This window comes from Neomonachus schauinslandi, chromosome 5, assembly GCF_002201575.2.
Source record: "Neomonachus schauinslandi chromosome 5, ASM220157v2, whole genome shotgun sequence".
NCBI lineage: Eukaryota > Metazoa > Chordata > Mammalia > Carnivora > Phocidae > Neomonachus > Neomonachus schauinslandi.
The window spans coordinates 12,634,524-12,706,292 of NC_058407.1; the positions used below are offsets into that span (position 1 = coordinate 12,634,524).

Sequence of the window (71,769 nt, forward strand, 5' to 3'; positions counted from 1 at the left end):
GAAAATCCCAGGGGGAGTGAGGCAGCCGGAGGAGAAAGGTGAGGCTGCTGAGGTAGAGGGAAATATGCCAGCAGCCCAGGATGGCCCATCCTCAAAGCTGGCATGGACCCGTGCCAAGACCCACAGCGGCAGACACTGTGCAGTCTACCCAGCAGCCATCCTCCCTGCCCCGCCCAGAGCGCCAATACCGTTCCCCTTCGCAGCACCTGCTCCAGAAGTGGGCAAGAGACCCTGTTCTGGTTCCTGGGGGGAAGAGGGCTGTCTGCTGGGCAGTGGTGGGGAGAGGCATCCCTTCTGGAACACAGAGGCACTCAGGGAGGAGGAAGCCTTTTCTCCCCCTTCTCCTTTTTCCCCTCTCTTCTCGGAGGCCAGCCAGGGTGGTGCCTGCAGCTTGAGCCCAGGAGGTGACAAGCTCAGGACAAACACCTTGGTATTTGTTTATTTTTTTTAAAGATTTTATTTATTTATTTGACAGAGAGAAAGACAGCGAGAGAGGGAACACAAGCAGGGGGAGAGGGAGAAGGAGAAGCAGGCTTCCCGCTGAGCAGGGAGCCGGATGCGGGGCTCGATCCCAGGACCCTGGGATCATGACCTGAGCTGAAGGCAGATGCTTAACGACTGAGGCACCCAGGTGCCCCACCCTGGGTGTTTAAAGACACTATTGAACAAACCAACCCTGCAACTTCAGACCAGACTCAGCTGTGGGACCTGAGCTACGCTGGGCTGCACCGGGGCTTGGCAGGCAGGACTTGGGGTGGAGACCCAACTCAGGCCTTCTGTCCACACCCCGGGTCCTGCTCCTTCAGGGCTCTGTGCTGTGAGCTTGTCCCCCTTCCAGGAATGTGCTCCTGCCTGCCTCCCCACCTTAAATCATGCTCCTAAGCCCAGCTCAAGGTCAGGTCACCATGCGGAGCCTGCCCTGACCCCCTAGAGGGCCTGCTCCTTCCCTCCTGGGGCCAACAGCATTTTGCACAGGCCCCAACTGTTAAGTTCTGCTTGGCGGGGCTGTTAAAATAACTACAGAATTGATTTCTTTGTTTCTGTCTCTCCCATTAGGCTGTGAGCTCAAGGGTGGAGATTATTATGGCTCAGGAATTCGGTACATCAGACGGGACCTGGCCCCTGATAAACCTGTGGTACGTGTTTGCTGAATAACTGAATGAAGGATGAGGTCATACACACCAGGATAATAAACCTTTTTAACATTTTAATTTAAATGAAATACTCCTACCCTTCGGCCTCCATTGATCCCTTAGTAGATATTGTGTAGAATCTTTTTTTTTTTTTTAAAGATTTTATTTATTTATTTGAGACAGAGAGAATGAGAGACAGAGAGCATGAGAGGGAGGAGGGTCAGAGGGAGAAGCAGACTCCCCGCCGAGCAGGGAGCCCGATGTGGGACTCGATCCCGGGACTCCAGGATCATGACCTGAGCCGAAGGCAGTCGCTTAACCAACTGAGCCACCCAGGTGCCCCGATATTGTGTAGAATCTTAATCTTTCTCCCAACTGGCAGTCCTCTGAGTATTTTTTTTAAAGATTTACTTATTTGTTTTAGAGAGAGAGTGAGCGCGCATGTGCTTGAGCAGGGGCGGGGCAGAGGGAAGGAGAGGGAGAATCTCCAGCAAACTCTGCGAGGAGCCCAACATGGGGCTCGATCTCATGACCCCAAGATCATGACCTGAGCCAAAATCAAGAGCCAGTGGCTTAACTGACTGAGCCACCGAGGCGCCCCTCCTTTGAATATTTTTAAAAAGTGCCATGTCGGGCGCCTGGGTGGCTCAGTTGGTTAAGCGACTGCCTTCAGCTCAGGTCATGATCCTGGAGTCCCGGGATCGAGTCCCGCATCGGGTTCCCTGCTCGGCAGGGAGTCTGCTTCTCCCTCTGACCCTCCTCCCTCTCATGCTCTCTGTCTCTCATTCTCTCTCTCTCAAATAAATAAATAAATAAAATCTTAAAAAAAAAAAAAGTGCCATGTCCTCCCTTAATCTGTCCTCTACACTAATGTCCTCAGTCCCTGCAACCATGCCACCCTAGACGTGATCTCTAGAGCCTTGCCATTCTGACTGATCCACTGGGGTGCAGGCCAGCTCAGCAGTCCTTCTGGAAATGCAGCATGGGAACTCACCCACCTGCCCACACTGGATACTGTATTTGTATTAACGCACTCTGTGACTATGTGAGATATTTATTAATTCTACCTTGTGGAGCTGACTCCTACAGAATTTGTCCTTGTGAAAGGCACTCATTCTCCACTGGCCACAGCACTTAGCTTTTCTAGTCTCCCCTGCAGCTAGAAGTGGCCAGGTGACGCAGGTCTGGCCAGCTCCTGAGGAAGGTTCTGCTCCCCTGATAAGAGGGGCAGGGTAGCTGGCCCCTTCACCTGTGCCTCCTGCCACACAGGGACAAGTGACAAGCATGAGGATGAAAGCAATATGCTAATGATGGGGGTGGGGGGAGAACTACAGAAAGAGCCATTACAAACAAAATCATTCCAGATGGACGCAGACATTTTCACTCAAAAGGAAACCCAGCACCCTCCTTCCAATTCTAAGGGGAAGCAATGAGGCGAAAAAGTTAGAAGAGTGGGATTTGGACAAAGACAAATCCCACTTTAAGTCCCGATTCACTGGCGTGGGACCCTGAATGAATTCCCCTTTCTTAAAAAAAAAAAAAAAAAAAATATATATATATATATATATATTTATTCACTTATTTACTTATTTGAGTAAACTCTACACCTAACGTGGGGCTTGAACTCATGACCCCAAGATCAAGCATCGCGTGCACTACCGACTGAGCCAGCCAGGAGCCCCCATCCTGAATGAATTCCTTAAACTCTCTGTACCTCAGTTTGTCCCCTGCAGAATGGGGATAAAGAAAACATTCACCTTCCAGGATTGTGTGAGGAGGAAATGGGAGAATGCATTTCAAGTGCTTTGCATCCTAGCACACAGTGATCATGAAAACAAACGTTATCGACTACAAAAATGTCAATAAAAAAATGTTTGAAAATTTCAAGTGCTCCACAAAATGGATTTTTATTTTTATTTTTTTTAAGTAGGCTCCACATCCAGCATGGAGCCCATCATGGGGCTTGAACTCATGACCCTGAGAGCAAGACTGGAGTGGAGATCAAGAGGATGCTTATCCAACTGAGCCACCCAGGCGCCCCATACAAATTAGATTTTTAAATTACATACATGCAGAAGGCATTTTTTCTCGGCCAGCAAACTGTCTTGAGGCCTACACTCCAAATGAACAAGTCTCTCCAGACCCAGCATGGAAAGTTCTACCAGTTTCCTAAGTTGCTGAGCCGTCCTTCCTCAAAACCCTGGCTCCCTCTCTCCTGCCACCTAACCACAGGCCACAAGAGGAACTCTAAAATACCTTGAGAGGGCATTACTTCTGCAACCCACACTTTTAAAGTTGATGTAGCTAACTACAGTAGCTAACTGAAGAACAGTTTCGGTTACGAGGAGGAGGGTTTGGTAAAACTGTCCAGGTAAGAGGAGCCAAGGCCGTGAAAGCAGAGGCTTGACGTGGCTGGCCAAAGTGCCTGTGACATTGTTTTTCCCTCCTCCAACTTGTGAGTGTAAAAGACGTTACTGACGACACCCTCTCCCCTCCCTCAGTCCTTCTTTCTCTCATCTCTCTTTACCTACTGAGACAAATTAATTTTATTGGGTTGGCTCCTGTGAGTGCGGAGGCTTGGTACGTTCAAAGTCTGCAGGGCAGGCCAGCAGGCTGGACACCCAGGGAATAGAGGCAGCTCGAGTCCAAAGGCTGTCTGCTGGTGGAATTCCCTCACCTGGGGAAGGCGCCTTTCTTCTATCAAAACCGTCACTTAATTAGACAAAGCGCACCCACACTATGGAGAATCATCTGCTTTACTCAAAGTCTACTATCTCATTTGAAAAATACCTTCACAGAAACATCTAGAATAATGTTTGACCAAATAGCTGTGGATATCATGGCCCGGCCAAGTTGACACATAAAGTTAACCACCCCAGGTTTATACTGCCTCAATGCCAACAAGTTCCCACTGAACAGGGGACACCTCTGTTTGTTCTGAGATTCTGCACGTCTCAGCCTCACGCAGTCTGGAGGGCTCTGTTCTCTTCTCCTCTCGCCCTTGTCCCTGGCTCTTCCCTTCCCTCCTCCACCTTCCCCGTTTGCGGAGGCAGGGGTCTCTCTGGTGCTGACACCAGATCTTCTGATGCAGGATCCAAGCTCTGACCCTATTCACACTGCTGTCATCGGAGTGACCAGAAGGTGCTACGCAGGATCACATCAGGTGGGCTCACGGGCCAACTTGGACATTGTTAGAGTTGTGCATTTACTTGAACGTGGAAGAGAAAAACACAAATTCCTTCATGATTTCATGGATATAATTACACAGGATGAGGTCATATTAACAATGGTGAGCCAATAAAAGGAAAACCCTATGAAAATAAAATGAAAGGTGGCACAGGGCAGATATAAACCACAAAGGTGGTGCATGAGGGACAAAAGTCTGCAGAGTGCTAGCCTAGAGAGAGACCTCCTTGGTAAGAAGGTAAAGAGTTAACTTGTCCTGAATCCCTGTTTCTCACGGGGGCGGGGGGGGGGGGAATGGTCCCAAGCTAATTAGAAGACACTGAAGGTTTTGTTTTTCGTTTTTTTCTAAAACCAGAAGAGCGGAAATCCGGCACTTTATTCTTATTTCTTTGAGCTCAGCGAGGGAACAAAACCTATTCACCAGTTCTATCCGCAGGGTCAGGCAAAGTCTTTAATTCCCAAGGAAGAATGGGATCCACCCCACAGCCTGAAACCTGACCTGTCTATGAATGTGGCTGCCACCAGCCAGTGACTGCTCATCACCCAGGGAGAGCAAGACCAACACCAGAGCCACAGTCCTGGGTTGATACCTTGGCTCTGTCATAATTTAGACTATGCCCCAGCAACGAGGATAACACCAGTAAAGAAATCGCAGCGGCTGACAGCTACGGACACTTACTGCCTGGCAGGCCCTGGGCTGCATGCTGCCCAACACAGGAAAATGGCAACCCCAAGTGATAACGTGTAAAAAATTCTTATTTTACAGATGTGAAACTGAAGAACAGGGAGGTTATGTAACTCGCCCCAGGTAACAAAGCCGGTGGAGGCTGAACCAGGACTCAGACCATCTGGTGTGGCTCAAGAGCTCATCCTGGATGCCTTACTATGTAGCCCCAGTTGACCCAAAGCCCTTTCTAGACATCATTCCCTGTTGTCCTCAAAACAGAGACTTGGGCTCTCAGCTGGTTCTAGCACTTAGAGAGCAGGGACCCAGAGCTTTAAGACATGAGCCCTCTACCCCCCACGCCCCGAAGGGCACACTCTGGGAAGTAGGAGGGATTTAGACTTGGGAGGCCCAGTGCTGGAGCATCCTCAGGCATCTGTGACGTGGGGTTCTCTGGGATCCCACTCTGAGGATCACTGCCTTCCATCATTCTGCATCTGGCCAGCTGGTCTGATCCAGGGCGGCGAACTATGAACGCACGTGCCAGTTAAGTCTGCTTTTGTATGGCCCAAAGGCTAAGAATGGTTTTCACATTTTTAAATGGCTGAAAACAAATCCAAATAATATTATTTCATGACATATGAAAATGATATGAAATTCACATTTTAGTGCCCACAAACAGTCGGACTGGAACACAGTCTTGCCCATTCACCTACACACGGTCTATGCTGCTTTTCCGGTAGAGCGGCAGAGCTGAGCAATCACAACAGACTCCACAGGCCCACAGAGCCGTAAACATTTACTTTCTGGCCCCTTCCAGAAAGTTTGCAAATCCTGGTCTAGTCCTTCTTGGCAGCCACTGTGGGAATCCTCCTTACAGCCTCCCTCCCTCCAGCCTCTACCTTCGTCCCTCCAGCGGTGGAGAGCAAGCAACCCTGATGCAAAGGGCTGGGGCTGTGTGTGCTGACCCTGAGCTCCCCTCTGGTGACGTCGCTCTCTGCCCTCCAAGTCCGTGGAGTCGCTCTACCACTCCTCTTGAGGCCATTAGTTCCTTTCTTCTCTCTAGGGCCCACCCTTCCCCGTCCTCCTCCGTCCCCTCGGCTGTTCCTCCTCAGTGCTCTGGAAGGAAAGGGAGAACGGCAGCACATTGCAGGCAGGCTACGGGCAACGGCGAGGGGGATGTGCCATAGGTAGGAGCAGAACTGGAGCTGGGCCCAGGTCTCCTGCCCCCCAGCTTGCCGTTCCCTCGACAACATCGCTTGGGCGGCCAGTTTCCAGTTCATCACTCCCAAAATGGCCCTCCAGAAGGCCCGCGGTGTTCCCTCTACTAATACCTGGGGTCTCCCCTCTACAATTCCTTCCTGTGGCTCCCCTGGCTTGGCCTTTGTGGATCCCCAAAGGCAGCTCTGCCTGACTTCTTCCCCTCTCCCGTCCATCCCAGGGCTCGGCCTTAGGTGCAGAGCTCTCCCGTCATCCAGCATCCAGCAGCCACCACCTCCAGCCCAAGCCCCGGGAGCTGGTCCTCGGGGACTGCCCATGTTGACAGCATCTGTCGCGTGCGGTGTGCTTTCTGAGTCAGTCGGGTCTCTGACTCAAAGCGCCAGGGCTGAGCTGGCAGTCAGAAACGGGCCATGTGCTTCTTGGGTTGCCTTCTGATGTCTGTCTATAAAACAACCCTTAGGATCTGTCCTCAGAGGATACTGGAAAGGGTTTTGAAATCCTTGCAAGGAGAGAGCTGTGTCAATACCACCTCGTACTAATGATCTGGCATCCTTTCAGCCACAGGCTGCTGCACTTGGGAAGCTCTCCTACTGAATGATAAGGCTGAGTGACCTGGCAGTGGCATGGACTCACGTGCACGTGATCATCAGCAAAGCTAATCTGTGGGTAGAGCAGAGACTGTGGAACTTGGAGGGCTGGACTAATGTGAATTCCAAATAGGCACCGATCAGCCAGATACAGTGTGGTGAGGGGTAGGAGAGGACAGGGGCTCTGAGCCAGAGAAACCTGGGTCTGGATCCCGACCCCAAGTAACTGTGAAATGATATGTTCCCTCACACTTACTTTTGGTGAAATGGAAAAAACAGCAAAACCTTGCAGCGTCACCGTGAATATTAATAACCACACATGGTCCGTGGCCCATGGTATTTGCTCCCAGGATGTTACCTTCTTTTTCTCCTTTCTTCCCTCCTATTATGGGCCCGGGACCATGCCAGGTGCCGAGGGTCCTGACCAGTGGGGGCCAGTCCCTGTTCTCAGGAAGTCTAGTCTAGCTGGGGAGACACACATGCACAAGTACTAACAGAACGGGACAGTGCTCTGTTAGCGTGCGATGGTGGAAATAATAAAAACAATGGTGAGGACAGCAAGAGCTAATGTTTCCTGCACACTCACAATGTGCCAGGCACTCCCGGGGAGGGTGGGGGGCGGCTTGCTTCATTCTCACCACCACCCGGAGAGGTGGTGGATGCTCTTGTAGCCACCGTTCCAGCCAGGAGGAAGTGGAGGCTCAGGGCCCAAAGGCAGAGAGTGAAGAAGCCTGAGGAGCGGGGGAGATGCAAGGGCACGAAAGCAATGGCTGGATCTGAAGGGGTCAGGAAAGGGGTCAGGGAAGGCCTCAGGGAGGAGGTGACAGTGCCTGAGCTTTGAAGGATGCACACTGGAGCAGGCACGCCGGGGAGAGGGAGCAGCAAACAGAAAGGTGCTTGGGTGTGTGGGAAGATGTGGGCTTTGTGAGTTGAGTGACACTCACCCCTGATGAACATCAATGGAACTCTCTGTGCTCAGGGAGACCAACTCTACAGGGCCCTACTTGCAACAAAGGGGATGGAGTCGGCAGCCTGGAGATTCTTTTACTCCTACAGCTTATAGAAATACTAGGTCATCAATAATCACAGCCAATCAGCAGTCCTTCCATCTCTTTGTCTAAAACATATGGACTACTGAAGGCAAGGCGCCTGGGTGGCTCAGTCAGTTAAGCGTCTGCCCTTTGGCTCAGGTCATGATCCCAGGGTCCTGGGATCGAGTCCTACGTCGGGCTGCCTGCTCAGCAGGAAGTCTGCTTCTCCCTCTGACCCTACCCCCTCTTGTGCTCTATCTCTCTCACTCTCTGAAACAAAATCTTAAAAAAAAGAGACTCACCTCCTTTAAAAAAAAAAAAAGAATACTGACGGCATTTACTCAAATGGCAGCTATTCTTCATTTAATTCTACTTTTAGAGCCCCTTCAGCTTTGGTTCAAATTTCATAATTTCATGGGTTCTGGGGAGTTCATCACAGCTTCACTACCAATTCACTGGGGGCTTGGGTGAGTCAGAGTCTTCTCCTGCGTAAAATGAAGGGGATGGGCTAGAATGGAGCTTTTCAACATGTGGTTTCCAATTCAGTGGCATTAGTCTCTCCTGGGAATTTGTTAGTAATGCATAGTCTAGGGCTCACTCCAGAACCTAGAGTCAGAAATTCTGGGGGTGGGGCCCAGCCATCTGTCTTTAACAAGTCTTCCAGGGAATTCTGAGGAGAACCCTGAGTTAGAAGACCCCTTCAGTAGTAAAACTTAGTTTGGGATCTAAGCTATTATAACTTAGTAGCATTTTCTCTGGGCAGAGTACTTCTTGTGACAGACAGGCAACCCTCAGGATAAGAAGAGAAGCTGTTTTCTTTGACAAACTAAGGCCCAGAGCTCAGGTGAGTTTTTCTAGAAAGGTTCAGAAAATGTGGCTGACTTTGAAGGTAAGAAATAAGAAGTCTCCAACTTGGCATGTGATGAAAGAGCAGTATCTGTTGTTGGAGAAATAAAGATGAGGGAAGAGCCGCTTTCTCTTTTCAGCTCCAATACAATGACTCATTGCGGGGTGTGGGTGGCCAGGAGCCGGGAGGGTGTTCCTCAGAGAGCAGCCTTCCCTCTCTGGTCCAGGAGCTTTCTGGCTGTAAATAAATCCTGGACTTCCCCCCCCACCCCCCTTTGGACAAATCTGATTACAAAACCTCAGAAGAGCCACAGACAGCCATGGTGCTGATTACATTGCAGAGCTGGGTTCACAGTTAAGTGAGGTTTGGCTTCCAAGACAGTAAGAAAGGAAAGAATGTCTAAAAGTTCCAATTTTTCCAGTCTGGACTGAATGCTAAAGGCCATCAAGAGGATGAAGGAAGAATTTCACAGTAATGGCCACAGTCTCCTAACTGGAGGAGGCACATCCAGACTGCCCCTAGGGAAGTGTTAGCTGTTTGGGCCAGGGCCTGTGGTTCTTCCCTCTGTTGGTGCACAACAAGGAGTACCTATGAAACCCTCCGCCCAGCTATTTCCAGGGATTCCCGACCCTCACTTGGTGGTATCTCAGTAACAGTGCGGATAAATATTACCACTTTCTTTTATATAGCAGGGCCATGTGCCAGGCACGGTTCTGAGTACTTTACAATTATTAGCGAGCTGAACCTTCACAACCACCCCACGGAAGCAGGGACCATTAATATACCCCTAATTACAGTGAGGAAACAGGGAGGAGGCAACGTCACAGAGCTAGTAAGTCTCCCATCAACAGGGGGCAGGAGAGCCAGGAGACCCGGGCTCTCAGTGAGTCTGTGCCTCCCGCCAGGGTGCTTGGCCCACCCGTCTACTGAGAAACGAGGGAGGCGGGATCAGGTGGTTCCTGAGATCACTTCCAGCTCGAGGAGTCTGCGACCGTGCGGTCGACCTGCTGCTGGTCTGGCAGGTTCGCCAGCGTCCGGCCGGGCCCCGGGAGTAGCAGGGTTGCCTGTCCCCGTCCCCACAAGTCGCCGGCCCAGACGCCAAGCCCCGGTCTCCTGGTCCTGAGAGAAGGGACTTATAGCCCTTCTCCGGTATCCGTGTCCCGAGAGCGCGGCGAGCCAGGAGGGAGTAGGCAAGAGCCCAGGCGCCAAGCCCCGGGCTGGGGAGGCGACGAAGGCGACAGGCCAGGGGCCCCAAAACGGTAAAACCACGCAGCCCCTTCCACCCCCAAAACTTTCTCCCTGGATTCACCGACCCCAGCAGCCACACATTGGCTGAGCCGCAACAGCCCGGACCCGCCCTCTCTCTTTAGCTATTGGCTGGCGTAGGCATCCATCACAAGTCGAGGCTTCCTAATGGACCATAGCTTTTGTCCATCAAGGTAGGCGGGAGGCTGGGCGGGGCCAGGTCGGGGAGAGACACGCCAGCCTCGTTCCCCTCCCAGCCTGCCTCCAGAGGGTGGCTTGGGATCATGGAGGGGCCCCGGGAGACTGAGGCCGGGTGCAGGGCCCTGCAGCGGGGCTAGGTGGGGCTCCGGGGACTCACCGATGCGCTGTCCCACCGGAGAGCTGAACGGATTTCCCAGGAGAAAGTCCATCGCCGCGGCTGCCCCAGCCACCAACCCCGGGAATCAGCTGACAGCAACCGCCAGCAACGCCGACCTGTCACGTGACGTGCCGGAAGGTCCGCGAGGAGGTGTCCGTGGAGGCGGGGCGTAGGGAGTCGAGCGCGGCCACAGGCCCCACCCCTGACGTGGAGGGTCGGGTGCCCGGAGTCGGAGGGCGATGACCTCACTGCCACTCACTCGGCGTCTGCGGACATCGCGCACAACGTAGGGCTGGGCGGATCTGGGGGCGTGGCCTCTCCAAGCCACGCCCCAGTGTTTTTTTTAAGGGCGCTGCTGTCAAACAAAGTCGTAGAGCGGGGAAATGACTTGGGTAAGGTTACACAGCAAGCTCAGATCAGTTCTCACTCTAGTGACCTCACTAGACTACGCCCCCATCGCTGGGGTTGACAGCATCTCTGGCCTGTTGTCTCCCTGCCCTGGTAGAGCTCTTCCTCTCTGATGTCCAGGCCTCCCGGTGGCAAGATGCACGCTGCTTGCAGCCGCAATTCGCTTATCTCAAATCGGAAGCCAGCACCAGGGGATTGCCATCCCTTGACAGAACCAACTCAGTGACCTGCAGCGAGGAATGGGCTAGAGCCCGGAGTGGCAGAAAGCACCCAGATGTAGTCGTAAGTGGGGCCTGGGACTCATCTCTACCATTTACTGTGTGATTCAGACAGCGAGCTTCCATTTTTTCCGGATGCTGGAATTCGATCAAGGACTGTACACCTTTCTTTTTTTTTTTTTAGGTCACAGGCTCCTTTGAGAACTTGAAGAAAACCACCAACCTTTCTGAAGAAAAAAGGGCAGAGATACAATTTAACTTCAGGGACTTTCTGGGGTCCCCGAAGTACAGCAGTAGACCCCAAGTTAAAAATTTTAAGACTCTCAAAGGCCTTTCCTAGTTCTAGGATTCTAATATCTTCTTCAACCTTCCTATGTACAGGTTTTAGATATTTCACCCACACATTAGATCAGATCTGACCTATTATGTTTTTTTTTTTTTGATCATATGTAGTCCAAAAGATACAATAACCACTGCTTTGGTAGTCTGGGCTACTGCAGGGTGCTTTCATATTTAATTGATCACAGTTAATTGTGATTTTAATTAGAAAGGCTAGTAAATTGTACAAAGTTAGGATGAAGGAGAACCTAAATTAAAAATCACTTCCTTATGTTACCTTGTTTGAGCAGCCACAGGGACTGATAACTTTACTGTACAGTATAAGAACTTTATGGAAGTCTTGTACTCCTGTGCTTTGAGGTATTTTAATAATGCTCATGAGACCTATTCATAAATACCCTTCTCCCCACTAGTCTAGCTACTCTGGGAGGGCTGGGATACTGTCTACTTTGCTCACCACTGTTATCTAGCATGGTGACTAATATATGAAAATTTATTTATTTTCAAAGATTTTATTTGAGAGACAGAACACGAGTGGGGGGGGGAGGGGTAGAGGGAGAGGGACAAGCAGATCCCCCGCTGAGCAGGGCTAGATCCTGGATCCTAGGACCCTGAGATCATGACCTGAGCCGAAGTCAGATGCTTAACTGACTGAGCCACCCAGGTGCCCCTGAAATTTAAATCAATCTACCAAATAATGGTATTTGGACTATAAAGGGGGGGATGTACATTTAAGATGACTTCCATGTCAGGTACCCACCATGCTTTTCTTCATTAAGCATATTGCTAGGTTGTATGGAGGATATTTTAGCATAAACTTCTTTTGGATTCTTCCATTAGCAACCTTTAACATGCTCATGTTGGTGGTGATTTACCTGAATGAGGTTCTTGCCTCCTTGCACCACTCTGGTTTAAAGTAATTATGGGCAGATCTTGGCTTTATTGACAAGAATAAAACAGCCACAAGTTATATCCTTCATGGTGAAAAAGCAGGAACAATCCACATACTCCCAAACAGGGAGTGGAATCATATCAACTCCATGCATGCAAACAGAATACAATATAGCTCTTAAATTAGAAGTGGAAGTATGTGGATTTGTCAACACAACAGATAGGAATGTAAATGGAAAACATTAAGTGTAGATAAAACTGATTAAAACTAGTGATTGCTGGGGCACCTGGGTGGCTCCGATGGTTAATCATCTGCCTTCGGCTCAGGTCATGATCCCAGGATCCTGGGATCGAGTCCCGCATTGGGTTCCCTGCTATCCGGGGAGCCTGCTTCTCCCTCTGCTTTGGCCTCTCTCTCTCTCTGGCTTTCATGAATAAATAAATAAAACATTTAAAAAAACACAAAAAACTAGTGATTGCTAAGGGGCACCTGGCTGGCTCAGTTGGTAGAGCATGTGACTCTTGTTCTCAGGGTCCTGAGAACCTATTTTTTTTTTAAAGATTTTATTTATTTATTTGACATAGAGCACAAGCAGAGGGGAAGGGCAGAGGGAGAGGGAGAAGCAGACTCCCCGCTGAGCGGGGAGCCCGATGTGGGACTTGATCCCAGGACCCTGGGATCATGACCTGAGCCGAAGGCAGACGCTTAACTGACTGATCCACCCAGCTGTCCCCAGCCTATTTTTTTTAAGGGTTTGCTAACAAGGAATAAACTCATTTAGTAAACAGTGTTTTAATTTTTTAAGTATTTTAGTAATATTGATATAAAATGCCTTCTTGAGGGCAAATATGTCCCTAAGACTGACATATTGCATAAATGGGATGTAATCGGTTATATCCTTCAAGTCCTTTTAGACAAAAATCAAGATCCTCTACCTCCAAAGTTGAAAGACAATAGTATGACAAGAAAAGTGAGGCCTGTCTAGCAAAAGCCAGCCAGGACAAGCAGACATTTGAACAATGGAAAAGTCTTGGGTAGTCTTCCTATGATCTCATTTGCTCAGGACTGTCGATAACAGAGAAGGATTCTGATGGATTCCATACATGATCCCACTGTGAATGTGGTTTGGGGCAGAAGAGAGCCGAGGCCCTGGGTCCGCTGTGCCAGTGTGCTGCTTCCGGCTTTGCCATTTACTAGCTGTGTGACCCAAGGAAGAGCACTTTTCTGCATCTGTCTCATTTGTAAAGGGGGTAACACTCATAAGGCTCGTGGGAGGATTAAGAGAGAGAAAACATGCAAATCACTCTTTCCTAGTCACTCAGCAGTCTTGGTCTCTTTCTTGTAGCCTCTCCGTAAGAGGTCAGCCTTCCTATCGATCAAATATTCCACTATTTCTGGGTTTGCATTGAAATTTTTACCTTGAGAGGTCAGGTCTCCATATATTAAATGTTCACAGTGTTACTAGACACTCATGTCAGGCTGGCTGGCCGCAGGCTTGGGGGTGGGAGTGACCTTAACACTATTTTACTGGTGGGACTTCAGATGCCCATAAGGACTAAGTGACCTATCCAACATCACTCATTTAGTCAGGAGAGGACTGAAACGGCATGAAATATATCATGTCTAAGCACATGGTTCAGATGTGACCCTTAATACACGACTGCTATTTTCTTGTGTTAGGCCAACACTGTGGTGTACATACAATTTCATTTATCAGTGAATAGAGCTTCTCTTATCAGAGTCACTGGTTTTTAGTTTGCAAGAGAGAGAACACGAGACTCTACAATGTAAAAGTGAACAGAGACAGAGCAAGATGTATGTTAGGAAAATGGCTAAGATCAGAAACTTGGCCTCTAGTCCGGACAGATTTTTCTTTTTAAGAAAATCATGGTGGGATATAGGTGGAAAATGACAGGTTTTAGAATTTCATAGCAACTTGGTCAGGAACAGGGAAAAGATACCAGAGACTGGACTACAAATATTAAAAATGTGATTTTTAATAATATAAGTACAAAATTTTATTTCTTTATACAACTGTAATGGGATTTGGATCAAACCGCTAGAATTTATTTAAAAAACAAAATAAAACAATGATATAAAAACTGCAAGAAGGTCTGAATCCAAAGTTTTTCCTCTAGTAGTACCAAATACCACAAGGTACAGATTATTATACAAATGTGTACAAATTTAAATACAAATACAATAGGGTCGGGTTTTAAAGGAAAACAAACAAACAAAAAGCAGGTCCTCATCAGGATTTCATTAATGTGCACAAATGACAAGCGTGGGATTGACTTCTTCCATACTAATCTGTGTCTTCAAGGCCCCTTGTTGATAGACCCTGTGTCAAACAGGAAACTTCCATGGGTACGGATGAGGCGTGGCACAGGGTCTAACACACGAAATCAAACCCAGATTTCGGCTCTTCTTGATTTTGGTTCCCAAACATACCCGTTTCCTTCTGTTTCCCCAATTAAACTTCACAACTGCTCTGAGCTGAGGGCTGATCAGCAGCCAGAGTACCATCAGGAAACAAAGCCCTGTGACCACACTGGTGGGGAGAAGGGAAGGGATTAAGTCAGATGCAGGCTGGCTGCACGGTCCTCAAAGATCTACTCTGATGCTGTAGTGCTCCGTCTAGGCCGGGGGAAGAAAGCACAGTTACCCCGGAGCTTGGTTTTGGCAGGGAATCTCACACCAGATTGAACAACCCTGAAGTGCTCAACTGTCTTCTTTGGAACTGGGAAGCAAAAGTCTGGTTCTTTGGAAAAGTGGGCAGCTAGGAATGGTAACATTCCTTTTAATTTTGCTTTCTTGACATTATTGAATTATGAAGAATTAGAATCCTGACATAATGATTCCTTTTTGAGGCACGATACCTTAAAATGTAGATGATTTGAAGTTCTCAGAGGAGACCAGAGGAAAAGAAGGAGGGAAGAAATGACAAATCTGTATCTTCCACATGCTGTTGCTGGTGGAGGCTTTTGTTATTAAATTATATATACAGAAATTTACAGGATAAATTAAAATCTAAGAGATTTTGAAGAGTTAAATACACATAATTAAAACACATTCACACGCGCACATAAATAAACCTACATGAGAATCGAGTACTTTCTTTTGCAATTCACTTATGTGTGGAATGCAGAACACCGGGTATCTATCTGCCCACCAGTGGAGCCAACAGGATGAACCCAAGAATCATGCTGGGCAAAGTTCATCTTCCCCAACCATCAAGCAACTAAGCAGCAAAACCTTTGAGGACTCAGTGACTGAGCTAATGCTGCCGATGGAAGATATCAGCAGTTAGTTCTGTAGATGGAATATTCTGGGTCAGCTCACAATATATGCAATTCAACTTGTGCAATAATAGCTTTACCCTCTCCAAGGTGTTTTATGCTGCTGGGGCTCATGTAACTCCTTGGCCCCTACTGAGGCTGCTAATGGTACCAATGATTACAAGAAATTTTGAGACACGGACACCTGTATAGCAGGAATGGGAATGAACCCCCTACGAAGTTCACCTAAGCCACTGTAGTAACTGTAAGATGGGAACGATTTCATCACTTCCTATCTAGGTCACTTAAGTTGAAAGGCTTTGTACGTTCAGTCAACTGGCATCTTCCCATAATCTTTCCTATTACATTTCCGACTGTAAGACAGGTAAGGCAAATGGTCAGTGATGGGTCTGGAGGTACAACTGAGTTTGGAAAAAATCACATTTTAGCTGTCCATAAAGAGATGCCCTTGGCACCCAGAACAAGCCCCCAGCCCCCAAGTTACACTGATTTTTAAGGCAGATTTATCCACCACAGGAGAAAAAAGAATCCCAAGCCCATATTCATGCCAAGGTTTCTTCTTGGCTAAACCTTTGCCATTTCATAAAATTATTAAAAGCAAAGTAGTTGCAGTCCTATGTATATATTGTACATTATATATATATATATATATATATGTATATATATAAAAATTTAAAACCTACACCTGGAGGCCAGTGAAGGGATCTGGAATAGTCATATATACACAAACCAGCAATGGGGGGAGGATAAGGTCTCTGTCCCGGGACTCGTTGCTGTCACAGTCCAGGCATGATGTAAGCAATGTTGTCTAGTGTGTTTGACTGCAAAACAAGGGAAAAGGTTCAGCTGAAGAGTACTTTACCCTAGTTCCCCGAGACCTATTTCTTTGTTCAGAGGCAAGAGATGAGAAAGGAAACCGAGTGTTCGAGAAAGCAGCGGGAGCTGCACCCTGCTGTCTGCTCTGCTAGGAGCCTCTTCCCATTGATCCTTGGAGAAAAGGCAGAAGACTCCTGGTACTTTCTTTGTGTGTAGAAGAGCAACTAGGCCACAGAGGCGTTGCAGCCCCTCGAGGGCGAGAAGGCTTCCCTCCAAAGGACTGTTTAGGGAAATGGCAGGATTTCTAGCTGCCCTGAAGGCATGGTCTGCGCTCAGCAATACCGTACGTGTTTGTGGGCCAAGAGACAGAGGGAGCACCATCTGCCAGGAAGCCTATGAGCCTGTGCCCGACAGAGCTCATTAAGGCAGGACCTCTGTGGCTCCTGAGGGGTCTGGTTGAAAAAATCCAAGGAAAACTCACCAAGACCTGCTTGGGACAGCCGTTCAGTTCAGGTAGTTGTGTGGTCAGACAGGCCAAGGGGCCAAGCGCACAGATAATGGAATCCAGAAGCACTGACAAGCTGCCGGACACAGCCACCATACCCTGAAAGGAGAGCAGTAAGGGAGAGCGGGTTGTAACTCGAGTCCCACTCCTGACACGCCCTCCATGTTCTGGCTGCTTTCCTCACATTGTTCTTGAAGTCTTGCCACTTCTCTGCAACTTGCAGCAGAAATGGGAAGGTATCTGCTTTGAAAACTTTGTAAGTTGTTTAAAAAGAAAACTTTTACAGTACGTTCCCAGGTTCCTTTTCTATATTCCCAACCCCCTTACCCTCTGTGCGACCTAAGGTCAGTCACTTAGACTAACCTACTCCGGAGAGCTCCTGGGAAGATTTGTGGAGGTCATGTGTGCAAAAGTACTTTTCTTATGAACTCCACGAGCATAGCTCAAATGTGATAACTATGAGAGTTCTACAGCCCTACCCAACTAACATGTGACACACACATACATGTACTTCTCCACCTACGTGGCTTTTTAATAGCTGACGATACCACTTTTCTGGGTTGAGCTGTTAACTCTCAGAAAGAAGTGAATTGAGTTCATGTCAAATTTTAACATCTTGCACAATTCATAATGTCTCTCTCTGTGATTCAAATAGATAAGAAATAAGACTGCTTGCTGCCAGTGCGCCTGCCCAGCTCTGGTATCATCTGCTTTATCTAGAAGCACTGGGGTACTATGCCATCTAGGGAGGCAGCACAGCACAGTCCTTCAGAGAATGAGCTCTGGGCTCAGGACTGCTGGGTCCCCAACTCACTGCTTCTGTCCTGGGGCAAGATGCTTCCTATGCTGTCAACGAGCCTATGCAGAGGGGATTAAGGGAAATAAAAGGTATGAGGTATTTGGGATGGTCCCAGTTACATGGTAAGTGCTCAAAAAGTATCAGCAGTTCTTATTATTACCAAAATCTTCGTCTCCCAAACTGCATTTCTGTCTGCCTGCTAGGTCTCTCACTGTGTTTCCAGATCTCAACATGCTGTAAAGAGAAATCACCTCCTCTCCTCCTAGAATCCCTTCTCTGCTGAAGTCACCACCACTCACAAGACTATCCAGTCTCAAGGCCTTGCCATTACTGACTCTTTTTTCCCCCTGTCCTAAGGAGGCTTCCCTCTCCTCCTCCCAAGGGAGGGTGTGCAGCAAGGGGTTAAGATTAGCCTGGACCTCAAGGTCGTGCCACCAAATTCAAGCCTCTGTTTTAGCACTTGGGGCTGAACTCCAGAGCAAGTGACTTAGTCTCTCTAAGTCTGTTTTTTTCTTCTGTAGAAGAGGGGGAACACAAATTCTGCCCCACGAAGCTGCGGTATGAATTACATGAAAGAATCCACATGAGGCACCTGAACCAAAGCTGGCTGAGGAAGCAGTCAACCAGTTAGCAATTAATAGTATTATTCCATTACTTTTGCCCTATAGTTAATTATAGCTAATATTTTATATCTGACTCTCCTAATGAATTATAAACAACTTGAGGGCAGGAATCATGTCCTATTCCTTTTTATATCCTCTCAAGAACTACTAGTGTTCTGCACACAGTAAGCCCTCAATAAATATTTGTTGAATTAATTCAAATTTTTGTCATTTCTGGACTGCATTACTGTTACATAACGTCTCCCCAGTTCTGGTCTCTTTTCATTCCCAAACTGAAATAGAAGATATTTCCAGAGAAAACCAAATGCAAGCTCCCCAGTTCTGGTCTCTTTTCATTCCCAATCTGAAATAGAAGATATTTCCAGAGAAAATCAAAAAAAAAAAAAAAAAAAAATCCCTGTAGTTCCTCCAAAGCAGAGTATAAACATTTGAGAGCATCCAAGGCCTTCTGTAATTTGGGCTACGGCCTTAATTTTCAGCCTTCCTCCACCTTACACGTTTGATGTTCTAGATTTTCATCATTTTAGTGGTAAAACCCTTTTTTCAAATAAAGCCTGATGTTGAAGAAACAAAACAAACGAGCAATGGGAAAACAAAAAGAGAGAGATGGGGCGCCTGGGTGGCTCAGTTGGTTGAATGTCCAACTCTTGGTTTTGGCTCAGGTTGAGATCTCAGGGTCCTGAGGTCGAGCCCCATGTCGGGGCACCACACTCAGTGTGGAGTCTGCTTGAGATTCTCTCTCCCTCTCCCTCTGCCCCTCTCGCTCGTGCTCTCTCAAATAAATGAAATCCTTAAAAAAAAAAGAGAGAGAGAGAGAGACGCAAACCAAGAAACAGACTCTTAACTATAGAGAACTGATGGTCACCAAAAGGGAGGTGGGCAGGGGGATGGGTGAAATAGGTGATGGGGATTCAGGAGTGCATTTGTTGTGATGAGCACCAAGTGATGTATGAAGTGTTGAATCACTATGTGGTACACCTGAAACTTCTATTACACTGTATGGTAACTAACTGGAATTTATTTTTTAAAAATTTTAATTGTTTTAAAAGGTTTTGTCAGAGAGAGAGAGAGAGAGCGAGCATAAGCAGGGGGAGCGACAGGCACAGGGAGAAGCAGGCTCCCTGCTGAGCAAGGAGCCCGATGCAGGGCTTGATCCCAGGACCCCGGGTCATGACCTGAGCCGAAGGAAGACGCTTAACCAACTGAGCCACCCAGGCGTCCCAACTAACTGGAATTAAAAAAAAAAAAACACTTAAAAGAAACCCTGATATGGAATCCCAATATATAAAACAGCTGGAAGATCTGGTTAAAGTGGGAGTGGGGTCTACGGCCCCAGTGGGGCTCCTTTCATCCATCTCTGCAGAAGACCGCAAGGTCGAGAAACAGAGATGTGCACCATTTTCTGGTTTTGGAAGGTCTCTCTCCAAAGTCTCCATGAGACAAAACCCTCCAGATCCTTTCAGGCCCTGTTAGAAGAGTACCTCCCTTTGACAAAACCTCTCCTGACTCCCCCTAACTCTCTTTGTTCTCTAGCTACTCTCACTGCATCAGTGAGCATAGAGCAAAGAGGGAGACAGGGTTAGGAGCAATGCATGCTGGGCTCTGCCACAGTGTGTCAACTTGTAATAGTCACTTAATTTTAGTAGGCTCCCGGTATCCAATCTATAAATGAGTGACTTGTAGAAATCAATGTTCCTTAAAGCATAGTATGCAATTTCAGGTGGCATATAGGTGTACATTAATTATTCTGACATACCGATTGTGATGTACTAATTTAGAAAAATATTAGAATCTCAGACTTGTGACATCAAGGATATCATTGTGAAAGCATGGATAGATTTATTCAAATAAAAATATAAGGTAAATAACAGTGTGAGTGGTGCAAGGAAATTGCAAAATTGTGAGGATATACACAAGTGACTGAAGTCTGGGAAAAAGTGGCCTGGAGGGGGATGGGGAATTATGCTAATGGGTACAGAGTTTCTTTTGGGAGTAATGAAAATGTTCTGGAATTAGGTAGTGATGGGGCCATGATTCTGTGAATATACTGAAAACCACTAAATCCTAGAGTTTGAAAAGGTGAACTTTACGGTGTGTGAATTAGATCTCGGTAAGACCATTTGTTACATAAAATAAAGTGGCTGGAAAACCTGTGCAAGTCTTTCCCTCTTCTGGTCACATGTATGTGTAACTCTCTCCAAGCAGCTGCTCATAGAGGCTGGCTTGTTTTTTTGTTTTTTTTTTTAAAGATTTTATTTATTTATTTGACAGAGAAAGACAGCGAGAGAGGGAACACAAGCAGGAGGAGTGGGAGAGGGAGAAGCAGGCTTCCCGCCAAGCAGGGAGCCGGATGTGGGGCTCGATCCCAGAACCCTGGGATCATGACCCGAGCCAAAGGCAGACGCTTAACGACTGAGCCACCCAGGCGCCCCGAGGCTGGCTTGTTTTAATTGCAGATTATGTATATGCTCTACCTTTCCAATGAGACTCTAAGTTTCCTAATGGTATCATCAGGAAACCATCAGGAAGAGCATCAGATTTTCTACTCCCCTAAGTTTTGGAATAATATCTAGGTACTCAACAAATATTTGCTAAACTAAATGGAAATATCAGGGGAAGTGTGGAATATGGAAGGGGCATAAAACAAATCATTTTAACTTCTAACTTTTTAGGAAACTAAGAATCACTAAATATGAAAAATAAATAAGGATCCCAGAATATTTTACTCTGGAAATATCTGTATCTATTTAAATATCTGAGTCTATATGAAAATACCCTAGTTGTTCTGAAATCTGCTAAGTTATTGAAATTAGTCAAAAACCTGGATAACCTTCATCTTTTGTGGCTTTTGCCATTTTATTTGTTGAACAATAATTTGACTTCCACAGAGAAGCAAGTGAATAGTTTTATATTCCTACACTGATTTCTCAGCTTAGAAATGGCTTTAGCAGCTGAGACCGATTTCCTTGCTGGAATGTCCTATTAGGACCCAGTGGAAAACTGAAATACTACACTATTGTGTTAGCCAGGGGGGCAATATGATTAGAAACTGAATATGGTAATAGAAATGGAACATGACAGCTTTGCAGGTTAAGTGATTTTGAAACTGAAGCTTAAAAGGACAAAGATCTCCCTAGGGCACACAGTGCTGTATAATTCAATGTGGAGTAATGAAGAGCTTGAGAACCTCAATTTCCCTATTTGCTACCTATTTTCTTTTCTTTTCTTCTTCTTTTTTTTTTTTTTTAAAGTTTTATTTTTTTATTTTAGAGAGCAGGAGAGAGGGCATGGGGGCGGGGGGGGGGGCGGGGGGCGGGGCAAAGGGAGAAGGAGAGAAAGTTTTAAGCAGAATCTGCATTCAGCGCGGAGTCCGATGTGGGGCTCGATTTCAGACCCTGAGATCACAACCTGAGCCGAAACCAAGAGTCAGACGCTTAACCAACTGTGCTACTCAGGTGCCCCTTGCTACCTATTTTCAAAGAAGCAGAGGCACCCTTAATCCCCTATACAGTTTACTCCGTCTCTCCGAGACCTTACTGGAAATGTGCAGAAAAATTCAAGCCATCTTAGAAGTACAAGTGATTAAAACTTCCATGGGATTTGTATTCATTTTTCCCATGTCATTTAAAAAAAAAATCAAAATGAGTTACAGGATCATATGTCGATTGTATCTCAATAAAAACCGGGAAAAAAAGTTATAGGAGATTCTAACTCCTTTTTGTGCCATTGTTCAATAGGATGGTGTAAGCGTAAACTTTGAGAGCCAGTAGGAAGATTCCAAATCTCTAGACGTTTTTACTAGCATATATCTTCTTTGTGACTGTCTCCTGAGCACCTGGCATATTCTAGCACACAGCAGTAGTTGCTCAATGGATGCACGTGGAGGGAGTACACGGACTCACATCCTATCAGAAACAAGCTACACTGACAGTCATACTCACCTCAGTTTCCTGCAGGCGGTGTCCGATGAGGCTTAGGGACTCTCCCAGCAGCTGTAAATGAGCAGCGACATCAATGGGCTCTGTCTCAGGGGCTTTGGCTGGAGAGGACGGCAACAGCACGGTAGTGGGCGGGGATTTTTTTTGGGGTGACAGTACTCCTGCAGAGGAAGCTGAGAACAGATGAAATAGAGAGATAAAGCTTGCCTATGGCCTGGAACACCACAAAAATGTTCTTCCCGCTTTTCCCCCTTTTATGAGCTATACCAGGCATTAGCAAAACTATGGACTGTGGGCCATATCTGGCCCATGACTTGTTTTTGTATAGCCCGTGAGCTAAGAATGGTTTTACATTTTTATTTTTTATTTTTCTTTTTTAAAGATTTCATTCATTTATTTGACAGAGAGAGAGAGAGCACAAGCAGGCAGAGAGGCAGGCAGAGAGAGAGAGGGAGAAGCAGGCTCTCCGCTGAGCAGGGAGCCCGATGCGGGACTCAACCCCAGGACCCTGGGATCATGACCTGAGCCGAAGGCAGATGCTTTAACCAACTGAGCCACCCAGGCACCCCTGGCTTTATATTTTTAAATGGTTGTAAAAAAAAAAAAAATAAAGAATATGTGACACAGAGTGCAGTATGGACCACAAGACCTAAAGTATTTACTCTGGCCCTTTACAGAAAGTTTGCTGACTTCTGATTTACATTTTCTAAATTTTTTTTTGCAACCTCTAATATTCAGTAATAACATCTGGGTATCAAGATCCGCTTCTGAACAGACTGTTCTCCCGATTCCTAGTAAGGAACAAGATTCACAACGCTCTAGGGAAGAGAGGGTCGCAGTCACTACCTTTCACTTTCACGGGAACTTCTGAGCAGGATGCTTTTCTTTTCACAGTTGTAGCTTCTGCTTTGTTCTGTTTGTGTTGCAGATACTGAGCTTTTTGCTTCCAAATCTGCAGTCAGATCAGGACCAAACAAATTATGATAAATGAAACGACAAGACATAAAAGGGAAAGCAGTTATGGGAGAGGAGAGTGAAGGAAAAAAAGGGAAGCCTGGAGGGGGGAGGGCAGGGGCTGGACGGCAACTTAGAAGCTGAAGGTTACTGAACAGGCAGGCCTCAGATGCTGACTACCGTGATATCTTAGTGGAGACTCTAAACGTTCCTCTGTGCTAACAGGCAGGTCTCGGCATGGATTTTGAGATCACTCGAAGGTCGAAATGTAAAATCATGGGGTAAACATGTGGCTCAGTACGCTGTCCATGGGGTTCAAACAGTTCTTTCGACCTGCTGATTGGCAACGCCAATCGCAGGATGACAATGACACGGAAATGGGAACAAAAAATAACCTAACCTGGGTGACAAATATTTTCGTTTCACCCAGATGAATTCCCAGACCACCTTCACATCACCTGATTGGAGAGTGACTGGGAATGATTCCGATAGGATTAGTTACCATTGCCTTCCTGGTTTGTTGATAGTGGGGTACATTATTTGGTAATAGCCGATGAGGATGATGACCTGCAACCAGCTCACCTAGTGAGTACAGCCCGTACTTTTATGGTTGGCAGTAATCAGGAGGCAGGTGACCTTTCTCCATTCTCAGATCTGGTCTCACCAGTTGCTGTTTGCAGGAAAGGGCTGATTTTAGATTCTCTTTTCACCCTTAATCACTGCCCAAGTTAGGTCGTCTTTTGGCTCAAATGTAAGGTTGTGGAAAATAACTAGATGAGGCTAGAAAAGATAGCCTTCCTGTAGCTGAATCCTCACTAGAGTAAACTGGCACCAGCCAGTGTTAACGCCCTCTGCAAAACCATTTTCTATTGATTTGTGATTTTTTTTTCCCCCCCCCCGCTGTTTTCACTGTTGGCTGGATGGGCTATAGGAGAATGACACATTTTGGAAGGCATAAAGCAATGAAAACTGTGTTCGTAAGGAAGTGTACTCACCAGTTTGTCCTTTTCTGGCAATTGCTTCCACACCTCAGCCAGTTTTTTACTAAGTTCCCCAAAATCTGGCATAAAAGAGTAAAAAAACATAACACAGTAAAGGCTTAACTATAAACCAAACAGAATATTGATAAGAGCAAAAACTAGAAAAAGGATTTTCCACTCAGATTTAAATAGCACAAGGTTCTTTCAGAAAACCAAACTAAAACCCCATCACTTTTCTTGATTCTTTTCTCTAGGGAGGGAAGGGGCTATTTTAGTGGTCATGAGACAGGCTCAAATTCTCACACATCTATTCTCCAGGGATTTATTATCCCTTAAACATCTTTCTGGTGTCTTTTAATTTGATCTCATTTTACAGAGCTTATCAACTTAGGTTAAAGAAAACATGTTCTGTAAAATTTGATAAAAGCTGTTAGATTTTTACTGAATTTTGAGAGCACAGAACCAAAGAATTTCCCTCGAGCAGTCCTCTAGATGCGCAATGTTGCCCTTCCATTTGTACGGCAAGGTCATGCTTTATAAAGCACTCAGATCTTTTATGGTACTTCATGGTGCCTCACAACAACCTTGATGTGCAGGTTGGGAAGTTATCGTACGCATTAGGCAAATGAGATTTGTAGAGGTGAAGTGACTTGTCAAGGTCTGTGGCGGAGTGTTTTTCTCACCTCACTAACTTCTGACACAGAGACAAATATGAGCAATATAAGTCCTCTTGCTGTAACTCACACCCAAGGGCCAGATTAAGGAAAAGGTCAGCTGTAGGATCTTGGAAACAAACAACCGAGGATTTATGTACTACGCTTCAGAACATTTAATTTTACTCAGTTTCCCATTTTATCAGTTTAAGAGATATAAACAGAAAGCTTATCTCTTTTATGGATGGGGTGGACGAAGACAAAATCTAAAGTGACTTCAGAACCGAGGGGAAAAATGAGATGTGTGTTATAAAGATAGGAAGAAGGTGCCTGTTGATTGGCTGAATTAACTGCACTGCTGCAGAGATACAAATGGAAAGTAACAAAACTGAAGATCGCAAATGTTCTTACCTATACCTGGATGGTCAGCCACGATGGTTACGCGATACTCTTTACAGAACACCTGGTAGGCTGACATGTTCTTCTTTTTTGGCTAGTGTGACAAAAATAGAACAGGGTAAGACTTCATTAGAACACAAGTCGGGTAACCCTGAATCCATGGTTACAAAACAGAAAAGAGACCTATACTTTTTCATCAAGGGAAGAGTTCTACACCCCTAACCAGCTTCTTAAACAGGATAATTTTTAATTATATTTCATTTGTAATTATATTTATTTAATAAAATCACATGCTAAATGATTTTTAGATTTTTCAAGTTGCTGCAACTACTTGATAATTACTTGGAAAGCCATTCATTCTTCCTACATACAATCCCATGTTACATGTTTCTTTGAGAACTACATGCTGAGAAAACCTTATACCCTCTCCTGGGTTATTTTTCTTGTCTTTGAAAAGAAGAACCATGTAATTTCCCTTTACTTTGGGACCAGAAAGCCAAGAGCCAAATCTATGGTTTGTTTCGTTCCTCTGGTTTTGATTTCTAGTCTTCTAAGTTTCCTGATCTTGCTTTTCCTGTTACTTGTAGTTTATCATTATTTTATTACTCACATTCTTGTGGTCCAATGTGAGAAGTAAATAACTAACTGAAGACAATTCTTTGGTAGTCAGTGTAAGATGATCCTCTCTCACTTCAACAAACTGCTTTGCTACCTGAAGCATGTTTATTCTTCACTGTATTATGACACCTCCACAAGCAGGAAGGGAAGAGTGACAGGATTTAGCAAGGCAATATAGCAAAATGGAAAGAGCCTGGGCTTTGGATGCCACAAGATCTAGGTTAGAATCCTGACCACACTACTTATTAGCAACACAAACTGCTTCATTTCCCTGAGCTTTAGTTTCCTGGTAAGTGAAACGTGGATAATACCATTTAACCCAGAGGTGGGAATTAATCAAACAGTATCTGGCACTTCAGTAGGTACTTGGTAACATTATTACAGTATTATTTCTCTGATAGGCAGAATTCCAAGATGGCTCCCAAGATTTCCGCCCCCTGGTGTACACACCCTGCATAATGCCGTCCCGGTGAGTGTGGGCAGGACTGGTGAATATGGTGGGATATCACTCCCGTGATTGTTGTTATATGGCAAAAGGGACTTTGCAGATGTAGTTAAGGTCCCCAGTGAGTTGACCTTTTTTCTTTTTTTAAGATTTAATTAATTAATTAATTAGTTAATTAATTTGAGAGAGAGCATGCACGCATGTGAGTGGGCGGGGGAAGGGAGAGGGAGGGGGAGGGAGAGGGAGGGAGAATCTTAAGCAGACTCCGCACTGAGTGCAGAGCCTGATGTGGGGCTCCATCTCACGACCCTGAGATCATGACCTGAGCCAAAATCAAGAGTTGGATGCTTAAGCGACTGGGCCACCCAGGCACCCCATGTCCCCAGAGTTGAATGTGAGTTAATCAAAAGGGAGAGCATCCTGAGTAAGCCTGACTTATCCTGGTAAGTCAGATGAGCCCCTGAAAGAGATGAGACACAACAGCAGACACCCTCCTACTGGCATTGAACTTAAGGAAAACAGTTGCCAAGAGTTCTACAACTGCAAGGAACATGCTGCTGACAGCCTGAAGAAGACCTCTCGCCTCACAAGAGAACCCTACTCTGGCCAACACCTTGATACAGTCTTGTAAGAGTCCAAGCAGAGAACCCAGTTGAGCCCTGCCTGGACTTCTGATCTACAGAGCCGTGAGATAATAATGGATGTTGTTTTGAACTACCAAATTTGTGGTAATTTGTTAGGCTACAATGGAAAACTACTGTGAGTTCTTTTCTATTCCCTCCAAAAAGCCAATACAGCTTTTTTTTTTTTTTTTTAATTTAAATAAGGAATGTTGGTGAAGGATAATAGGGTAAAATCATTTGACCTCAACCAGATAAAGAAAACAGCAGCAAGGCCTTTACTTTAACCATTTCATCTAAATAGTGAAGGTCCTATTTTTGGTGTTCTGGTGAAGCCAGTCCTGTTTTGAGATGCTACAGAAGTGAGTTCTGGGTGCTGCATCTTTGTTATTAATTTAGGAGCAGCTGCATATCCACAAATGTTCTAAGGGTTCTAACTAAGGTTTGATTATTTCAAATCCCCTTTATTGGGCCCCAGATACAATGGACTGGCGCTGCACAGATGGGAGTTCATGTAAGTTCTACATTTGGCCATTTGTGAGAGAGAGGGATGGATTGATTAATCTGGGTGATTCCACGAACCTATTTTTTGGAGGTAGTGTGACGAACAGCATAAATCTGCTTTCCCTAGATAGTTCCTATAGGTCTCTCTTAGTGTGTGCAACTCACTACTCAAATGTGATTCCGATATTTGTAGTTGACATAATTTAAAAAATAATTATTATGGCTCCTGAACCTACGCCAATGACTTCACCCGGTGCTAAGAAGAAACCAGCTGCACTGGGCTGACATTCTGTCGGACTCAGAGTCTGTCAGCCTTCGTTGTGAAGCCGGCCTTCCTAAGGGATTTTCAGGGAAACTTGGACTACTTAAAATCCTCACCTTATGTGCTGATCTTAGAACCTAACCACTGTGCAAAATGCAACTCCCCTCTGTGGACTGAAAGTTGGGAATTCAAACTGAAGGGTTCAACTTTCTCCAGGGCACAGTGATTTTTCTAAATGTAGTTTAGTAGTTAGAAAGATACAAATAATGGATGATCTCTTTGCATATAAAACATTTCTACATGATTCCAAAGACAAGGCCCGTAATTCCACTCTAGACTTTCTAATGCAAGAAAACACACAGTATTGCAAGTGAATCACAGTGGTTACATCTGGAGTAACAGGACTCCCCTTAATACAAAGGTAATATTTCAAAAACTTGGATACTTTATTATTAGTAGCAAATGACTGCCAACAAATCCACTTACTAAGTGTGACTCACAATGTTGTAATTGTGCAGCCAGAAGCTCCTTTTAAGTGTTTGATGACATATACCACAATATCAAGACCGTTCAAAGAGTAACTTCTTAATAATGCTCTTTATAAAGCAATCACGCTTAAGTCTTGGAAAACAGAACTCTTTGACAATCTGATGAAAATCCCTCTTCAAGCCCACTCAAAACTCTAGTCTAAGAACATTTTTTAAAGGATAAAACATCTGGGGCCTAAGGCAAAACATAACTTGTAAATCTTAAAAATAAAACTTGGCTTGGGGCATCTGGCTGGCTGGCTCAGTTGGTTAAGACTCTTGGTTTTGGCTCAGGTTATGATCTCAGGGTCATGATACTGAGCCCTGTGTTGGGCTCCATGCTCAGTGCAGAGTCTGCTCAAGATTCTCTCTCCCTCCCCCTCTGTCCCTCCCCCACCTCATGGCCACGCCCACAAGCTGTCTCTTGCTCTAAAATAAATAAATAAATAAAACCTTAAAACAAAAACAAAAACAAGGGGTTCCTGGGTGGCTCAGTTGGTTAAGCATCCAATTCTTGATTTCAGCTCAGGTCATGAACTCAGAGGGTCGTAAGACTGAGCCACGCATAGGGCTCCACACCTGGTGTGGAGCCTGCTTAAGATTCTGCCTCTCCCTCTGCACACCCCCCCCCAATAAAACAAAAAGAAAACAAAAAAACCCCACAAAAAACTGGCTTTCTTCTGCTGATGACAAGAATCCAATTGCCTCATTGATATTAATACTATGTAGGAGATGCTGTATAAAAGCATTATCTGTAGAAATTCATTTAAACCTTATAATAACCCTATGAGGTAAATTTCATTAGTACTGCCATTTTATCTTTCAAACTTAGAAATTTTTTTTTTTAAAGATTTTGTTTATTTATTTGACAGAGAGAGACACAGCGAGAGAGGGAACACAAGCAGGGGGAGTGGGAGAGGGAGAAGCAGACTTCCCGCGGAGCAGGGAGCCTGATGCAGGGCTTGATCCCAGGACCCTGGGATCATGACCTGAGCCGAAGGCAGACGCTTAACGACTGAGCCACCCAGGCACCCCTCAAACTTATACATTTTTTAAAGTAACCTTTCTGCCCAACATGGGGCTCAAACTCACAACCCAGAGATCAAGAATTGTATGCTCTACTGACTGAGCCAGTCAGGCGCCCCATTACTGCCATTTTAAAGACGAGGCAACTGAGCTCCAGAGTCGTATGTATTAGGAGTGGCAGGGCTAGCATCTGAACGCAGGCGGTCTGGCTTCAGAGCCCGTACCTGTAACCATGATATCATCTGATGTTCTTCTGAACTAACCTGACTGAGATCCCTAAATCTGATCTGGCTAAAGGAAAGGGTACCAGAGAAGTAAGGTTTTCACACCAAAGCTTTTATTTGAACCATTCTGAATGGAAATCTTTCTAAAACATACTCTTACTTCTGTTATCTCTCATAATACACCACTGAATATAATTTAAACAACCTTTCTATACAGTGGAAAGTGCACAGATTGTGCAATCACAAAAACCTGGGTCCAGATTCCTGCTCTGCCCCTGAAACAGGAGGGTGCCCTGGGCAGGTTCTTTCACTTTTTCAAGCTCATTTCTGTGAAATGGAGATGATACTGGCTTCACCTCATTGGGTTCCTATGAAAATTCACTGATGTACCACAGATAAAACACTTAGGGCAGCGCTTAGAACATATTGCAAACCATAGATATAGCCGTTCTTGTCGTAATGTACTAATTGTGACTCAGCTCCACAACCCTTTCCTAGAAGGCAGGCCTGCAGCAACTCTTCCTGCCTTTACGTGCTCCCTCTAACCTTCTGCCGGCTTTACTTCAGTCGCTTGGACTTCCTGTGGTTCCCTGAACATCCTTTGCCTTCTGGCATCTCAGTACCTTCACACACACCTTTCATTCCTCAAATGAAATATCTACTCTTCATTTCTACCCGATAGTTCCTATTTGGCCCTAAGATTTGGTTCAGATGATATGGCCCGCCTGAGGAAACCTCTGACAACCCAGGCTTCCCTTGTACTCCCTCGGCACTCCGCACATGCCTGCGCTGAGGCTCGACTCACTGAAATACTTTCTGACCGCTCTTCCTACACCTAGAGTGCTCTTTGAGTTGACAGGATGCTGGCTAGCACGGCATCTTATTCATCTTTAATCCACAGCACCTGGCCAGTGCCCAGCACAACTTAAGTGCAGAAGAAATATGCACTAGATGGATAACAAAGTCTCAGAATTGTGTGTGAAAAGGGCAGAGTGTGAATCCATAGGCTGGGTGCTAGTTCGCTCTTCTACGAAGAACAGAACAGGGGCAGGGAGGTCACGTGACTCATCTCTGGCCAGCATTCCTTTCCCCAGCGCCCAGGAAGCGCTCATAAGAGCTGCAGGAAACTTGTTTTTGCTCCTTGCAGACCCTGTTTTCTTTCTAGATCTTCACGGTTGTCCAAACAGGTGAGATAACTGCAGAGTCTGCTTCCTACAAGGTAGATGTTATATTATAAAGCAAGACAAAACAAAAACAAAACCATAAAAGCATAGTCTCCTTGCTTGCTCTAATATGCGAAATGACCAGATGAGAAAAAGGCTTTAAAAAGATGTTTTCAAGCATACTTTATGCTTTTGAAGAACTTGGGATAAAAAACAGTAATTGTAACCACGGCTATTTATGGGGCCAGGCCTTGTGTGGAGCATGTTCCGTGTATCTATTAATCTAAAACAACTGTGTTTTACAAATGAGCTGTGAGGAAGCATCACCAAAGAACAAAGCTGGTAGCAGCAGACTAGAACAAGGACCGAGTTGGTGGTACCTGAGCCCAAGCTGTCTGCACTTCATCATACTCTGCCTCTTCGACTTAGAAACAATGTCTGTATGTCTCAGTGGGACGGATCTCAGACACTAGCACATGGCGTCGGTTTCCTTTGACCCAGAACCTACTTTTACCTTGACGAAGACACACGGCACTGGACGACCATCTCTCGAAGTTTTAGAAGGCCATGTGGTATAGCTGAAAGACTATGGGAGTGGGGTTCAAGAAACCTCTGTTAAAATTCCAGCTCTGTGTCTTTTCTTCTCAGCTTCTTCCTCTGTCAAATGGGGCTACTGATACCTATCAGTGAAGACCGTTAGAGATGCCAAATGCCTAGGATGTCATATGCCTTAGACACAGAGCAGGCACACATTAGATGGCAGCTACTAACTTTTACCATTTATCGCTATTGTCACTCAACTTTGGTTTTACCAGAGGGAGAATGTGTGTAATACCATCACAAGTCTAGCTATAGCTGAGACTTCAGGGTATCACTTGATCAACAACGTCTGAGTATGCCAGATACCAGGCCACCTGGCTGGCCTCAGCTTGCTTAGAGGAAACATGAACGTTCTGGAAACATACAGATAATTGGAGGCATGCCTCTGAAGTGGCAACATCACAGATACTATTTTGAGTAGAAGTGAATGGGCTTTCATTGATTTAGTAAAACCCAAAGTAAGGTATCTTTGCAATGTTACTGGATCCTGCTCCTCCAATACAGATAAAGACTCCCACGCCACTGGGATGATCTTAAAGGGGACATCATCAAAGTATTATCAGCTGATTGCTCTACTCCTTCTCAGAAAGCAGGATTCAACAACGAACCAACACACAAGCAAACAAATAAAACCACAAAAAGCCCCTCCCCAAACAAAACTCAGCACTGAGAGCATTACCTTTCCCCAGAGACAGAGCCCAGTCCCCTCGTCTGTATAAAGAGTCTCCAGTGAGAACTTCCGCCCCTGCTGCCTCCACTTCTCACTCCTGCATGGACTCGGCCAGGCTGGTTCCCATTCTCCCTGCTGCACTGGAGCTCCTCATCCTCTCTACTGGAGTCCAGTCTGTTCTCGAACCATCTGCTCCCTCACTTCTGTGACACTGGCCGCTCTCTGGTTTCTCCTCCCACACCACTGCACCCCCCTTCCTTCTCCGGTGCCCCAAGCTGCGCGCCCTACAGGATTCTGCTCTGGGCTCTCCTCCCTGGTCCCCGCTCACGGATTTCATCTGGTGCAAAGGAACACTCCAGCTCTCACCCCAGTTCCAACTGCTCTACTGAGTTCCAGGTCTTGCATTTCCATCGCTCTCTGGAACTTCTCCCGCGATGATGATTTTAACAACTAACTTTTACCGGATGCTCATGAATGTGCAAAGCCAGAGTTCCTGAACTCAGCTGGGTGCCCATGTGGGTTTTCATGTGGTACTGGCTTTTCACCACAGCCATTACGGCAGACCAGCATTGAAAAGACATGGCATTATCGAAAGGAGTGGAACAGGATAAGATGTTGCAACCATGAATTACCTTGAGCTAGTGGTTCCTAAGGTGTCCGACCGATGCCACATACCGCTGTTTCTCTTGAAAACTTAATATATTTAAAATATCCAGTGGTGCCCCTGTGAGTTGGCTGTGGCCGCAGAGGGCCTTGGCACACTGTGGCCCTAAATAAACCCTTTTACATCTATTATCACCTCATTTAACCCTTAACAACCCCATCAGGTAGGCCTGTCGTCATCCACACTTTCTAGATGGAGAACTTAAGCAACTTGCCCAACAGCACATGGTTTGTGACTGGCACAGCCAGGATTTGAACTCAAGTGGTTTGGCTCCCCAGCCCATACACTTAACCTGAGAGATGCTGAATCTCCTGACACGTATATCTTAAAATCTAACCTGACTTATCTTCTCCGAAACCAGCCATCCTTCTTGCTTGTCTATTTTTGTTCCAGTCCTGGTCATAGGACCCAAAGTAGAAAGGGCACACAGAGGCTTTCAGCGTTCCTACCAGTTGGCTTTCCCATCTCTGCTCACTGTAGTTGGAGGAACGCTATTCCTGAAGCCTTCCCTTCTATCTTTTGGTGGACTTTTAGATAGTTCTTTTTTACTGAAATAAAACCAAGGGAAGAATTTTTTTTTTTTAAACTCCACAGGATGGGGCACCTAGGTGGCTCAGTTGGTTAAGTGTTCGACTCTTGATTTTGGCTCGGGTCATGATCTCAGGGTCATGAGATTGAGCCCTGCATTGGGCTCTGCGCTGGGCATGAAGCCTGCGTGAGATTCTTGCTCTCGCTCTGCACCAACCCCCAACCCCTGCTTGCACATATGCGTTTGTGCCCTCTCTAAAAAACCCCAAAAACCAAAAAACAAATGCCACAGGAAATTTTTATGTATAGGTCAGGTTTTAAAAAACATGGTATATGTTCCATAAATACTTGCTGGATAAATAAATGATTACATTCCGAGTATGACTACCTCAGGTTTGGACAGTCATGATCAAATACTGATTCCTAGTAAAATTTTCGCTATAAATCAAAGTATCTTTTTTTTTACTAGCAATTGCTAGCTACATGGGGAATTATAAATAAGTCCTACACTGGAGGCGATTATAATTTTATTTTCCAAGGCGCCCAGGTTCAAAACCTTAAGCCATTTTTTTTAAAGATTTTATTTATTTATTTGAGACAGAAAGAGAGAGAGAGAGAGTGCATATAAGCGGGGAGGAGTGGCAGAGGGAGAAGGAGAAGCAGGCTCCTTGATGAGCAGGGAGCCCGATGCGGGGCTCGATCCCATCCGGGGATTACAACCTGAGCTGAAGGCAGACGCTCAACTGATGAGCCACCCAGGTGCCCCTTTAAGGGCCATTTTTATACTCATTTATGCTTCTGCTTTCCCAGACCTAAGCCCTACTGCCAGATCTTGTCAGTTTTTCCTTCAGAGCCTCTCCTGAATGTCTCTTCAGCTGTTTCCATGAGGCTTTTATAGTATTCAAAACCTCAGACTGTAATAAGCTCCTGGGTGGTCTGTTACAATCTCTCCTCAGTCTCACCCATCCGCTGCAGTGCTATCATTTTATTCTTAAACGATCACTGAAAGCACATCTACTAAGTCCTGCTCATAAGCCCAGAGTGCCTGCTGCCAAAGCCTTAATTCAAGATTCTTTGCAATTTGCACCTGACCTACCTGTTCAATACTTATGTTTGCATCCATATATTCATTCATTTGACATCTATGACAAAATGCCAACCAAGGACATTGAGGAGTTGAAGATAATAGTAAGGTGACTAAAACAGTCCCTAAAGAGCTTATAGTCTTTAATAGAGGAAACGGAATACGCACAAAGAAAACTCCAACATAAGGGACAATAAGTGCAGTGACTTCCCATAGCAAGGTGTTATGGGAAGTCAGAAGTTAATTCTGACTGGAGGGTCAGGATGTTTTGGAAGAGGCGGCATTTGATTAGGTCTTGAAGGGAAGGCAGAGCTTCAGTAGATGAAGGAGAACAAAGAAGATCACTATAAAAAACAAGCAAAGGAAGAGGTAAGACTGTAAGGGCTAAGTTTGGTTTCCATACAGTGTGTGTAACGCAGACTAAGAGGTAGAGCTGAGAAGGGAGATTTAGGGCTAAATCCCAGACAATTATGAATGCTTGACGAAGGGTTTGGACTTTGATATTTATTCATTCAACAAGTATTTATGGACTAACTATGACAGGCCAGACTGCGGGTTCAGTGCTAGGGATGAAGTGGAGAGCATGAAAGACATGATTCTGGTCTTCTCAGAGCTTATGCTCTAACGTGAAGGAGGTAAGGATCCACTGAAGATGCTGAACCAGAGGACTGTCCACAACAAAGTCGTACTTAAGAACATTCTGGCATCAATGTATACTAATTACATTGGGGAAGAAACAGAAAGAAGGCCATTTATTACATTAAGTACAGGGAGGGATGAGGCCCAAGGTGGGGGAGTGGTAATGGAGGACATAAAGGCGTGGAAGTTATTAAGGAGGAAGAATATCAGGCTCAACACTTGCGTGGACATAGAGGAGAGGGCAAGCAGGGAAGATGGAGATGTAAAAATGAGCTGTAAGACTGGGAAAAAATCAGAACAGTGAGGACTGACTGGGAAGGGGTATGAGAATGCTATTTTGGATGATGGTGATGTCTATATCCTGGCAGAGGTTTGGTCACACAGGTATGTGCAACTGTCAAAACTCACACAAATGGTAAACATGTGTACACTTGTGCATAAGTAAATTCTACCAAAAAAACCACAAAAAACAAAAAACAAACCCTGAAAACAAATAGTGAACTTAAGTTAATGATACGTAAGCTGAAGTGTTTGGGGGTGAAATGTATATCTATAATTCACTTCAAAATACATTATAAAAGATGGATTGATGGACGGACAGATGTGTGATAAAGCAAACAGCAAAAACAGTAATGATAGAATCTCATTGGGTGGCATATGGTGTTCACTGTACGATTTCAAAGCTTTTTGTTTGAAAAATTTCATAATGAAGTGTTGAGAAAAATGATTATAAGCATACAGTTTTGAGTTTGGGTTGACTGGAAGGACATGGGGGACACAGAAGCAGATGGAGGAGGAGATGCAGGTTTGGGAGGCTAGATGATGAGCTTATTAATCAGTGACACATGGGTCTGAGGAATCCAAGGCATTAAGGTGGAAATATTTATCAGGCAGTTAGAAATGCAGGACTAGAGTTCATTTGTTCTGCTGTGCTACTTCCTAAACATCTTTCTGCCTTCTTGTATTCCCTTCCAGTGAAATCCTTTTTCTTCTGTAAGCTTTCTCTGACTACCCTGTCCTCCTGCATTCAACACTGTAAGATTAGTTCATGGCATTATCATATATTAATAGAATGGAAGTTCTCCGGATAAACAGAATCTTACACAGAATATATATGATTTCATGAAGCAATTTTCAAATAAATAAATGAATAAAACCTGACCTAGTATTTGACTATCCAGTTCTTATGCTCACACTCATTCTCGGCTCAGAAGGTATAGTTTTGTTTTTAATTTCTGAGATATACATACTTAAAGGGCACTCTTTGGGGTGCCTGGGGGGCTCAGTCAGTGAAGTGTCTGCCTCTTGGTCTTGGCTTAGGTCATGATTTCAGGGTTGTTGAAATCAAGCCCCTCGTCAGTCAGACAGAGCACCAGAGCCTGCTTAGAGTTTCTCTCTCCTCCTCCCTCTACCCCGTGTGTGCACGGGCACACACATACGTGCCCACTCTCTCTCAAATAAATAAATCTTAAAAAAAAAAAGGCACTCTTTGTAGTGGGAAACATGACTTGAATCTCAATTACAGACTGAAGTGAAACCGCCATTCCCAAATTCTTAGTACACTTGACTTTCTCCTTCTTAGTAGCGCCTCTTTCAGACTTTATCTGACATTTCCTTTTGCAGAACTCTAAACATGGGAAGAAAATGGTTGTCCTTAGGTGGTGAAACTAACCTTTTTGACCTTTTTCTTTCCATGACTCTGAATTTCTAAATTTCTATAAAATTAATGTATTACTTTGATAGCAGGGGGGAAAAAAGCTTTTTATAGAAAACCTTTAATGACATAGTCGTCAGCCCCTAAAGTACAAACTGCTAGAAGATTTCTCGAGTTGCAGGAAAAGTTAAACTAAGGTGGCTGACTTCTCCCTCCTACCTCCTCAGCAATCAGCATGCTCCCTAAGGTCAGGAGCTATGTCCTCCTCAGCTCTGCACCTCTCTCCACCCACTGGAGCACTGGACCCAGCAAATAGTAAGCACTCATATAGTGAAAGAACACACATTTAACACTAAAAATACCAGAAAGTGGCCCACGAAGGGTAGTGGAAAGCCATTAGCTTATTGCATGAACTTGGTCATTATTTTCCTAATTTTGAAGATCTGTTTCTCAGAAGGAACTCAGAATACCTCTTCGTCTCTCTCAATTGCCCCAGGCAGACAGTGCTGCTCAGTGAAAGAAATCATGTTTGGATCCTGTGAATTCCAAGTTCAACAGTATCCCTAAGCCTACGCTTGGCACGATGGGAGAACAACTCTATTAAGAAAACCAAGGAAAAATTAAGATTGCTCCTGTTTTTGCACCAGAGAGACTTGGCCACTGGCCATATTTTACCTCCTGTCATCCCATCAGATTGGCCTCACCACGCTCCCCGCCGTTCACCTCGGCTGCCTAATTCCAAGTCTGCTTACTACTATCGTCTCTTACCACCACACTTTAAAAAAATGGTTTACCTTTTCTCCTCTGTCTCTTTCTCTATCTTTCTCCTCTTTTTTCTTTTTTTTTTCACTATGCCCATCTGTGTGGAGGCCGGGCAGTGGCTGGGGAGGGGCAGCGGCTCCAGTGTGGGGGACGCTGGGAGGAGGGCCAGGTGCCACCGCGACCTCTCCCACGGCGGTAGCTGCAAGGCCTGAACTTCTCTTGGACTTGGAGTGCCGCTTCTCTTTATGCTTCTCCTTGTCCTTCTTCTTTTTGCTCTTCTTGGACTTCTTTTTCTTCTTGATTTCCCGGTAAGAGTCGTCGATGACTAACTCCCCAGCCTCTAGCTCCCCACCAGAGGACGAGTCCGATTCTACTAGAATAGGTTCAAGTCCTGAAAGATCAAGGTTAGCACTGTGGGATTCTGGGAACTGGGAGCCATCCGCCCCACAGGCTTCGGGGCCGGGAGAGGAATGTGGGTCTGAGGAGGACTTGTGCTTCTTCCGGGCTGTTTTCAGAAAGCTCTGTAACTCGTGTCCTAGGAATAAAGCACCTTGCTCATCCCGAGCTGATTTCTTAGAGGATTTTTTCACAGTCGCTTGCTGAGAGGGGTACTGAAAAGGCTCCTCATCAACCGAGCTGCTTCCCTTCTCCTTTGGTGAGAGAATCAGTTTCATCTTTAAGCCATCGGGCTCGCGGAGGGTCAGTGTCTCTGTGTTCACATAGAGCGGTTTCATTTTTTTTGATTTGTGGGAACCACCATCCTCCAGGGACAGCTCCCCACTGCTTCCGCTTACTTTCTTCCTGTGGTGTTCCTTTTTACTCTCTGAATGACTTGAAGAACTAGAGGATTTCTCCCCCATCTTTTTGGAGGGCTTGGAGCCTGTTGCCAGCGGGGAAGTGATGGCTTTCAACAGGTCCATGGCTGTATCGGTAGACTGCGGGCTGGACTTTTTCTTTTTCTTCTGTGACGATTCCAAAGACGAAAGGTCTGGAAATAATCAAAAGAAGTAATGTCCAAACGACAAACCAACTTCCAACAAGTTTCCTCTCTCACCAAAAAACACTCAACTAACATGAGGAAGAGGCTAAGAGAAATGATTTGAGGGGAGGCCCTTCCACTGATTCCTGATGACGCCCGTGTGCTTCTTGGCTCGGTAAATGCTGCCTGACCCTGGACACAGTTCTTGCCACTAAAGTTGCTTCTCTTCACTGAGTCTTCACAGTAACCAGAGAGGGTAGACCCAGAAGAACGGACTAAGTTGTGGGATTACGAGCAGTTACAATTTAGGTTATGCTGTAGACAGAGTGTCATTTGCTTCTGTGTTCAGGACAAGCCCATTCTAGTAAAGGGTTAGTCTCATCAGCTATGCGCATAAGAGAGCTAAGAAAAACTGGTCTTGTGAGTGGCTATGCACTGGACTGAGAAGTAACCCACAGGTGCAGGCCAGAGGGCCCAGGACTACATATGGCAAAAGGGATGCTAGGTAACAATGGGCAGAAGATAAGTGGATGATTGGGGGGAGAAGGAACCTGGTACCTGGTGTATCACAAATGAAGACTGTTCTTCTATGCTGAATCCTCCAAAATACCAGCCCTCCACCTCTCTCCTCCTTCACACTGGTTTATCGGCACTCAGAACAAGAACCACTGTCCTGTTAAATAGGCCACTGAGTCAGCAACATCTGGATCCCTTTCCCCTACCCCGACTCCAAGAACCAGTGATGTGTTCATCCCACCTGCTGCCCTTTCCCCTCCTTACCTCCATAGTAGTAATCATCAGAGGAGTGCTTCCTCTTCTTCTTGTGCGTGTCCGTCCCCAAGAAATAAAGCTCACTATCCTGGAATTGAAGAAGAAGAAGAATTGACCACTGAATAAGATGATGAGGCAAAAGCAGTTTGGAACCAATTTTGTTCTCTGATTTCTGACTTTGGAAAACAAAGTAAAACACGGGAAATATTAAAAATAGACAGCGAACGATGTTTATTTTTTTAAAGTTTTAAAAATACGCTTCTTTCTTCAAGTACTAGGAAACAGGACGTGAGATAGTTAAAAACTTTCCTAATTCACATGTTTAGAATTTACCTTTAACTTCTTCTTGGAAGAGTTTCTGACCTGAGCAGCGATTTCTTCCTCTTCCCTTAAAAAATCTTTGTAAGAACGTTTCTTTTCTCGTTGGCTTCGGCCAGCGGCTAGTCCTGTATCCTCAGAGCTGTGATCACCATCAAAGCAATCTGAAAGCCAGGTTCGTTTGGGAAAGGGAAGGAGAAAGGCAAGTAAGTGACAACCAAATCACCACATATGTAATGCAACAGTCCCTCCATTTCCAAGTTAATATAATGTTTCAACAAGTCCATTGGAATATAGGGCTAGATCCAGGGGGACAAGAGTATTTCTTGATGACCTGGCTGCAAATACAAGAACCAAACCTGAAGAAACAATGCTTCCACGCTATGCAAAGGCCCAGTGTGCATCCTCAGACATGGTTTCTTAGTTGTGATTTGGCAGGTGGACACAGACTTGCAGAGGTAAGGCTGAAAAGAATAAGGATTCACATGCTGTGCTGCTCTGTGGGAGTCCAAAATGTGATTCCTATCCCCAGACTCCTGCACACTGGAGCTGGCAAGGACCACGAGTGCTGCAGGGGATCACCCCAATAGACTACAAAGACTTATATTTCAGACTCTCATGTTGGAACCCTGTCCTGGTTTTCGCTTCCATGGGCCCAGTCTGGGGATGATGTGGAGGCTGAGTGTCATAATACTGCTCTAGGCCATCACTTGGGAGTCCAGGCTGTGATGGCCAGTCCTGGTCTCTATGTCCATGGGCTGCAAGGACTGAAGAGGAAACCCCCTTTAGAATGCTTCTCAGATTAAGGGGTCATACCTTCTTTCTTCATGGAGTCATCATAAGCCATGGCGGTCCTGCAGGGCCTTTGTGAATGTGTCACTGTGTCCAGGCTCCTTCCCGTCTACAGGACCAGGTCTGAGAAACAAAGAAGGAAAACCCTCCTGTAATGCGAAATCACTGTGGAGAAGCAACCTTCCAGATGGAAATGCGTAGTGATCCAAGGGCAGACTGGAAGGGCAGCAAGAAATAAAGGAGTGTCTTGTCACCTCCTCATTCTGTTTGTAAACATACTGGGGTTGAAACTGCAGGAAGTGTACTGGGCTTAATTTGATTTGATTTATGAGTTAGAACTGTGGTTTGGTGAAGTATATAAAATACCCCCATATAATAAAAAATATCTCAAAATTAATGAGAATTTCTGAAATGCCAACAGGACTGACAACACTGAGATGGTAAATAATGACATTAAGTCAGAGGGATAAGTTCAATCACAGTTACAAAATGCACAGATAAAGCAGGATGCAGAGGAAGACAGATTACAGCAAACATTCCAGACCATAAAATCCTACCATGTGGATCGGTGACAGGCTAAAATCTATTGTATTGCAGTTTAAACAGAAATGATAAGATTAAAGGGATATTAAAGAGATTTAGTGTAATTTTTTGGTATGCATTTTGTTTATATGAATTTGCTCAAAACCACAGAAGTGTAAAAGCAAGGACACTTCTTATATTGGTCACATGACAGCTTTCAAGGCTATCAGGCCTTTCTTAAAGACTAGGTGAAAATAAGGAAGAATTATCATTTGTCCATTGGTGGTGAGTTTTTATGATTATTAAGATTTTCACTGATTTGAAGAATTACTGTAATTTACATGTTCTAAATATTATTTTGTTATTTGTTAAAAAATTTTTTTGGACATCCAAGTTTATGTCACTGACTTTGACAATGACAAGCCACAGATTGTACTCTAAGGTAAAGTTCTTCAAATACTTTAAGGACAGGCAATGTCACAAATCCTGGAGGAAGTCTTTGCAGGAAATTTAAGAATGACATTCTAAATATATTGAAAATGTTCTCATCCGGTTAGTGAAATGCTTACAAGGTGACTGGATTGGTTATTTATTTACATTTTATTTTACCTTCATCACTATATGGGGATTTAGAAATGCTGAAGGGCTCTTCAGTGAGACATTGCCAGTCCCTTCAGGTGGGTATGGGTAATACTGAAGTATGTAATTCTTGTCAAAGAAAATTTGATTAACAAGGGAAACTCTCCTAAGAGTTACATTTAAAATAAATGAAAGGAAAAAAGACCTAACTGCACAAGTCAGATAAAATACAATGCGCAGACATGCCTACGTTGAACAAAGAGAAAAAGCATTACCAAGAATGATTTACAAGGAACGTAAAGAAAAGTAACATAAAAAAGCATTTCTCCACTGCCCTGAGGAGGAGAAGGAAGAACGGACTTGGCCAAAGTTAAGAGAATCTAGAGTGAAGTAAAGAAACCAAATGGATTCAATTATTTTAGTGATAAACCAAAGAACTGCTTGCTCCCAGGGCTTTCACAGGAAATGAAGGGGATATAAGGTCAGAGCTCATGTAGAAATACGAAGTAATGTACATCATGTAGCCAGTTTTTCATGCTCCAGCATTCTCAACTTTCTCAAATAGAAATTACTGCCCTCCCCTTTCCACACAAGTGGTGCTGACTCCAAAAGTAGTGAAGGAAGGGGGAATGTCATAGGGAATCACGTCCATTCATTTGAAAATTGTATGCCCTCTCACTAGCACTACAATATACTGACTTCATTAGAAAAAATATATAGGTCCCGTTAGTTTTCATAGGCTGGTAATGCCAAGAAATACGACAACTTGAGACCTCAAGTTAAATGTTTTCATGCCAAATGAATTTTGGCTAAGAATGTTTGACAAGGAAACAATCTTAAACATTCATTGTCATAAATATGGCCGTCAATCTGTTGTCAACAAGAAAATTCACTTCTAAATGAAGCAAAGGCAGGCCCTGAGACTTACAGGCCAGCCTTCTTTTTAGTAACATCAAAACTAACATAAAACAGAGTTGAACAATCTAACAGAGTGGGAATAAGTACCTCCGGAGACAGTAAGAGAAAGAAAACCATGATTTGACTTCTGAACTATGAAAAAAATGTTCATGGTCTCGTAACTGACTGCTTTGAAAAACAACCAGTGGATTTAAAAAGTTGTGAAAGGGAACAGGAAATCAGTTGATCTTCAGAGGCACAGGCAACACAGAAAACACGTGCTGGTGTGAGCACTATGTATTGAAATTAGGCCTGCTGCTGTTTAAATTTTCATAAAAACACTGAAAAGCATTTTATAAATTACAGGATTAAATAACCTGTAGAGAAAAAAACTGAGTGGGGCCTGAAGGCAAGGCCGATTCGCTAAAGAACTGAACAGTCAAGAGTTTAAAAAATAAAATTAAACACAATGGACTATGCCACTCACAGCCTGGGCAGACTGATGGACCTTGAATTTTTAGGTTCTTTAAAAATCAAGATATTATTGCAGCTCAGGGGTTAGTTTTGGTTGCTGACTCATAAAGGAAAGATGAAACCGGATAAAGAAGTCTCAAGCAACAGTGTGGAAGAAAGGCAGAGTTAGGACAACATTTATATGGGATCAGATGACCCATTGATATTCCTTCCAGGTCTTGCATATTATCCATGATAAACTCAGAGTTCAGGGTTAGGCAGCAGATTGTAGGATTAACGAAAGTAAAAAAATATTAGGTTTGATTTTCACATTAGAAAGCAGAGGCCATAATTACATTAAATGTTGGCAATAGTAAAACAGGTGTTAAATCCCATTCTCCTGAATTCCATCGAATTCAATGTTGTCAACTTCAAGAGGCAGGGATAGTTTTACAATTATGTTCCTCTCAGTGTGCTAAGAAATGACAACATAGTGAAAGTTCATTATTTAATGTTGCGTACGGAGGCCAGATACATGCCATCACAAAAAATGCATACTTATGCAATGTGCAAAATGTTAAATGGCTCTTCTGGGACTCTTCAGGATATGAAAAAGGGGAGGTGGAGCTGCTGTTCCACGTGTAGAGAAGTGTCCACATTTTGTTCAGGCACAGCTTTCGGGATTACCAAAGTGATGAATGAAAAAGCAAAAATCATCAGGTATAGTATTTTTTTATGTTGCAGGTCCAAATGATAATTATTGGGGAAAAAAAAAGTTTCAGAAGGTGATTTGTTTGAAGTAATCTGAGCCCCAGCAATCGTTAACAAGCTTCTTCATTCCAGAATGTAAATGAATGTTGAAAAAGAACAAATTAATCCCCCTGATCCGAGCAGTAAGCAAAATCCTGAATTCCGGGTCTAGTCCGGGATGAGAGCCTTGTTCAAGAGTCCGCGTTCTCTTCCAGCACTCCCTCCATGAACTGAAATCGCCTCTCCGTGGAGGAAAAAGAAGGAAGGTGCACATCCAGCTGCTGGCAGTTTTTAAATTGTTGCTGTTGTTGTTTACTTCTGGGATAGCGCAGGTGCTGTCTTGTCATTTTTGTAGAGATCTCCTCCAATCTCAGAACACAGATACTCCGAATTCCTGCCACTCCCTTCTCCAGAACCTACCTAAGCAGCACTCACAGCCCCTGCCAGCTCTGGAAACTGCAGAGATCCCGGCAGCCTGGGATGGGGATTGAATCCTATCACTGCATGGCAGCTAAACGGAACCACGACCACCGCACAGATCGGCTGACAACACACATTTCCAAAAAACCACCAATACAAATTTTGACAAGCTTTGTCCAATCAACAAGCTTTCCTTTGAGTTTTTTATTTGTTCTGCTATAAGGGAATATAATCAGCCACCTGCTTAACCAGCAGAGAGAGGGGGAAATGGTGCATGATATAAAGTGAATCTACAAGTAATAGCTGTGGGGGGAAACGGGCCTGCACGGAGAAGATCGCACTACGAAGGCACGTTCCAACTGGGTCGCCCGCAAAAAGGACACACAACACCGGGTTATTTACACAGAGAGCCCCCAGGACCACCGTTTTTGCGGTCCCCACGCAAACCAATGGGATTCTCTCCCGGCCGTTTTGCAGCAACAGCTAGTTCAACAAAGCTCTGTGAAGAGGAAAAGAAGAACGCTCCTCGCATCCTCTCCCGCCGGCCGAGGGCCCTGCCCTCCCGCCGCCCCGACCCCGGGGCCCTTTCGCCTTGACAGCCCGGAGACCCCGCACCCCGGGTCCCGAGCCGCAGCGCGGCCCCGACCCGGTCCCCGCGTCCCCGGCGGCCTCCCGGCGCCCCCGAGGGCGGAGACGGCCCCGGCAGGGGGAGGGGCGGCCCCGGCCCGCAGGCCCCCGGGGCGGCCGCACGCCCCCTCCCGGCCCCGCAGCTTTCCCGCCTTCCCCATTTGAACAGCTCCCGCCCGCCTTCCTTCGGCGGCCCGCTCCAGCCCCTTCCCGGGGGCGGACTGCGGCCGCTACTCCAGTCCCCGGCTCGGCCTCTGGGCTAGGCCGCACCGGGCCTGACGCGCCCCCGCGGCGGTGTCGCCGGCCCAAGCGGCGGGTGGCGGCGGGGCGGGGCCGCTGCCGCCTCGGGGAGGGGGCCCAGGCCGGCCTCGTGGGGGCTCCGCTCGCCGCTACCTTCACTCGGCTCGCCCGGATCCCGCCTCAGCGCCGCCGACCGCCGCCATCTTGGAGAAGGAGAGAAAAGCGCGAGCGGCCAGGGAGCCTCAGTCGAGCCCAGAGCGCAGGCTCCGGCTCGGGGAAGGGGAATCCCGCTCCTGACAGAGCGCCGAGCGCATCGAAAGAAGCGCGCTGCTTGCTGAGCCCGGGAACTGGAGTTGATTGAGAATTTGCGGTGGGGCCAGGCTTGGGCTGGAAGCTTTATGAACATTATATCATTTAATCCTCACTGCATCCCTGTGAGGTAGGTTTGATCACATTTTACAGATGAGAAACAGGCTCAGAGAGGTTAGGTGACTTGCACAACCGTACACAGGTAGTTGGAGAAGGCAGATACTACTCCAAGTCTTCTGATTCTTAATGAAGTGCTCTTTCCTCAAGACTATGCCATTTCCTTCGAGATATTTTTGTACATAAATGCTCTTTCTGCGAAACCTAGATCATGCAGACTAATACCATCGGTGCTTATTTGGAATTTGGCATCTATGTTTGGGTGGTTGGCATATTTCGGATGAAGTGGAAGGACATATTTTTCTAACAATGCACTATAACATAATTTGCATGGTGAATCCTCTGCATTTCTCCTCACAAATTATTTGCATTTAAAAGGTGGAAACAGTCCTCAGACAAACGAAGGGATGCCACACACAGGAGAAAGAGGGGTTTTTCTGATTTCCTCTGGAGAATTTGGACAACAGTAGAAATTACTGTTTGAAGCTCTTGGTTCCATATGAAGACAAACTCATTTTTCTAGAGCAGTTCAGTCGTGTTTGGCTACCTTGTAAGGTAGTGAGCTCCCCATTACCAAAGGAATTCAAGAAGAAGCTAGTGCCTTCGTTACTGTAGAATGGAGAGGTTGGAGATCTAGATTGGTTTCTAGCATTGCGAACCCCATGAAACTCTGTGCAAAATTATGCTTTTGTGCAACTGTGTGTTTTTCTGGGGTTTAGATCCTATCAAAGATTAGGAATCCCTATTTTAGAGGGCTTTCCGGTCCAGAATTGGATGGGTGCTTTAAGGGGATGTAGTAACGCTGCTCATTTTGCAGACTTAGAAATCGAGACCAAGAGAAGCAGATGATTTGACTCAGAACACACTGCTAGATAGTGATCGGATAAGGATTAGAAACCAGATTATTGGACTCTTGATTCAGTGCTCTTTTCACCAAGATTGAGTGCTCTTTCTCTCCCTCTGCGCTGAGTGGAATATTGGATTCTGTTTAATCTGCTTTTATGGTTGTGAGATGCTGAGATGCTAAAAGAAACACTCAAAGTTGTTGAATTTATTCCCAAAATGTAACTGCAAATAGTAAATAAAATGACCACCATGGTCCCATCCTGCTCACCAGAAGTATAGTCAATACGTTTCACCAAAAGGTATGGGATTGCTCTTCTGGGACACCTTGCCTGACATTAGGCTTCCCTGCGAGGTATTGAAGAGCCGTGAGAACGTATTTCCCCCCTGTTCTTCAGTATTGGTCAGGATGTTTTCAGTTGGGAATGACATAATCCCAATTCAAAACAGCTCACTGGAAAAGGAGAATTTATTGGCTGACATTACTGAAATGTTCCTGTGGGCGTGGCCGGATCCAGGGAGGGATGCAAATCTCTCAAAAGAGGTGCTTTCCTCTGAGTTGGCTTTATTCTCAGGTTCCAGCTGATGATTCCACCTCCGGGCTTGACCATCCTGCCAACTACCAGTGTCCCTGGACAGGAAGTTTCTTTTATCAATTTGTTTTGGGAGACTCTCATTGCCTGAATTGGATCAGCAATCAGTATGAGCAAAGGTGTGGGGCATGCTGATGGGCTAAATCAGGTCACAGGCTCACCCCCCAAGGCAGGATAAACTCAAGGAAAATCAGGGGTTATTGTCAGATGGGTAAAGGAGTGTTAGGTAGGGAAGGTGTCCACCGAGCTCTACCACTAGCGTGGACCTGCCTGCCTCAGGGTCCTGTTTGTCTAGTCCCTTCCTTTATCCCACCTGAGGTTGGGCATATCAAGTTATTGCCCATCTTAACCTCCTGAAGACCTGAAGTACATTGCTCCTTAGTCTGTTCCCTTCCTCCAGTCTCGTATCACTGTGTGTATGTTCATTCATTTAACAAATACTGATTGGAAACATGACATGGGTCAGGCACTGTCCTGGATGTTCAGAAGAGAACAATGAACAAAACTGAGAGTCTTTGACATCACCCCCCCCCCCCCCCCCCCCGAGCTTACATTCTAATTGGGGTGGGGAGCAGAAAATAAATAAATAGGGGCCATGTTAGGTGGTGATCAAAGGTGGAGAAAAATGCCAGGTAGGGTAAGGGATACCAGGAGGGAGTGGAGGTGGGGATTTTTATTAAAATGTGATCAGGGAGGCTCCTCTGATGGGGTGCACGCCGGAGGCTGAGGCTGGTGGCTCAGTCAGAAGTGGGCTGGTGGTGGGGGCTGGGAGGCCAAAGCCTTCTGGAATGGATGCAAGGCCTTCTTCTGAGCCTTGATGGAAAAATATTCTCCACTGAGTATCCTGCCCTGGTTCTTTTGTTTCTGCAACTTGCAAAGGGAGAAAGGAGGATGGCTTGGTAGCCCCAGGTGGGGAGGGGCCTGGTCACGGTGGGCTTTGTGAGTAAGAACATCTTGTCCTGTGATGGCATCTGAGATGTGTGAAGATTGGGTGCTCCCTGGGCCTGGGGCTGGTCTCTGGCCCGCTGGACCCCAGTAAGCTGTCCAGCACATGGTAGTAACAGGTGGCCATCAAGTTGTGCTTGATTTGGATGTTTTCTTCTTCGGATTGTTTTCCTGTGCTTTGCCCTCTGCAGCTGTGTTTGGAGCAGCTTTGTTGTGTCAGGCCCGATGGATATGCACATGACAAGGCCCTTTTGGCTGGGAGTGGTGGGACCTAATTAAAACTACCATAAGCAACAGGAAGTTTATGGCTCATGTGAAAAAACATTAAGAGTCGGAGAGAAGCTGGCTGTCTAGGCCTCCAGGTCCAGGGATTCAGATCCCTCCCTCCTAGCTCTGTTCTTTTAAGTTGGCCGTCCTCATGGGCCTGGAGTCATGGCCGCAGGTAGCCGAGGCTTCTGTGCTTACAGTCTCCTGACCAGAGAGGAAAGAGGGCTTCCCCACACCTGCTCCATGGGAAGGAATCTCAGGGAGGAACGACTGGTTGGCTTGGGGTCACTGGTCATTCCGTGTTGTGATGGACCGTTCCCAGCAGAACCATTAAGTTGGAACCGGGTGAGAGTTGATCCACAAAAGGATACAGGAATCTCTTCTGGGACAACAAATAGTAAATCCTCTGTGATGAGGGGCACCTGGGTGGCTCAGTTGTTAGGCGTCTGCCTTCAGCTCAGGTCATGATCCCAGGGTCCTGGGATCGAGTCCCGCGTCTTGCTCCCTGCTCAGTGGGGAGCCTGCTTCTCCCTCTCCCTCTGCCTGCCGCTGCCTCTGCTCATGCTCTCTCTCTCTGTCAAATAAATAAATAAAACCTTAAAAAAAAATCCTCTGTGATGAGGCAATGGTGCTCTGTTCCTGCTTCTGAGTAGCCCCGATCTTGTGTGCAGCCTTGATTCGGCTCATCCCTTGATACCTGCCCCAGCCACACTGACCTTCTCCCTATTCCCTAAGCATGTGGTGCCCTGTCGTGCATCCATGCCATTGTGCACACATGTCCTTATGTGTAATGTGTCTCCCCCACTCCACTGCTTTTGCCATCTCGGCACCCAGAAAGCTCCTATGTATTCTTCAAGACATAGCTTGGATGCCCCCTCTCCAATCATGCTCTGTGTTCCCACGCACCTGATTACATGCACTTCCCACCCTGCACTGCGGTCATCCTTTGACATACGTCCTTTCCCTGTTCCTCAAGTGTAGGATCTTTGTCCCTCCAACCACATGGTAGGTGTTCAGTGAATCCTTTTGATTAAATGTTGTTGAGTGAAGAGTGGGACAGACCATTTTTCCTGGGACTGGGCAATAGAGGTGAAAGCTGCTTGGGAGAGTTACAGAAGGTGTGGCAGCTTTGGGTTTGGTTTGCCCACACCCTTGCTCATCTTCTGCCCCAGACGTCAGTGTGCAGACCTCAGGGATGGCCATGTAACTCCAGCCTGGTAATCATAATCCACAGCTTGAGCTTTCCTGGGGCTAGATCAGGCTGTCTCCTGCCCCTTCCATGCTTTACTGTGCAAACCAGGGATTCCCCCCTCCCCCTCGGTGTGTGCTGGCTGGGGGCTTCTCTGTCCTTTGGAGCCCCTCTGGGCTCCCTAGTCCCTAGGCTTCAAGAAAGAGGGACCCCTTGAGCTGGTCTGTGTCTGTGGGGTATGGTTGGTGGGATAGGGTGGGAAGGCATTCCTGGTGGAAGAAACCAGGTAAAAGGAGGCAGGGAGGCTCAGGGCCGTATCATATCCTCAGAATGACAAGCAGTGGGGTCAGCAGTGGGAATGCTGGGGGAGGTTGGGGCCACCCGGAGAGTTTGTACTTCATCTGAAAGGGCAGGGACCAGCACCCCACCTGTCTGTCTCTCTCCCCCACTGCACATTTCTAGCTGATGGCAGTGACCCTCTGTTTCTTCTTTCCTCCCCCCCCAACCCCCGCAGGAAAATAATTTTAAACTTATAAGTTCAAAGTACAAATATTCATGTACGCACCTCCTGGATGAAACAAATGTTAACATTATATATATATAAATTTTTAAAGATTATATATATAAATTTTTAAAGATTTTATTTATTTATTTGAGAGAGAGAGAGCCAGAGCGAAAGAGCAAGGGGGAGGGAGAAGCAGACTCCCCTCTGAGCAGGGATTCACACCATGGGGCTCGATCCCAGGACCCCGAGACCATGACTTGAGTGGAAGGCAGATGCTTAACCGACCACCATCCAGGTGCCCCTATTCTACTTATATTGGCTTGTTCTAAATTTTATTTAATTTAAAATTTTTTTAGGAAAGAAAACATGAATACAGTTTGAATCGCATCTCCGCCTCCAGTACCAATAGCTCACTCCTTTCCCTCTTTTCTCAGAGGAATTGAAATCGGTGCGTGTCCTTCCTGTCCATGTTCTGATCACGTATATGCATGGGAAGTGAGAGTAGCCTAATTAATGGTTCAGGGCATTAATTCAGGAGCCGGACTTATTAGGTTAAAGTCTAACCCCATTACTTTCTAGCTGTGTGATCTTGAGCAAGTTCTAGACATCTCTGGGCCCTAATGTCTATCTTCTCAAAATGGAAATAAGGAAAGTGAAGCCCTTACACAGCAGTGCCTGGTACCTGGAAGGTGCTGTATGTGTTAGTTACTATTATGCACGAATAATATATGGTGTTACGTTGTATCGCACTATACCATCATTGTTTCATAAAGCTAAGTGGTATAGAACCATCTGGGTAGCAATTTGTGTTTTTCACTCAACCTACCACATTTGGGAGACTTTGCTTCTAGCCAAATTGGAATGACGGGGAGCAAATTTCTCTTGCTGCCTGAAACAATCGACAAAAAGATTCAGACCAAAATATAAGAGACAAGGGTTTTCAGACCTTGAATATCAGGCAGCACAGGACAACAATCCCTGAGATGTGGGGGGACAAACAAAGTGAGTCCTATGATTGCCTCGGTTTACCGCCTGAAGTGTCCAGACTTCAGCGTAGGGAAGGGTAACCCAGATGGCACCTGTGGTCTCCCTGAGCTGTGGAGATGGAACTGGGAGTTTGGAGAGGTCAGGGTGACGGATTCTCGGGCGGAGTATGAATGAGGAGAGCCCGGCCCAGAAAGAGCTCCGGAGCGCCATAGGAAGCCCCCCTTGAGGGCGGGCCCGTCTTCTGCTGAGGACGGATCAGTGCATGTATGTGAAGAAACTACCTAAAGCCAAGGAAAGAACTCAAAAGGATCAGAGAGAGCGATTCCTGTAGTTCATGCAGGGCTGGGGATAGTTCAGGTTCTCATCAACCAGAGTGGAAGAACCTTGTAATTCATGGGATGTCTTGCAGAGCACTCAGTTGTGGGGGAAAGGTAGCCCAGAATAAAGGCTGCTCTGATCCCACCTAACAAGACTTAAAAACAAACCTTAGGAGGATCAAACTGTTTTCAAGTAACTTAATTGTATCACAGAGCAAACCCTGGGACTATCTATAGGAATACAAAATATCCAGTGCATGCCACGCTAAAATTCACAATCTCCGGCAGTCGGTAAAAATCACCAGGCGTGCAAACAAGCAATGAACTATGACCCATAACAAGGAGAAAAATCAATCAATATAAACAGACCCATAAAAGACACAAATGATAGAATTAGTAGACAAGGACATTAAAACAGTAATCATAACTATATTCCATATGTTCAAGAGGAGAGAACAAAGATTAAGCATGTTAAGCAGAGACATGAAAGGTATAAAAGGGGTTCAGGAAGTCACCAGGTTCTGGGCAGATCCTCCCACTAAGTAAATAAAATCCCCCAAAACAGGGGCACCCGGGTGGCTCAATCGGTTGGGTATCTGCCTTTGGTTCAGGTCATGATCTCGGGGTCCTGGGATCAAGCCCTGCGGTCAGGCTCAGTGCTCAGCTGGGGGTCTGCTTCTCCCTTTCCCTCTGCCCCTCCCCCTGCTCCTGCTCTCTCTGTCTCCCTCTCGAAGAAATAAAATCTTTTTTTAAAAATTTTTTTAAAAAGATTTTATTTATTTATTTGAGACAGAGAGAATGAGAGAGAGAGAGAGCACATGAGAGGGGGGAGGGTCAGAGGCAGAAGCAGGCTCCCTGCCGAGCAGGGAGCCCGATGCGGGACTCGATCCCGGGACTCCAGGATCATGACCTGAGCCGAAGGCAGTCGCTTAACCAACTGAGCCACCCAGGCGCCCTCGAATAAATAAAATCTTAAAACAAAACAAAACAAAACAAACAAATTAAGAAGACACTGAAAGGTGGGGAGAAGAATGTAGATTTCAGGACCTAAACAAGGTGTCCTTCCTTTATCTTATACAAAAATCAACTCAAAATATAAAGATTTTATTTTATTTATTTGACAGAGAGAGAGAGAGAGAGACAGCTAGAGAGGGAACACAAGCAGGGGGAGCGGGAGAGGGAGAAGCAGGCTTCCCGCCGAGCAGGGAGCCCGATGTGGGGCTCGATCCCAGGACCCTGGGATCATGACCTGAACCGAAGGCAGACGTGTAATGACTGAGCCACCTGGGCGCCCCAAAATACATTAAAGTCTTAACTGGAAGACTTGAAGCTATAAAAGTGCCAGAGGGAAATACAGAGGGAGAGCTCCTTGACATTGGTCTTGGCAAGGATTTTTGGGTATATGACACTACAGGCAAAGGCAACAAAAGCAAAAATAAACAAGTAGGACTCCAAACTAAAAAGTTTCTGCACAGCAGAGCAAACAGTTAACAAAATGAAAAGGTACCCTATGGAATGGGAGAAAATAAATGGAAATCATAAACACACACATACGTATTTTGGAGGGTGAAGGGCAGAGGATGAGGAAAAGAATCTTAAACAGGCTCCACACCCAGCACAGAGCCCAATGTGGGGCCTGGGCTCACAACCCTGAGATCATGACCTGTGCCGAAATCAAGAGTCCGACACTTAACTGACTGAGCCACCCAGGTACCCCTGCAAATCATATATTGGGTAAGGGTTTAATGTCTGAAATATATAAAGAATTCATTCAGGTCAATAGCATAAGAACAGATAAGCCACTTAAAAAATGGGCAAAGGACCTCGATAGATGTTTTTCCAAAGAAGACCCAGGGATGGGGTGCCTGGGTGGCTCAGTTGGTTAAGCGACTGCCTTCGGCTCAGGTCATGATCCTGGAGTCCCGGGATCGAGTCCCGCATCGGGCTCCCTGCTCAGCGGGGAGTCTGCTTCTCCTTCTGACCCTCCCCCATCTCATGTTCTCTCTCTCTCTCATTCTCTCTATCAAATAAATAAATAAATAAATAAAATCTTAAAAAAAAAAAAGAAGACCCATGGATGGCCAACAGAAGCATGAAAACATGCTCGGTGTTACTAATCACCAGGGAAATGCGAATCAAAACCACAACGAGAGATCACCTTACACCCGTTAGAGATGGCTATCATCGAAAATCAAAAGATAACCAGTGATGGGAGGATGTGGAGAAGAAACCCCTTGTGCACTGTTGGTGTGAATATAAACTGGTACAGCCACTGTGGAAAACAATGTGGAGGTTCCTCAAAAAATTAAAAATAGAACTACCATATGATCCAGAAATCCCACTTCTGGGTATATACCCAAAAGAAATCAAGTCACAGTCACCATCTCAAAGAGATACATGCATTTTCATGTCCACTGCAGTATTATTCACTATAGCCAAGATATGGAAACAACCTTAGTGTCTGTTGACAGATGAATAGATAAACGAAATGTGTATATAGATATATATATCAGGACATTATGTGAAGTGAAAAAAGCCAGAAAGATTTATATGTGGAACCAAAAAAAAAAAAAAAAAAACACCCCACTAAACCAAAAAACCAGTCCTCTCTCCCCCAAACCCAAACTCCTCAAACTTATAGTAATAGTAGAGTGTGGTTAGCAGAGGCTAGAGGTGGGGCAAGGAAAAAGGAGGGATATTGATCAAAGGGTACAAATTTCCAGTTAAAAGATGGCTAAGTTCTGGAGACCTAGTGTAAGGAATGATGACTGTAGTTAGTAACAGTGTATGGTATACTTGAAATTTGCTGAGAGAGTAGATCTCAAGTATAGGAACACACACAGACACACATACACAATGACTATGGGAGGTGATGGATGTGTTAATTAGTTTGATTGTGTTCATTGTTTCACAACGTATACATATATCAAAACATCATGTTGTATACCTTAAATATATGTAATTTTTTAATCTGTCAAATAAAAGAAAGAGTCATAAACTTGCAAACGTATGTAGAGTTGTTCTTAATATTTTCTTATTCTTTTGGTGTCTGCAGGGTCTGTAGTGATACCCCGTTTCATTCCTGATCCTGCCAATTTGTGTTTTCTCTCTCCCTGTGCCAGTTTTATTGATCTTCGTTTCACTGATTTCGTCCATTGTTTTTCTGTTTTCAATTTCACTGATTTCTGCTCTTTATTGTTTCCTTCTTTCTGCTGCCTTTGGGTTTGAATTTCTCTTCTTTTTCTAGGTCCTTGAGGCGGAAGCTTCAAGGACCGATTTTAGACATATCTTTTTTTCTGATGTATACATTTAGTGCTGTCAGTGTCCTTCTTAGCCCTGCTTAGCTGCTGTCCCGTGAATTTTGATATATCGTATTTGCATTCAGTTCAGTGCTTTTGTGCATTTCTTTGAAACTTCCTCTTTAACTAAAGGATTATTTAGAAGTGTGTTGCTGAGTTTTCAAGCATGTGGACATTCTTCTGTTATCTTTTTGTTCTTGATTTCTAGTTTGATTCCACTGTGGTCCACCAACACAATGGGTAGTATTTCGTTCTCTCGACGGTGGTGATTGTTTCACTGGTGTTTACCTATGTCAAAACACCATCAAATATCACACTTTATTTTATTTTTAAAGATTTTTATTTATTTATTTGACAGAGAGTGAGATAGTGAGAGCAGAAACACAAGCAGGGGGAGTGGGAGAGGGTGCCCCAAATACCACACTTTAAATGTGTGCAGTTTAAAACATGTCAGTTAGGGGCGCCTGGGTGGCTCAGTTGGTTAAGCAACTGCCTTTGGCTCAGGTCATGATCCTGGAGTCCCGGGATCGAGTCCCACATTGGGCTCCCTGCTCAGCAGGGACTCTGCTTCTCCCTCTGACCCTCCCCCCTCTCATGTGCTCTCTCTCTCTCTCTCATTCTCGCTCTCTCAAATAAATAAATAAATAAAATCTTAAAACATGTCAGTTATACTGACATAAAGGTGTCAAAAATGTAAAAAAAAAAAAAGACTCAGAATTTCTAGAAGTGAAATCTATAACATCTGGGATGAAAAACGTGAGAGATGGGGTTGATGACCAATTAGACACTCAAGAAGGGAAGGTGAATGAACTTTGAAGATAGAATGAGATGAACAATCCAAAATGAAGCACGGAGAAAAAAGACGCCCCCAAACGAAGAGTATCAGTGAACTGTGGGAAAACTGTAAGCTTAATAGAAGTGCGATTTGAGTCTCTGAAAGAGGAGAGAGTGGATTAAAAAAATACATATTTTATTATATATATATATTAGAAAAAATAAGGAGAGAAAATTTTCTGAATTTCCAAACTCACAAACATAAAGAAAATGACATCAGTGCACATCATAATCTACTTGCTTAAAACCAGGGATAGAGGAAAAACCTTAAAAGCAACCATAGAGGGGCACCTGGGTAGCTCAGTTGGTTAAGCGTCTGACTTCGGCTCAGATCATGATCTCAGGGTCCTGGGATCAAGTCCTGTATCGGGCTCCCTGCTCAGCGGGGAGCCTGCTTCTCCCTCTGCCTCTGTCACTCTCCCCGCTCATGCTGTCTCCCTCTCTCAAATAAATAAATAAAATCTTAAAAAAAAAAGCATCCATAGGAAAAAAAACATTATGTGCACACAGGGCTTACCTCTGTGGGCCCAAGGCTACTATCCCTAGAAAAGTCTACAAATGAGTTTGGCCCTTGGCTGATGTCTGGGAACTTGGCATTTGGTTGGGGGGTCGGGTGGGGTGGGGAGTTGGGGGGAGTTGGGGGCAGGAGGCTTCTCAAATACCATGAGCTAAGAAGGACATTTCACCTTTGTGGCATTCTTCCCCAAACCCACAATCTTGGCCTAATCATGAGAAAATACACAGATATACCCTAAATTGAGGGACATGCTCCTCAAGACTGTCAAGGTCATGAGAAACAAGAAGACTGATAAACTGTCACAGATCAGAGGAGACTAACACAACTCAGTGCAAAGTGGCATCCTGGCCTGGACCTTGGAACAGAAAAGGTCAGTGATAGAAAATTGGTAAATCCCGGGGCGCCTGGGTAGCTCAGTTGGTTAAGCGACTGCCTTCAGCTCAGGTCATGATCCTGGAGTCCCGGGATCGAGTCCCACATCGGGCTCCCTGCTCAGCGGGGGGTCTGCTTCTCCCTCTGACCCTCTTCCCTCTCGTGCTCTCTCTCATTCTCTCTCTCAAATAAATAAATAAAATCTTTAAAAAAAAAAAAAAGAAAATTGGTAAATCCCAAAGTCTACAGTTTAGTTCACAGTCACGTACCAACATGGGTTTCTTGGACTTCACAGATTTACAACAGTCATGTGAAATAATAACATTAGGGAAAACCAAAACAATGTGAGTGGTGTATGAGAACTTTTGCTTCTGTCTGTGCAAGCTGTCTAAGTCAAAAATTATTCCAAATAAAAGGCTTATTTTATGGGCAGAAGACATGAACAGACATTTCTGCAAAGAAGACACCCAAATGGTCAACAGACATATGAAAAAGTGCTCAACATCACTCGGCATCAGGGAAATACAAATCAAAACCTCAATGAGATACCACCTCACACCAGTCAGAATGGCTAAAATTAACAAGTCAGGAAACGACAGATGTTGGCGAGGATGCAGAGAAAGGGGAACCCTCCTACCCTGTTGGTGGGAATGCAAGCTGGTGCAGCCACTCTGGAAAACAGTATGGAGTTTCCTCAAAAAATTGAAAATAGAGCTACCCTATGACCCAGCAATTCACTACTGGGTATTTACCCCAAAGATACAAATGTAGTGATCTGAAGGGGCATGTGCACCCCAATGTTTATAGCAACAATGTCCACAATAGCCAAACTATGGAAAGAACCTAGATGTCCATCAACAGATGAATGGATAAAGAAGATGTGGTATATATATATACATATACATATATATATGTGTACACACACACACACACACACACAGGAATATTATGCAACCATAAAAAATGAAATCTTGTCATTTGCAATACATGGATGGAACTAGAGGGTATTATGCTAGTGTGAAATAAGTCAATCAGAGAAAGACAATTATCATATGATCTCACTGATAACGAGGAATTTGAGAAACAAGGCAGAGGATCAGAGGGGAAGGGAGGGAAAAATGAAACAAGACAAAACCAGAGAGGGAGACAAACCATAAGAGACTCAATGTCAGGAAACAAACTTAGGGTTGCTGGAATGGAGGGGGGTGGGAGGGATGGGGTGGCTGGGTGATGGGCACCGGGGAGGGTATGTGCTATGGTGAGCGCTGTGAATTGTGTAAGACTGACGAATCACAGACCTGTACCCCTGAAACAAATAATACATTGTATGTTAATAAAAAATAAAATTAATAAAGGGCTTATTTTAAAAAGGTTGTCCTTTGAGAAGACCAATACAGTTGATGAATCCCTAGTTGGAATGAGCAGGAAAAAGAAAAGAAGGCATAAAATACCTCGATCAGAGATCAAGCTATAAAACGCACATGCACACAATTATCTTTGCTCTCAGTCTACGTTGGTGCAGGTATGTCCAGGTAATTAATTTTTGCAGCTGTATACTATTCTGTTTTTGCAGTGTGCCAGATTTGATTGATTCATTGTTGTTACTATTGGCATTTACATCGTATCCATTTAAATGATTATTAGAAGCAGTAGCACAATAATCTTGTTGAAGTCCCTTGTGCAATTGTGTGAGAATTTCCTTGAGGAGACTCCCGGGAATGGAAATGCTATATCCTAGGACATATATTTACCTTTGCCAGAGATTGTCAAGTTGCTTTCCAAAGTGGTTGAGTGGATTTCTGTATTTTTCCTACCCTTGGCTTCCTGAGGTCTGTTCTGCCTGATTTGGGGGCTTCCATCTCTCTCCCTCTGCTCCATTCCTCTTATCCATGAGACAGCCGATCAAGGTTGATCCTAGGTGATAGAAACAATGTTGCCCCTCTCACCCAGACCTGAAATAACCTTAAATACCTCTTGAATTTTAGTCTTCCAAAACATTCTCAAAGCTGCAATTTCCTGGTCAAGTCCAGCATAAGAGAAATCAGCATGGTGTACGTATTTGCCCATTCCCCCGCTAACCAGGAAACTGAAGATCACGTTCATAGATACCAGTTAGTCCACTTGGTAGTTCGAGATACACATCTTATTCCCATAAGAACTCCTTTTGGTACCTGGCTGGTCTCATCCTGTTGGTTTCTCAGATGAGGGGAGTGACATTCGGAAAGGTTAAGTGATATATCCAAGGTCACATGATAAATTGATGGCACGATAAATTTTTGATGTTCTTACCGAAGATGCTTAACCCGAATCTAATTGTGAGCAAACATCAGACAAACTCAAAACGAAGGACATTCCACAATATGACTGGCCTGTATTGTTAAAAAATGTCCGTGCCAGGGGATATGAGGGAAACCTCCTTCTCAGTTTTGTTGTAAACCTAAATCTGCTTTAGAAAATAGTCTTTAAAAATGTCATGAAGCATGCATGTATGGATATGTGCATACACACACACACACACACACACACAGCTGAAGAACTGTTGCAGGTTAACAGACTAAAAAGACAACAACTGAGCACAATCATGATCCTGGATTTTCTTTTGCATGAGTGACATTATTGGGACAGTGGGTGACATCTGAATGAGGTTCCTGCAGTAGATGATAGTATTGCTTTTATGTTAATTGCCTGATATTGACAATTGGGCTGTGGTTGTGTAAGAGAATGTCCTCGCTGAGAAACACGCCCTGAAGACTTGGGGGCAAAGGAGTATGATGCCTGCAACTTTCTCCAGATGGTTTGGACACAGCACAGACACCCATCTATCAAGAGGGAGGGACAGAGAGACGGAGAAGGACTGTGTGATACAAGTGCACGTGTAGGGAATTTGAGGGAAGGGCACGTGAGAACTCTTTGTGCTACATTCTTGCAACTTTTTTTCTCAATCTGAAATTATGTCAAAATATGTCAAGGGGCATGTGCACCCCATGGTGCTCCCGGGGCGCCTGGGTGGCTCAGTCGTTAAGCGTCTGCCTTCGGCTCAGGTCATGATTCCAGGTCCTGGGATCGAGCCCCGCATCGGGCTCCCTGCTTGGCGGGAAGCCTGCTTCTCCCTCTCCCACTCCCCCTGCTTGTGTTCCCTCTCTCGCTGTGTCTCTCTCTGTCAAATAAATAAATAAAATCTTTAAAAAAAAAAAGAAAATGCTCCCTTAGCCCCATCCATCTCACATTGTGTAGGGGACTTCCAGGCTTCTGTTCACGTGGTGTTGTTTTTTTTTTTAAATAAGGATTTTATTTATTTGACATAGAGAGAGAGAGAGAACAAGCAGTGGGGAGCGGTGGAGGGGAAGGAGAAGCAGGCTCCCCCCTGAGCAGGGAGCCTGACACGGGGCTCGATCCCGGACCCCGGGATCATGACCCGAGCTGAAGGCAGGCCGCTTAACTGCTTAACCGACTGAGCCACCCAGGCGCCCCATGTGGTGGGTTTTTTCTAAAGCTTGTGATGGCCTCGGAGACAGGGACATGCTGGGGGGCAGGGGACCTCTGGAGAAGAGTCACCCCCCCCCTTCTGGGGTCTGCAGAGTGATGCATGAGGTGGACACACACACACCCTCTCTATCCTGTGCGGTGTCACTGGGGCCTTGGGCGGGTTTTCTTGGGTGTATAGTACAGGAGATTTCTTCAGAAGTGTTGGTTGAGAGGCAGAAAAGTATGCCCATATCAGTACATTTTCCTTAAAACATAATTTACAGATCAAAATGCCCTTTGTATCAGGCAGCACTTACATGTGAATCATCTTATTGAATTCTTAGAACCACCCTCCGAAGTAGACAATCTTATTTATTTATTTATTTATTTAGATTTTATTTATTTGACAGAGAGAGACAACAGCGAGAGAGGGAACACAAGCAGGGGGAGTGGGAGAGGGAGAAGCAGGCTTCCCGCTGAGCAGGGAGTCCGATGCGGGGCTCGATCCCAGGACCCTGGGATCATGACCTGAGCCGAAGGCAGACACTTAACGACCGAGCCACCCAGGCGCCCCGACAACCTTATTTAGATGCATCTTAGTTATGGGAAAAGAAACCGAAGCTCAGAAGGGTAGTTCCTTGCTTCAAATCGAAGTACAAGTAACTGTATATCCAGATGCTGATCTCTGAGCCTCTGATGATGATGATACAGCTCTGGGGTTAGAGGGTGGGGCTACAGGCTGATGAGGAACGTGGAGGAAGCTGATGGCCAAATTGACCCGCCTGGCTTTGTGCTGGGCAGGTGCGGTGTCAGACAGGTTCTGGACTCCTTGAGGCTTTCCTCCATGTGTCCACCAGAGGGTGCTGCTGGCCCAGGTAAGAAATGCTTTCCCCTGGACCTTCGCGGTGGTCAGAGGAGGAATTGCTCTACAAGCCAGTAAAGCTGAAGCTTCAGGGTCCCTCCCCTGCACAGACCCCTTCTACTTTTTCACCCAATTTTGCATTCACAACGGGCCGTGTTTCCATGAGAGGGCTCTCTGAATAAGCTTCAGGTTCCCTAAATCTGTGTTCTCCTGGTTCATGCAAACACTTTAGTAGCTCAGGGTTGGGAGGCTGGACGCTTGATGCTCTTGAGCTGCACAGACAGATCTCCATGGTCTCAGTTGCTCAGCTTTACAGGTAGGGCGATGTTGGATAGAATTCACCTCTAAGGCTCCTTCTAGCCAGATATTCACTCTAGATTCTCTCCGTGTCCTCTCTTCTTCGGCCGCTCTGCCACCTTTCCTTTGATTTCCCCCTTCTGTTTCTGCCCTCCCTTCCAGCCCATGCCTTAGCATGGTCAGAGTCTCCTTGGTTCTGCTAACAGCTTCGGGGGAGGTCTTGAGTCCTCATAGGGTGGAGTGTTCTGGGTTTCTGTGTCTGAGGAATCAGGGATAACACTGGGTGAACACAGTGGGCAGGGGGAGAGGGAGGAGGTGAGTTGAACTTTCCTCTACTATGAAACACCAGGGAGGACTCTGCTCCCTCCCTACCTGATCCTCCTCGCTTCCTCCACTGGCTTTTTCTTCCTTCTAGTCTGCAACCCTGGCTGCCAGGGCCACCGCAGCCAGGGAGAAGTCAAGACTTATACAATGGCTGTCTGCTCACTTCTTGGACACCGTTCCTGATTTCCCTTCCCCTGGCTCTGATAGTTCTTTGCAATCTCCTTCTTGAGCTTGTCCCTACCTCTTGAGGCTCTGCAGGGTTGCACCCTCCCTCTATGGCCCTCCTCGCCCTGTCCACTCTTCCTAGGTAACCTCCTCCACTCTCTGGGTGTCTATCATGGACATCCCGATGACCCCCACATCTCTCTGCAGCCCAGGTGCTTCCTCTGGGCTCCAGACCCATCTTCACCATCATATTCCACTGCATTCAACTCAAGGTGGTCCAACATTTTATCAGCTTTATCGGGGTATAATTTATATACAATGTGTTTGACTATTTCAAGCGGGCTATTTTAAGTTTGGACAAATGCATTCAGTAACGATACAGAACACTTCTATCATCCCCCCTCCCCCCCAATTTCCTCATGCCCTTTTGCCTCCCTCATCTCTGGGGCCCTGGCCACCATGGATCTGCTCTCTATCACCGTGTTTTGCCTTTTATAGAGCGTGTATAAATGGAATTCGATAGAATGTAGTCTTTTGTGTGTGGTTTATTTTCACTTACCATGTTTTTGAGATTCACCCGTGTTCTGATATATCAGTATATGTATTTTTATTATTGAGTAGTATTCTCTTGTATGTGTGTACCATAATTTGTCTATCCACCTACCAGTCGATGACCAAGGCATCCAAAATTAATCTGCAAGTCGGACAGAGCCGCCTGGGTTTGAGTTTAGACCCTGCCACGTATTAGCTATATGACCCCGAGCCAACTGTGTTACTTCTCTAGGCCTCACGGCTCTCGGCTGTGCTGTGGGGACAGTGATACCTTCCTTGGAAGGTGGCAAGGAGGAGTACGTGAGTTTACCTGTGAGAAGCCCCTGGCTCTGTGTCTGGTCGTCATATGGATGTACCGACCTTGTCAACCAGGTGGGGACATAATGTGACCCACCCCCTTCCCCTGATAGCACCACAGGCAGGTCCTAAAGCTCTTTGGTTATTTGCTGCTGAGAACCTCTGTTCCATGTGCCACTTAATGCTCTCCTCTCTCTCCAGTTCAGCCGGATCTGCAGCCCCAGGGACCTGCCCTGGGAGGGGGGTGGGGAAGGTTGAGAGCAAAGGGGCCCACGTGCGGGTTCCTCAGAGGACCCCACGCAGATGTGCTCACTGTCCTCTGACCACCCTCACCCCCTTTGCTGGCTGTGGGGCTCCCAGCATCCTGCCCCTCCACACTCTCTCCACTTCGGCTTTTCCCTCCTTGGTTAGACCTAGAGGGGAGGTCGAAAAGTCTGTGGCTTTGACACAGACTCGGTTTCCATCCTCTCAGGCAGCTGGGAGTAGAGGCTGGGGTGCCTTGCATTTCTTGACTCTACTAAAGTGCTCACCAGCTGCCTTCTCGGGCAGCTCCTGGCTCTCTTTGCCCTGGAGTTTTCCAGGGGCCCCTCAGCAGGCGTGGCTGCAGGAAGTGGGGAGAATCAGCCCCCAGCAGCAGCCGCTATCTCATGACTGATGAGTGTTGGTGGTTCCCTTGCCCCTTCAGGGGGCGGCTCTGGGGCTGCCGTTCCTGCTGGCTCCCAGCACCCCACAGCAGGGCGGACCTCCCGCTGCTCATGGGGCCACTTGCCCAATGACCACACCCTAGTCACTGCCTCCCTCCTTTCACTTTTAACACCCCTGCTGCTCTTTTCTGGGGTTATCTCACAAATACACCTCTCGTCCTTGAATCCTTGCCTTAAGGGCTCTTTCTGGGGGAACCCAAGCTGAGACAGAGCCCTGATCTTTGTCAGAGGCTTTCCTGCATTTGGCTGGGGCAAGGTGGGGGGGAAGGGGCAGAGGGAGAGGGAGAGAGAGAGAATCTCAAGCAGACTCTGCATTGAGCACAGAGCCCGACTTGGGGCTTGATCCCACCACCCCCGGGGATCATGACCTGAGCTGAAACCAAGAGTCAGATGCTCAACCGACTGAGCCCCCCAGGGGCCCCAGTTCCGACTCCACTATTCCTTATTTTGGGAAAGACACTCTTCATCCCTGATTCCCTCCTTTCATATCCAATCAGACACCAAGTCTTATCAGTTCTACCTCCTAAGCGTCCCCACATTCTCCCCTGTCCCTCTACAGCCTCTCTAGGTCAGCCCTCCTCATCCGTATTGGCGAGGACGAGGACCAGACAGCTGTGCTGCGGTGGCTTAAAAGGGCAAAGGGCCAGAGGTGGGACAGAGCAGGGACTCTGGCTCCACCATCCTCAGACCTCATGGTCACAAAATAGCTGCCATTCTCTGAGCATTGTTTCCACGTTCCGGGCCATCACTCCCAGTTGAGAACCTTTGTCTTTTTAGTGGGGAAGAAGGCCTCTATAGGGTCTGCCTCTCTTTGGCCAGGACAGTGTCACATGATTTTGCAAGGGAGGCTGGGCAGGTGAGCATTTCACTTTCCAGCCTCGAAGTAGAGGCTGGCAGGGGCAAGCAGTGCTAACGGCAGATTGTATTAGGTGTGTAACTTGTCTGTTGAACACCCAGAACTTGTGAGGTATAATCCCCAAAGCCACTTTATTGTGGTCTCCATCCCTCCCCCACCCCCCATCCCTCTAATCCTGGCTCGAGGAGAGCTGTCTTCTCCCTGGCCCTGGATGGAAACTCAGGTGGTCCCCGTGGTTCTACTGGTCAGCTGAGGGAAGAGAAAGTTCTATGGTCACTTTAAGGGGCAAAACAGAACCTAGGTTCGGAAATCGGAATGTCCAATATATTAGTCGGGACTTTGGTGTTTTGCCAAGTAGTCTGCCTCCCTCCCCTCTCCAGCGGGGGCCAATGCAGACAGGGCGCTGGCTTTGAGAAGGGGGATAGTCCTCTCTTTTCCACTGAGAGCTGCTATTTCTGATCCTTCTGGGGATGTGGAACGCTGGGTAAGGAGGATGTGAGGGGAAAGGGGAAAAGGGGTCAGGAAAGTTCTTATTTGTCTGGTATTGTCATCATATGGCTTCCTCAACTTGGGTCTGGCAGATCAGAGCTGACTTGCTCTGCCGGACACTGCGTGGATCTTCTGGAGACCCTCCTGCTGTCCTCAGCTCCCATCCTATTTCCCTGGATACTTGCTGTCTGGTCGGCTCCTGGACTTCCCACAGCCCACTCACACAGACCGTCTCAGTTGGTGGAGGTCTCCTGATGGTAAACCTTGTGTCCTTCCCGGAGGGGGACCCTGAGATGAACATCCGTGTCCAAATGCTTTATTAAGTTGGTGCTCCCAGGAAACACCTGTAAGCGAATTGGGGGAAGAGGACAGGGAAGGGAAAGAAGCCAAGCAAACTCTCGACTTTAGGTGAGGCTCCAGCATCAGCCTGACTCCTTGTGGGATGCTCTGGAATGTATGTTAGACCTCAGAGCCTGTCCTCACTCTGAGCAAGGTCGCTGGGCTTTCATAGTCTCATGCTAGACCGTCACTGGCTAGGAGCTGTCCCCAGGGGGCTGCAAAGCTGCAAAGCCGCTCCAGTAGCCATTTTTACAACGGAGTATTACTCAGCCATCAGAAAGGATGAATACCCAACTTTTACATCAGCATGGATGGGACTGGAGGAGATTATGCTAAGTGAAATAAGTCAAGCGGAGAAAGTCAATTATCATATGGTTTCACTTATTTGTGGAACATAAGGAATAGCATGGAGGACATTAGGAGAAGGAAGGGAAAAATGAAGGGGGGGAAATTGGAGGGAGAGATGAACCATGAGAGACTATGGACTCTGAGAAACAAACAGGGTTTTAGAGGGGAGGGGGGTGGGGGCATGGGTTAGCCCGGTGATGGGTATTAAGGAGGGCACGTCCTGCATGGAGCACTGGGTGTTATACGAAAACAGTGGATCGTGGATCACCACATCAAAAACTAATGATGTGTTGTATGGTGACTAACATAACATAATAAAATTTAAAAAGTTAAAAAAAAAGGCAGGCTTCCAAAGAGAGTTTGCAGGTGCAGCCTTTAGAAGCAAAGAACTGAGAAGCTGTGAGGTGCGCACAGGACTGGGAAGAGCCTCCGAGGGAATGTGGGTGGGTGGGGCACTGACAGTGTCCCCAGTACCATCCTTCCTGGCTGGTTTTATTTTGTTTCCCAAGCCCATTTTTCTTGCGATCAGCCCCCTTGTTTATCCTCGTGGCTTTAATCTTCCTGGAGTTTCATCGATAAAACTCCCCTTTGAGAGGCTGCTCCACTTGCCTGGGGAGGGATGGCAGGCAGCAGAGTGTCTGTGCCTGAGGCCACCCCAACCTCCCACCATCCATCACAGCTCGCCACCATTCGGGTAAACTTGGACACACTCTTTGTGTATTTCCATAATGTTGTCAGCTGCCCGTATAGCATCGAGACTATATTTCCCCATTTTAGAGTGCTGGTAACTCAATTTATAGCAATTTATTCCACAAAAGCAGACAGTAACTCAACTGGCAAGAGGAAAAAAAATATCCTACCAACCCACCACTGTCTCTGTGCGCTGGAAATCAAAATGGTAATGCATGGAATAGATTTCTGCAAGTAATAGGCTTGGTCGGCAGACGTGTGAGCTGAGTTAAATGCCTTTTAAGTAAATCTCAGTGTGAGTTATCTGTTCACTCAGACGTGCATGCATACAAACAGGGAGGCTGTGTGGACAGACAGCACACGCTGTCCCTTTCATCATCCCACACTGAGATGCGTTGTTCATAAGCACAGTCCAGGGGACTGCAGATTTTCCCATCATTGACAGGCGGCTACCAGTGTGATGTAGAGGTATTCATTCATTCATTCATTTGTTCATTCATTCCCCAAGCCTTTGTGAGACCCAAGGTGCACCAGGCATTAGAGGTGAAGACACGCAGAGAGAGAGCTGGGGGGAGGCAGAGGGACAGACAGGTTAGGTGGTAAAATATTAGCTGCTGTGAGAATGGGCAAAGTCGAGGGCTCTGGAGTCAGACTGCAAAGATTTGAATCTGGGCCCTGCCACTTACTTGGGCAAGATGCCCGACCTCAGGTTCTTCATCTGTAAGATGGGGCTAGAAATCTTGCCTCCCTAAGAGTGGATGGGAGGAGTAAGTGATAGATGCATAGCATGGTGCCTGATTGTAGGATATGCTCGGCAAATGGTTGTTGCTATCATGGTTACTGACATCTATCTGTACGGGGCTCCACGGAAGGAAGGTCAGGAAGGTTTTTTTTTTTTTTTAAACATTTATTTATTTATTTGAGAGAGAAAGAAAGAGAGAACGTGCACGAGTTGGGGGGAGGGGCAGAGGCAGAGGGAGAAGCAGACTGGGGCTCGACCCCAGGACCCTCAGATCATGACCTGAGCCAAAGACAGACACTTAACCAACTGAGCCACCCAAGTGCCCCGGGTCAGGAAGGTTTTGATGGAGGAGGTGATACATCTCCAGAGATTTGATGTTGCTGGCACATGTAAGCCAGGGAAGGGACTGAGTGAGGGGAAGGCGCTGGGGTTTGTATGAGTCTGCTCAGGCTTCCAGAACAAAGTACCACATACTGGTGGCTTCACTAACAGACATTTATTTTCTCACAGTTCTGGAAGCTAGAAGTCCATGATCAGGATTCCGGCTGATTCGGTTGCTGGTGAGAGCTCTCTTCCTGGCCTGCAGATGGCTACTTCCTCTCTGTGTCCTCACATGGTCTTTTCTTTGTGTGGGTGCAGAGAGAGAGACAGAGACAGAGATCTCTTGTGTCTCTTCCTCTTACAAGGACACTAGTCCTACTGGATGAGGGCCCCACCCTTATGACCTCATTTAATCTTAATTACCTCCCCCAAGGCCCCATCTCCAAATATAGTCACATTGGGATTTAAGGCTTCAACATATGAATTTTGGAGGGACACAAGCATCCAGTCCATAACAGAGTGATCGGAATACGATCTAAGGCTCCCGTTTCCCTACTTACTAGCTGTGTGACCATGGGATTGGTAATATTTGGTCAATAATATTTGTCTAACTCTGGGGACTTTTATATGGATTAATTCAGGTAATACTTTGTGTTGGAGAGACAGAAAGTATTGAAAACTATGGTATTTAGTGCAGTGATGGAGCAGGATATGGCTCATGACAGCAGGGAGAGGCAAGGAAAAGGCAAGAACGTTTTGGTGCCCACCAGTAGAGAGGTCGTCCAATCCACTGGCTCATTGACCCACAGGAGAAGTCAGTGCTCAGGTGTGTGCAGTGGTTCTAACTCTGGTGGCACATCTGTCTGAGACTTCCACTCCTGCTGCTTTGGACAACCCACACCGCAAGAGTGACTGGGCCTTTGGCATTGTGAGATGCTGCACCTGTCATTGACCAATCAAAACTACGCAACAGACCTTCTCATTGGTCCTTTCTTGTCAGTGCATCTGGCCTCCTTCCTCAGCAGTGGCATGAATGAAGCACACATTGGACAAGCTAAAAGGACCAGACAACACACTGATTGTAGATCAATGAACCTCAGGAATGCCCTTCAGCAGCTCAGGTTTGCAACATGGCAAGCTAATTCTATGGAATAATCATCTTGGCAAGACTGGTGTGTCTTGCAGATATCATTGCCAATGGACTAAAGTTAGGGTCTCCTACAATGTTAAAAAAAAAATCACAACTTGTATAACTCACAGGCCACCTTGTGTCTAGTCTCAACATGAATCTCATGCAAAGAATTATAAGTCCAGAATCCAAAATAACTGAAAAGGTGATTACTTTTTTATTGCAATCCCCCCTGTGAAAATGACAAAGGGAACGGACATTAAAAGGTGCAGCGAGACTTTTTGGAACTCCTTTACCCTTATTTTTTGTACTCTTCATGTCCCTCACATACACAGCGTCCCTCTCCCCCATCCGCCCAGCTGTAACATCCCTCTTGTTTTTGTCCCCTGCCATCCACTTCAATTACTCATTTATTCAAATTTGTATCGAGTCCTGTACGTGCCAAGCTATCTGAATACAACAGCAGACCAGACACCCATGGATCTTGCTTCCTCAAATTTACATTCCTTTCCCTGTCTGCTTTGTTGAGATATGATTAAGTTTACATTCTTTGATCATGGACATCTAGGATCATCTGTGCCCTCCCTAGAAGATTCCTAGAAACCACGTGTCCTACATGAAATTGATAACTTCTAAAGGATCATTAGGACAAGAAAAAACGGATCTTATATTTGGAAGGGACTTTAGAGATCATCTGGTCCAATGTCTAGGGGTCTAGGTTGGGGGGATCCCCCTCTGTAGTACTTTTGGAATCACCTGGTTTTACCTTGGCTTATCCAGCATATTGTGTCAAAGAGATGGTTACCTTTCTATATTGTTTACTGTAGCAACCCAGCCACCTGGAACAGCTGGTGCTTGATAAATAATTGTTGACTTTTGGGTGAATGGGGAACTCCTGAGTCTATGAAGCTGGCTTTCCCACTACTGGACAACTCTAACTTTTAAAGAAAATTCTTGATATTGAGCCCAAATCTGCCTTCCTATCATGAAGGCTCTGTGTTCTGCCTGCACAGAATGGCAGTTGTCAACAAAGCTACCCTCAGACCAAGTCTAAGACAATTTCTGCAGCACCTCTTTAGGAAGCGTTTCTTGGTGCTTGTTGCTGAGCCACACAAGGGAATTGCGCTTGGTGCTTTGTCTTAATATCAGTGTCCTAGAGTCTTTTCTGTATTGGGATTTGCAGCGCTCCCCATATTTAGACCAAAGGAGACTCAGCTGTCTGGGGAGGGCTTGTCTGGGTTGTGGAAATCACTAAGCTGAAGCTTTTATGGGACTCATCACTATCTGATCAATACGTTGAAATTGGGTATCTAGATACTGTTGCTATGTGCTAGATATTTTCACTCATTTATCTATTCATTCAACCATTCATTTATTTATTCAACAAACATTTATTTAGCACTTACCATGTGCCAAGCCCTGTGTTAATCACTATGGAATCTGGGAAGAATGAGAAGCCTCTTTCTCAAGAAGCTCAGTCTGGTGGGGGAATCAGACCTGAAGATAAATAATTGCAATATATTATGATACATTCTATAATAATCATCTGTATAAGGCACAATGGGAGCTCCAGAGATGGAGGGTCCATTCTACTTAGCAGATGGGGTCAGGAAACTCCCTGAAGAACTGACACTTGAGCTGAGTTTCGGAGGTGGACCAGATAGATGGCATTGAGGAAGGTGTTGGAAGAAATCTCCAGGTAAAGGTGCAGACAATGCAAACACTTGGAGGGGGCAGAGTAGCACCATGTGTTTGGGGAGCCAGGCATGGTTTTGGATGGCAGGGCTAGGGCATGTGGGTAGGAGAGCAGCACACTGGAGAAGGAGGCAGGGACCTTTGAGGACAACCCCATCATCAGCTCAGAGCCACTCATGTCTGAACACACTTTCACTCAATCCTCTATGTTTCTTGTAGTTCTTGGTTTTAAGGAAATCATAAAAGGCTAGCCAGATTTTAAAAAATCATTAAAAAATTTGAACATGCTTGAAAGTTGAGATATACTACAATGAATTCTCATATATTCATCACTCAGATTCAACAATTACCATGTTTTTGCATGTTTGCTCTATCTTTTTTTCCTTTTTCCTGGCCGAAATGTTTGAAAGCAAACTTCAGACATCATGGCATTTCATCCCAACATACTATACTGTATTATGTATTTCTAAAAAACAGTCTTTTTCTTATACAATCACAATGCCATTAGCACACTTAACAAAATTAACACGATTTTCATCATTTCATCTAATATATGGTTTATGTTAAAAATTTTCCAAGTGCCTCGAAAGTATTTTTTAGGAGGTGGGTTATTTGATCCAGGATCCAGGCAAAGTGGGTAGGAGGATTTTAATGTGAAGAATTTGCTCGATAGATATTATCAATAAGGGCGTTGGTGGGTAGGCTATTGGGCTTGCTGTAATAATCCCCACCTCCTGGCATACATGCCCATGTATAATTCCTTCCATGTGAGTGGGTGGGACCTGTGACTGCATCTAACCAATGGAATAGGTAAAGGTGAAGGGACATCACCTTTGGGAATACATTCTGGAAGATTCTGACTTCCATTGTGCTGAAGGACTCCCTCTCACTGGTTTTGATGCAGCAGCTGCTGGGCTCTGAGCTGTCCCATGGAGCAGCCCCATTTGCAGGGAACTGAGGGCAGCTTACAGCCAATAGCCAGCAAGGACCCCAAATGTGTCACAACCAGAGTCCTTTCAGACAAGACCCCCGGCCCAGCGGATACCCTGACCACAGCCTCTCAAGAGATCCTGAAGCAGAAGACCCAGCTGTGTTGTGCCTGGGTTCCTGGCCTCCAGAAACTGAGATAATAAATGTGTCTTGTTTTAAATGGTTAAGTTTGTGCTAATTTTATGCAGCAATAGATAACTAACACAGATGCATCGGGCTGCTAATAATAGAAAGCCGAACTACCGGCAGCTGAAAGTATAAGGAGATTAATTGTTTGCGTAACACAAAATTAGGGAGTTACAGGGCTGTTTCAACAACTCACTGCTGTGGTCATGGACCCAGATCTTTCTGTCTTCCTGCTCTGTCATTCTCAGTGTGTTGGGCGATGTCCCCTATCATGACTGAATTATGGTTGCACCAGCTTTGAGCATCCCATCCTGCCTGCCACTGATCAGGTAGTAAGGGAGAGGGTGTCCCTCACTTATTAAGGAGACATAGCTTTCCTAGAAGCACCTGGTAGACCTTCCCCAACATCCTAATTTCCAGAACTGGGTTGATTGCCCATACAGGGACTTAGTGCCTGGCAAAGGGAAATAAGACTGCATGACTAGTTTGGACCTATCAGTTATGGTTCCTCTCTTGAGCTGGGTACTTTGTCACCTGAAAAAAAAAAACTGATGTTTTACTCACAGGGGAGAAGGAAGGAACAACACCTGGACAGGCCAGAGCAACACTGCACGCCAATGGGGGGCATGTATGACCTTTCCACACATTGAACCTGCACACCGGGCCTCTTCCCTCAGCCTGGCAGGAGCTAGACGGAACTTTCTCTCCTCTGGCTGACAGCACCAGCCATCACTGGGCTCCCGTCTCTTGTATCCTGATGGATCTGATGATCATAGGAATCCAACCATCAGGGCTGGGCCCCTTTGGAACACATATCTGTTTGTTTTCTGAACTCAAGTGAAAAAAAATGCCCATGCATTGTTAAGGACCGAGCATCACCATCTACTGAGTCAATACATGTCAGACTCTGTCAAACTGCTGTCATTATCTGTACTGTTAAATTAGGAAAATAAGTTCTGTGAGCTTCCATTGCCCAGTCTATAAAATGGAGATAATCACGTCTACCTCATTGGGTTGAGAGGAATAATGCTAAGTGCCTAGCAGAAGGCTTGTACTGTAGAAAGTACTTCCTACCTCGGTTACTCCATCTGCCCGTCAGGTGTCTGCTGAAATGATGCTGGGTAACAAGTATCTCCAGGCTCGCAGGCATGTAGCACCAAGCGTTTGGTCCTGTGAGAGCTGTGGTTCTGCTGGGCTTCTCTGGACTTGGCCAGGCTTGGCTCCGGGTTCAGGGCTGCTCCACATAACTCCATTCTGGGACCAGCATCTCCCGAGGGCATGCTCTTCCCAGGGCCAGTGATGGAGCACAGGAAGCCAAGCCACACTGTGCAAGCACATTTGAAGTCTCTGCCCACTTCATGTCTCCTCTGGTCCCTCTGGCTAAGGCAAGTCATGTGATCAAGCCCAACATCAATGGAGTGGAGAAGTCTAAGAAATCTACTGGGAGGTGCTGGAGAATCACATGACAAAGGGCATGCATTTCTATTACAGAGAGGGAGTGAAGAATGGAGAATAATCCAACCCACCTCGGGAGAATGCCCGGAATACAAAGAATAAGTGCTTGTTTTAAGATTCTGAGTATTGGAGTTAATTATGCAGCTTTATGGCTGTAGAAACATAGCTAATACATGTCCTTTCCTCCTTCCTATGGTATCAAGAGGACTTTGCACCCCTTATTTTCTTTGCTCGGAGCCCCATCCAAGGGGTGCTGCACCTTGGGTCCACCTGAGGGACCCCAGTTCACTGCAGCCCCTCACCAAGATGCTTTGCCTGGTGGGGTTTCCTTACAGTAACCAGTTGCATGTGATAGAAACCAAATTCAAACGACTTCAGGGGCACCTGGGTGGCTCA

At 45.9% G+C, this 71,769-nt stretch overlaps 2 protein-coding genes across 2 annotated transcripts in view; both read right to left on the reverse strand.

The window, feature by feature from the left end:
• TOM1 (target of myb1 membrane trafficking protein) overlaps nucleotides 1-10,414 on the reverse strand; it is a 37,580-nt gene extending 27,166 nt beyond the window's left edge. The window contains exon 1 of the mRNA XM_021687389.1: nucleotides 10,273-10,414. Coding sequence (XP_021543064.1) covers nucleotides 10,273-10,324 — 52 coding nt within the window. The 5' untranslated portion in view covers nucleotides 10,325-10,414. The remainder of the gene's footprint in view (nucleotides 1-10,272) is intronic.
• Nucleotides 10,415-14,108: 3,694 nt separating this feature from the next.
• On the reverse strand, nucleotides 14,109-44,627 carry HMGXB4 (HMG-box containing 4). Its single transcript, XM_021687614.2, has 11 exons — nucleotides 44,587-44,627; nucleotides 39,970-40,068; nucleotides 39,169-39,317; nucleotides 38,845-38,923; nucleotides 37,118-38,073; nucleotides 25,108-25,189; nucleotides 24,059-24,123; nucleotides 22,956-23,061; nucleotides 22,113-22,282; nucleotides 16,726-16,848; nucleotides 14,109-16,249 (listed from the first exon to the last, which is right to left on the reverse strand). Exons 2-11 carry the CDS (start codon nucleotides 39,998-40,000, stop codon nucleotides 16,205-16,207), a joined length of 1,806 nt encoding a protein of 601 aa, XP_021543289.1. The 5' UTR covers nucleotides 40,001-40,068; nucleotides 44,587-44,627; the 3' UTR covers nucleotides 14,109-16,204.
• Nucleotides 44,628-71,769: the final 27,142 nt, after the last annotated feature.

Excerpts from the sequence above, each read along its gene's own strand:
- HMGXB4 (XM_021687614.2), bottom strand. The coding sequence starts at position 40,000 with ATGGCTTATGATGACTCCATGAAGAAAGAAG. Across the intron at positions 38,924-39,168 it reads CTTCCAAGAAGAAGTTAAAG|GATAGTGAGCTTTATTTCTT; the intron begins GTAAATTCTAAA and ends CTTCAATTCCAG. Across the intron at positions 22,283-22,955 it reads AGTTCCCGTGAAAGTGAAAG|CTTCCTCTGCAGGAGTACTG; the intron begins GTAGTGACTGCG and ends ATCTGTTCTCAG.